Raw genomic sequence first — 72089 nt, forward strand, 5'->3', positions numbered from 1 at the left:
AGTGCACGGAAACGCCGTTTACCTTCCCGCCGGAGCGGTACCTATTGATCTTCTTGCACTTTGATGTGTTTTCGAACTGTTAGGTTGGCAGGAGCAGGGACCGAACAATGGGTGCTCACCCCATCACGGGGATTCGAACCGCCAACCTTCTGATCGGCAAGCCCTAGGCTCTGTAGTTTAACCCACAGCACCACCTACGTCCCTTACAACATTGTGTAGTCTTAAGCAAAATTCCCTAACCCATGGGAGTGGGAAACCTGTGTCCATCAAGATGTTACTGGACTACAGCTCCCATAATTCTCTGACCATTAGTCACAAAATGATGTCCGGGGCTGATGAGAGATGTACTCCAACATTTGGAGAGCCCCAGGTTTCTCACCCCACCCCATTCATAAACGAGAGCAGTTAAACTCACTAAACATCCATTGCATCTTGACTAATGCCATTTCAAAGATGTCTGACCTTAGAAAGGCTGCCCTGAATTTTGTGCCATTCAGAGGTAGCTGGCAAGTGTCCATCAAGTCAGAATAAACCAGAGGCAAGTCCAACAGAGCAGAGGAAATGCACCCGTGGCCCTCCGGATATCGCTGGACTACAAATTCCACCATTTCTGGCCATTGGCCAGGCAGGGGGCATAGCTTCCTCATCCTTGCAATAGCTCTTTCCAGGTAAAAAGGAAAGTGAGAGCAAAAAGGGAACTGATCAGTTCCTTGATCTCTAGACTGTTAGGTGGAATCATGCCTATATAATTACCTTTGTACATACATTTATGCCAGACCATAGGGCAGCATGCTGGGACTAAGCACAGGCAAGGGGCAGTGGTAGAGAGAGAGGCCTACATAGGGGTTAGCAAAATCAGTCCCTGCCAAGAGGATAGGTCTGGGTGCGGGTGTGCAAAAATCATCGCAGAAATCTGTCTCCAGTTATCTGCATAAAGGCCATGAGTTTAAACAAGAGCTGGCAGCTAAGCGGTAGGAGAAATGGCAAGGCAGTATGAAGACTACAGTGCTTGTTTGTGTGGCGATGCACCACTGTTGTCATGGTGGGATCATGAGCAAGAGAAAGGCTTGTGATTTTTTATCACCTTTCCTCCTTACCTCACCCTCGCTCCAGACACTTTGTGAGTACTTGAGTCAGGTAAAATGTAGTAATTTCTAATGTTGCTTTTGCAGTAAAGTGACTTTTTCAGGGTGTGTGTGTGTTAAAGCTCCTTGCCAAGGGTGTAAGAGATGCCTCTGCGTAGGGTACATGCTTGGAATGTTCCCTGGGTCTCCAGCTCTGTATTACGAAGTGATGCTGGAAACAGCTGTATGCTCACAACCAACATTTCACAGTGATTTAGCACCAGAGACCTCCCCCTTAGTTAACTTTCCAACTTGTTCTCTGCCCCCCCACCCACCCACTCTCCCTCCTGTTGGCTACACTCCTCATTTCTAATATCCTTTTGGCTGTGTCTTCCATCCCATCTCTTAAAGGAGCCTTACCCTCACACAGGGTTCAATTCCTGGCGTCTCTCCAGTTAAAATACTTAGTGATGCAAGAGACCTCTGCCTGAGATTCTGGAGGGCTGCAGCCAGCCTATGTAGACACTTTTGAGGCTTAAAGGGTGACTATAGTATAACCTGATGCAGTTAGCCACAGTTTCAGTGTCTGACATGGCACAGCCCAGGCAGAGGCAGAGCTAGCTGCTCTGGCGAGCGGTGAGCATCCCAGTGGGGCAGGGCTGTGATGTCACCCACCCTCACGGATGACCCGTGGGGTGGGGCGCACCCACCACACCCCCTTCCTCCGCCAGCGAGCCCAGGCACAGTTTTACCACCTTCATGAGAATTGGTCAGGTTAATTAGCTATCCAGATTCCCCCAAAATACAAATCAGTTCAGAAATTGACCACACGTGAGCTGGAACTGTTATTTTCTTTTATTTATTTATACCACTGACATTTCATGTATGCAGACTTACTTTCCCTTTTTTAAAAAAATCTTTCTGTATGAACATAAAATATTCCATCAGGTTGTACAGTGAATACTTGGCCTCACCCAATGCTTTAAATCTAACAAGGAAGGAGCAGGGGAGAGATGGAGGCTGCATTCACACAATAATTTGTTCCACTTTTCCTTACTGTTAATTTCTGCATTATATTTAAACCTTCACATAACATAAATGCTACTTCTGGAAATACAGCAGAATATTGTGCAACTTTCTGTGTTATTTGCAAACATGTTGTTTTCCTTGAAGCAAATTGCTAAACTTGAATATATCACTATATTTCTTTAGGCGGCTTTCTGCATCACGTGAAAGCCGAAATATAATGTGGAAATTAACAGCTGGGGAAATGGAATAAACTGCCATGTGAATGAAGCCGAAGAGAAGAGGAATCACCTTGATATAACCGTATAAAAAGAAAGGGAGGGGGAGGTTGTAATAGGAAAGAAAGTGCAAGAAGCAGTTTGCTAATTTAAGGTAAAGGCATTCCAGTAAAAAGTACTTTAAAGCAATACATTTCATACAAGTTTGTCCCTGTTGATCCCATCCTGTTTCAACCAATTCCTAGGCATCCCGTGCCCCTTTGGTCAGTCTTTCCACTTTGGTATATGAAGAAATGCGAATGTAAAGAAAGAATGACGTTTTCCAGGGAATGACAAGAATGGAAGTATTCACAGATAGTGAGCATAATTTGGATGCAACATTAGTCCTAACCCAAAGTTGACCCGTTGAAATTAATGGTCATGACTAACTTAGGTACATCTATTTTAATGGGTCAACTCTGAGTAGAAAGAATATTGCATACATCCCTTTGGCAAACTTGAACTGAAGCGGGGTTTAAAAACAAAACAGAAAACACACATTAAAATTCAGAAAGGACATGTGTCAACATTTTAATTCTGAAATCCAAGTTACAGTTTTGAGGGCCCCTCTTGGTGGATATTTGGGCACTGATACGTTTTAAATGGCAAACAACCATTTCAAGTACTTGAGTATTTTCTTTTGGGGGGGATGGAGCTGGATTTGAAAGACAGTACAATTTTACTTTGGCTCCAGTAGTGTACATTACTATGGCCTCACCAAGACCTGTTGAAATCCATTGACTATCAAGTGACTAAGAACTAAGTTACATAATCAGCAGTTCCATGTGAAGTATCTGTTGCTAGATGGCAACACTTCAGACTGTAGCTGTGAGATCAAGTGTTTGAATGTTCTTGGAAAGCTAGCATGTCAGGAAGAATGTTTGACCCTGGCTTTCTCCTTGCAATGCTAGCTTTCAATGTATAGCGGGAGTTATTTATTTATATGCAGGCACATTCAAACATCTGATCTCTGCTCAGGTGAGAATTCCTTTGCTGTTCTGTCCTTAGCACCAATCTGCACACACAGAAAAATGTAGCAAGTGTCAGGCTACATAAGTAAACATAACTTGCTGCATGCCAAAAAATTGCAAAAGTCTTAAATTAATGAATGAAGAGAGGAAGAAACAAAGACCTACTGTGCCCCGATTCTATATGCATCTACTTAAAAGGAAATTCCATGCATTTTATGGAACTTGCTTCTAAGTACATATGCTTAAACAGAATGATTTTATAATAATAATAAAAAAGTTCTGTCAAATAGTGGTACTTAGTGACTTGGTGCCAGTACCAGACTGGCCCATGAATTAGCATACAGATCTATCTCTAATTGCAGGTAAGACATAAGACTTTTACAAAACAAAAAACAAAAAAGTGTAGATTTTGCTGCAGTTGACATTATTAAGACGACACACTAATTAGCAACCCAGCCAATCAGATTTCACATTGCCAACTTTAACAATCTTTAGACTCTGGTCTTCCATTTTGAGATAATACCAGTCCTTGAAGAAATAGCTGTGACCTGTAAAGAAGAAGTAAGTGTTTTCAATTCATTGTCATGTAAAACAAACTTATGGGACTCACAAAAACCACAGCAAAGCATGGAAAAGGGTTCAACTCAATGATTCTGAAGTTGGCTGAAGGCTTTTGAACTTTGTTCGGTCTAGGACAACTATTATGACTAGTTAACCCCGGGGCTTTCAAGCTATGTGATATCCAGTTACACCAGTGGTTCCCAAAATGAGTGGTACTGTCCCCTGGGGAGCAGTGAGATTGCCTAGGAGACTGCTAAGAGGCAAGGGGGTGGCTGGGGTGGGGCAAGGGAGGTGTAAAGGACTATCAGACTTTGAAAAGCTGGTATCGCTGGATCACATTCATCTTTTTTGATGAATGAATTAATCTAAATAGCTTTAACTGGATTTTGAACAAACATGCAATTAATTGTTACTGTTTTGAAATTTATTGTGTTATTGTCTTTGTTAGTGGGCCATACAAACTGAATACAGTGGTACCTCGGGTTACATACGCTTCAGGTTACAGACTCCGCTAACCCAGAAATATTACCTCAGGTTAATAACTTTGCTTCAGGATGAGAACAGAAATCATGCAGAGGCGGCGCAGCAGCAGCAGGAGGCCCCCATTAGCTAAAGTGGTGCTTCAGGTTAAGAACAGTTTCAGGTTAAGAACAGACCTCCAGAACGAATTAAGTTCTTAACCCGAGGTACCACTGTAATGCCTTTTATAGGGTAGGGAGCACAGGATATGAGTTTACAGAACCAATGGGATGGTGGCCCAAAAATGTTTGGGAACCATTGAGTTACACCTTGTGGGGTTGGGAAACCCCCTCCCCCAAATATAATAATTAAGAAAAATCATTATTAAGCTGCTTCAGAAGTACAAACATAAGCCACATAAAATATGCTTTATGGGAACTGTGATTCTATGGGGATGCTGAGAATTTCTATTTGAGAATTTACTTGCAGCAAATATATATATATATATATATATATATGGTTTTAAGTTACCATTTTATTTTATTTTATTATTTTAAAGGAGAAAATTGATATAAATTGAACCAGAGTCTAATCTTTCTTCCCTCCCACCCCCATGAAAGGTCTTTAGTTATTCAGGAGATTCAGTTCAAGGGGAGTCTTGGTTGCCGGCACAGCAATGAATGCAGCAGTTCTTAACCACAATCTGTGCTGCATTAAAAGTGGTTTTGATTACTCTGCTGGAGATGAGTTATTTAGACAGCCCAGAAAAGTTCAGGAAAGGTCAGGCTTCCTAAATTTCCTTGCAGCAGTGGGACATTTTAATTGAAGAGAAAAGCTGTTCTGCGGCTGCAGGCGGCACGCCAAGCCATCAGCCGATTTGGTGACCACCTCCAAAGGGAATGTCTCTGAGGATTCATGCAGCAGACTGGAGCAATCGACCTCAGAAGCAACAACAGCAGTGGCAACAGCAACTGACACTAGGAACAAGATGGCAACTTACCACTTCCGCTCACGTCAAACACAGCATCTAGGTTGTCTGGAACACCATTCCAAGCATCTGCAATTAATTTAGGGAAGCCAGGGTCCATTTTCTTCTTTACTTCATTGTACCTGTGAAATATTAAATATTAGCAGAGTTTTGCGATAGTTATACCAAATACCTAATGGCACAAGCTGCTGTCTTCCACGAAGCCCATCTGTATCACCACTGCTCAGAAGAGACTATAATGGCCTAGATCAGGGGTAGCCCAATAGGTGCCTTCTAGAAGTTGTTGGATTAGAGTTCCCTTCATCCCTGGTTGCTGGTCAAGGCTGATGGGATCTGGAGTTCAACAACAGGTAGCACATACCACATCAGCTATCCCCCAGCTAGATGATGCAATGGTCTGTCCCACTAGCAGGCAGCTTCATATGAGCCTGTAGTAACACTGAAGAAAGCCTGGGAAAAGGTTTCTGCCTTTGAAAAAGCTTGAGGACTGCAACCTTAGGGGGCAGCCCATTAATTTTAATAGAATACATATTTGGGGTTGGTTGGGGAGAAGGAAATAAAAGTGTTTCATTTTCCTCCGTATGGTTTAGTTTATATTTATTTATCCTTTCTCTAAGCCACTGTCAACAGAGAGCTATGGATCAGCCTAAATCCCCATCTTGTTGTGTGTATCGCAGGAACTCAGTTTTGCTCTGTTGAGGCACAGATCCCCAACTTCTACATGGGATTCATTCAAAGCAACTGTATATCCCTAATCTAAACTGCTTTTGACTCTCCTGCAACTGAGATGCTCTGGTCTCCGTCAAAGCAAAAGCAAAATGCCTTGAAATCTGAATCTTAGCAGGGAATAAGTGCCCAGCATTGTAGTGTCCAGCCACTGGTTGCCTGCTGAAAAGGTATTACCTCCAAAATTTGTCCCCTGCAAAAATGTAGGTCTTCTTGTTTTTGCTCCAACTAAAAGCTGCATTAACACGTTGCACATCAGGAGGTAAACCCAGACTGGTGAGTCTCTTTGGATAACCTCTTTCCAAGTTGTAGCCTGAATAAACCCAGTATTCATTTCCTGTGAAAACAAAAGCATCAAGTTTAATAATGATCTCACTTACAAATGAGGTTAGCGGGAAGGGAAAAGGGTTACCTCGATCCGAGCTTCTCAAATTTCCTCACAGTTTAGCTAAAGAGGGAATGGGTAGAGAGGAGCCAAAAGTTCATTTCAGAACTTTTCCAGCTCAAAATCTAGGACTCGGGGGTGCTTCTGTTTTGTGAATGGGATACACAGTTGCATCCTGGTAAATTTAGGTTGTGCAACTGAAGTGGATTTGGTGCCTTGATGCAGCTAACCTGCTCCCAGAAAAGCTGAACTTTGTCCGGTAAGGAAAACAATGAGGGATATTCACTGGAAAGTATGGGGTAACAATTGCTTAACATAATGCCATATATTTGACCAAACTATCCCAAACTCTTTTCAGTTGGAATTTCACTTACACTACCCTTTTTGCTGGCTAATATCCATTGGGCTGCTAACTCACAGGACTGAGCTGAAAGGGGTTTGGAATAGATGTCTCTCTTTGCTCTGTCCTGTCTCTGCCATGCTGCTGCCACACCACTGGAATGGCACTTTAAAGGTAAAGGTACCCCTGCCCGTACAGGCCAGTCTTGACAGACTCTAGGGTTGTGCGCCCATCTCACTCAAGAGGCCGGGGGCCAGCGCTGTCCGAAGACACTTCCGGGTCACGTGGCCAGCGTGACATCGCTGCTCTGGAGAGCCAGAGCCGCACACGGAAACGCCGTTTACCTTCCCGCTAGTAAGCGGTCCCTATTTATCTACTTGCACTTTGACGTGCTTTCGAACTGCTAGGTTGGCAGGCGCTGGGACTGAGCAACGGGAGCGCACCCCGCCGCGGGGATTCGAACCGCCGACCTTTCGATCGGCAAGCCCTAGGCACTGAGGCTTTTACCCACAGCGCCACCCGCGTTGGGGGGATTTACACTGGTGTAAATTCCGCTGGCTGAAGTTGAGCCAGGTGAGGGATTTGCACCAGCATATCTGCAGCTCAGCTGGGGTAAGGGAATTACACCAGTTAAAGGCAGATTTGGGGCAGTGCTGCAGGTTCTGCCACACTAGGCACCAAGCCTAAGGGGTGCTGTGGGGCGTCACAACTATGATGTAGTGAATTGAGCAGAATGGAAGGCGAGAGGCATGGGGAGGGCACTGAATTCTGGCCTTGCACAGGGCGTTGCTAAAATCTGAAAGACCCAAGTCTGCCCCTGTGCCAGTATAGCTTTGGCTGAGCTGGGAAAGCTCAAGACTAGCCAAATCCAAACCCTCTCAGCCTGGTGGATCTTGAGTTTGAGTAGTGCTGTTAACGTAGTCCTCTCCTTAAGAGTGAGCCACATTGACTCTGACCTTTTGTCACCCTCCAGGAAGCGATGGAGAGGCTTTTTGTAATATATGTGGCGGTGACCTAGTGAGCAACAGGGAAAAAGCGTCTCTTTAGAAAAGTTGGAACTGAGCATGCTTGAGGCCTGCACTTTTAGGAGTGGTTCAGAGATGGATACCACACTGCAAATGGTATAAACAGAAACCAAGAACTCAAACCCATTATTGTTTCATCTTACTGGTATAACCTACATACTTTATAGCTTCCATGTGCACAAGCAACCAGAACGTTTATGCATGCATATTCTTTTTAAAGAAAAAGAAGTCATCTTATTAGTTTTAGGTTAGCCTGTACATTATTTTAAATTGGGCAATGGCCCACCACATGACTCTTACTCACTTGAGATTGGAACTGGGGGTGTTTTTGTTTGATAACATTTGGAACGCACAGATTTGCTTGCTGACCTCTTAGCAATTTGCCAGTTTGCATTGTTTTGGATTTTTCCATATAGTGAGCTAACTACGGTAAATTTCTTCAGCAAAGAGTATTTAAAACCCTACTTCACCCACGGTCCCACAGGGGGAGTGGGGATGTAATGCTTGGACACAGACAAATGAGGTGTTTTGGCTACATCCAGTTTATCATGGAATTCAAACTCAGCGGCCCTTCAGCCATGTGGAATTCATTATCAGACTTTCCCCTTCCCTTTAAAGAAATTGTTGAGCAGCATCTAGCCATAGGTTTTCCCTCCCTTTTTTCCCTTTAGCATGCCTGGAGATGTTTAGTCATGTTGCAATGGATAACAACACACTTTTCTTTTTTGCTGGCTCAGTTATTCAAAACATTGACAACAACCTCCCAGCTCCACTAGGTCAGCCAGCACAACTGCAGCAGATATCAACAGGCACACACATAAATGGTCAACAGAAAATGCAATCTCTCCCTCGCTTTCATTGCCCCATGAGACCACATTCACTCCATATATTTAAAAGCACTATAACACCACTTTAAACAGTCATAGCTTCCCCCAGAGAATCCTGGGAGCTGAGATTTCTTAATGGTGCTGAGCGTCTCCCAGAGCTACAGTTCCTGGTGGTTCACTTTAATCATTTCTTAAAATGTATGCGCTGTTTGATGTTTTTTAAAAAGGAAAACCTTCAAAGCGGTTTACACAAAGATAAAATAATAAAATCAAGAAAAAATTACAATACTTTGAAACAAACAAAACCGAAACCAAATGAAAAACAAAAACAGAACACAAAAGGTTTAATAGTCAGTTCCTCTTCACAGGGAGTGGCCTGTTGGTCTGTCCCAGAACTCTGGGGTCCTTTTCACATTATCCTAACAACAAGCTGGGAGTTGCTGCTGCAAAATATGAAAAGCCCAAGTCACGGGTCCAGCCCTACCATTAGGTAGAAGGAAGTTGCTGCCACAACCAGCAGATTTGTGAGTCACAAAAGGGCATGCAGTGCTTTTATATTTAATTTATTATCGCTGTATTTTTTACTTTCAGATAGAAGCACTTTGCTATAGAAGAAGAAGAAGAAGAAGAAGAAGAAGAAGAAGAAGAAGAAGAAGAGGAAGTAAACAACCAGCTGGCATAGCAAGGGGCAGAGGAAGTTCCAGCACAGGACTATAATGGGTTAAACGGTTAAAGCCCCCTTTCCCACCACCAGGATTCTGATCTGTTATTAATTTTTTTAAGATCTTTCATGCATTTCTTGATGGCATGAATTGTGTTTCATCATGACTTTCCCCCTCTAAGTCAGGGTTAGCCCTCCAGATGTTGCCTAACTACATCTCCCATCAGCCCCAACCTGCTTGGCCACTGGCCAGGGATGATGGGAGTTGTAGTCTAACAACAACTAGAGGGCCCCAAGCTAGCCATCCTGAGTTTATCATTTAAGAAGGTGGTCTATAGAATAAAAGGATACAGAATGCCATACTTCTGCAAACTGTGTTTACTGTACACCTTCCAGCCAAGCCTACCTGAAAAAAAGACTGATTTCTCTTCTTGAGGGGCCTCGTAGACAGCGTCAATTTTTTCTGGGAGCTCTGGCCAGAACGTAGCAATCAGCAAAGGACCACTTGGCCTGTTTCGTTGGTTTGCCGTCCTCCAGATGAATCTAGGCAGAAAAATCACAGTGAGTTTACAAAGGGCTGATTCATTGGCACATCTGTTTCTCATCACTGCTGGCAAAGGTGCTTGTGTGCATTTAAGTGCCTCTGTGTGTGTGTGTGCGTGTGTGTATACACACACACACACACACACACAATCCATCAGCAACACAAACATATAATGATTAGGATTTTTTAAAAAACAAAATTGCATCAAAGGTTGGTGAGCCTTCCTTTCTTTGGGAGGCATTTTTGTCCCATAGACACCTTAATGTGCCGCACACAGCCGTTGATGGTTTATAACAAGTTCTCTAGCACTTACATTAATTCTTACCGCAGAACAGAAAAAAAAGAATGTATTTGGTGCTTCAATTATCCCAGCAAATAAACCCATTTACAAGGCACTTAAACCCTTTCAACCATCCCCGTCGCTGCACATTGAACAGATGGATACGCATTTGGCAAATGCCAACATTTGTATTGGGTGCATTACTCTGGATGATTATGATTGTAGCAACCAAAAAGATCAAATCTAATGATCATCTATCAAACAGCTTGGCTGTAAATGAAGCCTGGAGCATTAAAACCGCTCATCAGAGGAATAAAGCGGGTAATTTAGGAGCTGTTTTATGTTTAAGGCAGTGCCTCCTTCCGATTTATGAGCATTAAAAAACTGCAGTTTGATTTCGGCAGCAGCAGTTGATTGTGTGTGTGGAAAGGGAGTGGAGAAGCACAAGATGTTAACAAAAGCACCATTGTGATTCTCTCTCTCTGCCCCCCCCCCAACTTTGCTTGATAAGCACTTCATTTTATTCAAAGGACACACACAGAAAATGGCCTTGTACCAGCTGGCCATTTTAGTAGGCAACAGGTTTGCTGAACCCTTCCCAAAAAGATGAGGCTGCAATTTGCTGAACGTCAAGAAAATTCCTTGCTTGTATTAGAACCTTGTCTACCAGCATTATCCAGCTTTGCATTTTGTGGAATGGAGGCTGGATTTCAGCAGGAGTGAAAAAGAACAGTCATGATTCGTAACTGGAACATGGACTTAGGTGGCCTTCCCAGCACAATTTATGCGCAAAATGTGGTCTTCTTTGCACAATTAATATTACAGCCACATGGGCAGAAGTAATCACACAGGACCTTTCCACGGTTTGTCACTGGGACAGAACGGAAGCTGTTGAACATCCTGTGCCAATAGACCCATCTAGACCATCCTGGTGTTCATGAGCATACCAAGATGCATGAGATACTATCATAGGTCTGTGGTCACGTGTCATCACTGGGGAAGCAAATGTTGGGTTGTACCCAGTGTTCTCCATTCACTACTGCATGGGCTTTTGTGCTAATGGATGGGTTAATTTTAATGTTCAACTGTAGATGAAACCAAGACAACAGCTGCACTGGCAGAAACTCATTGCACAAGAGATTGTGCCATCTGTTGTGCAACAAAGTTACCAGCAATCTGCTCATGCATTCTCTTGCACTGCAAGACATTTCACCAGTACAACAAGTATACCATGAAGTGAAATTAACCTTGAACTGCATTGAATACAGCTCTATAAGTTTTTCCATTGACAGAGCAGAAAAGTTACCTTAGATATTATTCCATCTAAGGTTCCACATTTTGTTCAAAGGGAGGGGGGAGGAGCTGACACCAGTGAGCTAATCTCACAAGCAACTAATTTACTGAATGCCTTGTATTAAGAGGAGATGGCAATTTGTTACCCTCAATATATTGCTGGACTCCAGCTCCAAACAACCCCTGTTAGCATGACCAATGGTCAGGGATGATGGGAGCTGCAGTTCATGAATTTCTGCTGGGCCACAGGATCCCAATCCCTGATCTCAGGTATGGAACCATTCTGTCTCTCTGAAGTGGAGGGAGGGATGAGACAGGATAACAGGGCCTTTCTTTTCCAAGCCAGAGTTAGCAAGTTAGAAAGGGCCATTTTAGTACTTCAGGAAAATCCAAGAGAATTCCAGCTGAAAAATTCAACAGGGGAGAGATTTCTGGGCATGCAGCCGGCACCAACAACTATTAAGTGGCTTGGATTTTGAAAGCTCCTTTTCCTGAGCATGCCTGGATGGGTTATTTGGTTTAAGTCAAAGCATCCAAGCCTCTCATGTTTCTGCACCGCACATAACTGGGTCAGCTTCCAAAACTGTTGGAACAAATCTGGTCATTTTAAAAATGTACACAGTTCTTGTATGTCTGGAACAATGCAATATCCACTGACATTTTCGTCCTTGCCAGTTTTGTAACATTGGAACTGGGGTTTTCCTTCTCTTGGCAGTACTGCTGACAATACTTTTAACATGTTTATTGCCATAGCAAAACAAGAGCTAGTCTAAGTAGAGAATTAAAGGGAGAGACAGGAAGTCCCAGATACGGCAAACATGCCAACTTCAGTTTATCTCCAAAAGTCCCTTCTTTCAAAGAATGTAGTTCATCAGATGCTGCTCCTTTTTTTTCATTTATTTATCTTTACCACTTGACTCAAGGCATCATCCGGACTGACCCCACAGAACCCAAAAACATGAATAACACTTGATCATAGGCCCTCGGCTTCTGCTTTCACTTCGGTACAAGATAACTTGAGTAAAACAGGCTATTTCCTCCCACCTACCGGTCTTTGAAGTAGAAGATTTCCCCTCTGAGTTGAGCAACAGCATCAAATACAATGTCTTGGTTGCATAGTTCAGGGGTGACTGGCCCAAGTGTTGGACTTGGGCCTGGACCAACATCAGTAGAGCCCCCTGCAAATAAAGGGAAGGTTGATAATGGAATGAGGTCTTAATGTGATTATTCCTTTTTTTAAAAAAGAGATGTCAACAAGAGGACAACAACAACACAATTTCATTTCCAGATTTATTTCTGGTGAAAGTAAAATGTAGTGCCTGAGGATCAGGGCAACAAATAGAGGTGGATGGAAAGGGGTGACCATTTGAAGCATGAGGCAAAGGACAAATGAGTACTCCCTTGCTCCATAGACAGAAGCTGACCAGACTGGCAGATGTGTCTTATGTTAGCATTGGAAATGGGGCAGCAGGATCCAGTGGTAAAAAGAAGGGCTGCAGCTTAGTGACAGAGCATCTTCTTTGCATTCAGAAAGCTCCAGGTTCAACTCCCAGCACCTCCAGGTAGGGCTTGGATTGTGCCCTGCCTGAAACCCTGGAGAGCTGCTACCACTCTGTATTAGATGGACCAAAGGTATGACTCGGTATAAGGCAACTTCTTATGTCCCTGGGTTCATATGTCCATTGCAACTGAGAGCCTATGGGCCCCAGGGCAGAATGAAAGGCACACAGATCTGTCCTCCAGCACCTTATCACTGCTTCTTGCCCCTCAGCATTCTCTGCCCAAGGAGTCTGCCTCACTCAGCCTAATGGTAGGGCCATCCCTGTGGCAAGGGATATTCAGTCTTATTTAAACACTATCTTTAGCAGCCTGGCTGGTAGAATACCTGAGATGTCTCAGGGGGTTTTGTATCAGCTAAGCTTCTTTGGACAGTATGTGTTCTGCTATAGGCCAAAATGTAGTACATGTGTTTTGGACAAGTGGAAATATTACCATAAAGTTCCTGGATTCCCGTGATGTCATCCTGGGAAAGCCGAAAGTTCTTGGTGTAGGTATAGATGGGGGCCATGAGTGCTCCAGGATCTTCAGAATGCTCTAGTCCCATGGCATGACCAAATTCATGAGCAGCAACCAGGAAAAGGCTGTAGCCTGAAAGAAAAACAAACCGGGTTTGAGACAGTTTGAACATAATGCTATCTATATATTTAATTACAGAGCCAATCTGACTATTCCTTAAAAGCTCTGCTATTGGGGGCTGGAAGAGATCCGGCTTCTGTGTACTGAAATCAGACATAGCCTAGCTGTGCTAGTAAAGCTTCTGAGGTGCTATGGAGTGTTTAAAAATATTCCAGGTGTTCAGCAGAGAAAGCCCGGGGACAGGTGACACTGCATTGTTGGCACAAAGGAAAAGAGGTGACATTGTGTTTACAGTATCATTCAACTGTTATAGCTTCTTTTCAGAAATCTTTGAATGAGTGTGGAAAGCAGAGTGGGATCTTGTGTTGTGCCCTGGCCTCTGACATACACAAAGAACTTAGATCTTAAATATCCGAAGGGCCCCCTCCTTCCCTACATACGCTTTTGGTAGTAGCCCCTAAGCTGTGGAATTCCCTCCCCATGGTTGTGCATCTGGCACCTTCATTGTGTAGTCTGTGTCAGATGTTGAATATAAATCTCTTTACCATGGCCTTTGACAAATGCATATTTTGGGACCCACCCTATTTTCTTGACTGAAATTGGTTTTAACATTGTATGTTGTAATTTTGCGAGGAATAATGAAGAAGAATGAGAACAGCAGCAGGAGCAGCAGCAACAACAAAAAACATGTATAGGTTCACTCCACATTATCAGAATTACTGAAAAAGCAGGGTTCAATTTAATATGGAAATAACCACATGTGACCACAGTTGTGCTTGTAAACTTTGTCCTGGCCTTCAGTTGAATGCTTCCTATGTTCCTGTCTTCAGAGGTCATCACTTAGGAAATTTCATGAGACAACTCTTCTTCCTGTGGTGAAGGTGACTCATTTGTTTTATGTTTTGCTGTTTTGCAATCTATTCTACATAATATTCTAGGTCGTATTTCTGAGAAGTGTCTAAGTAAGATGTTTTGATTCACCAAGGGCAAACACAACCACAATCTGGTTCAATCTGTTTTGCAAGCTTACCCCAAGGCCAACATGTTTAAAAGGAGGGAGGGTTGTGTGCTCAGCAAAATGGCTGCACCCAGCCGTAAAGCATGAGGGTATGTTGTATGTACAATAAAAGAGAAGAAAATGGTGCACAGTCACTTCCTGCACTGTTTTTGAAATAATTTCTATCTGCCGTTGTTGAGGTGCCACATTCAGAAGCTGCTCCAAGCAGCTATATTCTGTTAAAAGCAAGACTAAGGAGATGAAGGAATGCAGAACAACTCTCAGTATGCTTCATAAGTACGCCTCAATTTGCTTTTTTGCTCAGGTGACTGTTTTAAGATGCATTTTTTTTTTTTTAGGATTTCCCTGGAACCCCTGGAATCATCCTAACCAAATCCACACAGAGACATAGTGGAATGTCCACAAGCAGGGCTGGCTGAAGACATTTTGGCACCTGAGGTGAATCACAAAATGCCCCCCCCCCCTCTGAATCATGCCAGGCATGTGTAGAGCCCAGGAGACACCAGAGGGCAGCCCTGTTATTTCTTCCCTAGGGGTGGGAGGAGACCAGCATTTTTGTTTCTCATTTTGCAACTTTTAAGTTCAGTTCTCCATATTTCCACCTCAGTTTCCATCACCATTTTGTTCCAAATGTTTCTGAACACACCCATTTGTGTGCAATTTTGCCTAATATAGAATACATATGTTTACAAAGTAATTTCCCCTAATATATTTTTGTATGTTATTTTCACAAAGGTATGTATATGTATGCACACTTTACCCGCTGCATTGGCATTTTTGTATACATTACGTGATGGGAGAACCACAATGCAAAATTCAAAGAAGTGCAAATATTGAAGGATGACATTGATTCAATTTGTATATTGTTTGAGAAAGGGCAAGATATGTAGGTTCACCTTTAAATGCTGTGTCAAATTTATCCCTATCCATGCTGGAACTAGAGTGATTGTGCGTCCCCAATTCCTACTTTAGAGAACTGGAGCTAGTATGCATATATGACAGCCAGTGTGGTGTAGTGGTTAGGGAGTTAGACTAGAATCTGGAAGACCTGGGTTCAAATCCCCACTTGGTCATGAAGCTCTGTGGGTGATCTTGGGCCCGTCACAACTTCTCAGCTTAATCTACCTCACAGGGTTATTGTGGGGATAATATGAAGAGAGGGAGATCCATGTATGCCACTGGGAGCTCCTTGGAGAAAAGTGGGATGTAAATCAAATAATAAATAATAAATATGAGGAAAAGAGCTACCTTGATCTGGACAAAATCCCCACTTGCGGTCTTCATCATAGTTGCTAGTTGAGGAACACCACATCTTCCCATCCTGACGCCCAGAGCTGGTACAGGACTCGTACTTATTCCCAAGGAATATGAAAGGAAAAACACAGGGTGCTCCTTCAGAGTTTCCACCAACCGTTGACATTGCTGCAGAAAAGAAGCAGCAAAAATAAGAGCTGATTTCTCCCTTTCCCATTCACTCCCTTCATTATTTTCTGAATTCACTCTGCCATTCTGTCTGTGCTCCTGGAATTCTAGTTTGTTTCAGCTTTTGGTTCCTTCAGTTTACCCACATCTTATTTTTTGCAGTGTTACCCCTGCAGAACTCAGCAGGGAGCAAGATGACTCTGGTTCTGACCCGTCATTGGCTCCAGCGCCACATACTAGTGGTCCCTGGGCCTTCTACCCCACCAGTCCCAAAGAGCACCTGCCACCACTGTCATACATCATCATCTGGCATGAAAAGTAACACCTGCTTCTTTCCATCTTCCCATCCTTAGGAGATTAAGAAACCTGAAATGGTCCTCTCTCCAAAGAGAAGAGTAATGATTTAAGAAGCATTAACACACAGCCACCAATGTCATAGGGGAGAGGTTGCTTTCATTGACATAAATCTACCCATGCAATAGCAAAGCGACTCTACCTGTCTCTGGACAAAATCCAAATTTCTTATCTCGATCATAATCTTCAGTGGTCCCACACCATCTGTATCCATCTGTTCTTCCTTCCGTGGTACAGCTATCATAGGTGCTGCCTTGAAATTTGAAGGGGAACTTGCACGGCTGCCCATCACCATTTCCACCCATTGTGAATAGCACTGCAGAAGAAGGAGGAAGACATTTCAAACATTTGGAAGATATCATTTGCGCTTCAATCCACTGCACATGTGGCTACGCGGCCTTGCCCCGGGTGCTGACAACCCACGCTACGCCACTGCGTGGCCAGATGTATAGTGGTCTGGAATCAGTGATGAGGCAAAGAGCTATTACTACTTCTGCAGTAGGGTCCCCATCTCCTACAGCTGCCCAATCAGCATGAAAGGGGAGCTTTGCAGCCACTGAGAAGTATTCTCACTCTTTGTTCTGATTGGAGCCAATTAGAGTGAAAGGAGGTAAGTCATCGACTGAGGATTGGCTCCTGGGGTCACTCTGGAGAAGGCACATAAGAAGAACACCGCAGGGTTATTCTGTTTCACAAGGACAGTGCACAATTTCTGTTATATACCATGGAACTTCAAGGAAAACACAACTCAAGTCACCCCAAAAGATGATATTGGAGCACTCAAAAACAGTAGATCTAGCTGAAAGGCAACACATGGAGATCTGCATTGATTGTTGCAATGCACCCCTTACTGTTGTATAATTGTAAGGTTATTCTATCATCTTAGGAAGCTGTATAATCTAGCCTGCAACAATGATGAAGGGATCCTGCCCTTCTGGATTTGCCGCTATGTAACTTGATGCAAGCCCAATGGTAATGTACCTTGTGTGCAGAAAGTCCCAGGCTTAGTCTCTGGTATCTCCAGGTACTGCTGGCAAAGACTTTTGCCTGAAACCCTGAAAAGCTGCTACCATTGCACAGTTGACATTGACTGAGAGTGGTTGTCCACGATTAGACCTGCAACCTTCTAGGAGTGAGGAACTTGCAGCCCATGAATCATTCTTGGTCTGCCAGGAAGTCCAGTTAAACATTGTAGACCAGAGGATGCTAACCTTTTTAGTTCAATGTAGGCACATTTGGATTTTGGAGTGAATGCTGTGGGCAGCACGTCCTTTGATCATTTCTCTCCCTCAGATCAACTTCCTTCCAAGAGACAGAAAGAGAGAAAGTGTGTGTGCACGTGCGAGCACACACACACACAGATTCTCCCAAGAGATCTGGGCAAAAGTAAGATCCAAGGCTCTTCTGAGCTTTGAAATGCACACAGAACTGAAAGAGAAAGTGGGAAAGAGAGTCACTTTCTCAACTTTCTTTTTCAGCTCAATGACCAATGGGGCAGAGAGGGGAGAGTGAGCACCAAGGGAATACCTCAAATGCACCACAGGAGGGAATCCTCTGCTCACAAGTCGGCCACTTTTGGCCCCTGGGTCTGAGGCTCCTCACTTTTCCTGATCTAGGGCAAAGAAGTTCCAGGAGAAGAAATGTTATCCAAAGGCCTGTGTTTGAATTCCTTTTCTGCAAAGTATCTTTGCTGGAGCAAACAAAAAAAGATGAGTGAGCTAAGATGAGTCACTCGCTTTCCACTTAAGCTTCTTCCAGCTGTACGCCTCCACATTTTCAAATGCACATTTTATTAGCCATGTACAAGTTGCAAAAAAAACCAAACCCAAATCCATCACACACATATGGAAACTGAGTACAATGTTGCTTCATCCTGGAGTGACTGTAGGCTCCTGGCTGACACAGGAAGACACAGGGAAAAGTCAAACTGTCCTTTGTCTTTCTGCCATTTTCTTTAGCCTTCTTTGCTGTGTGAACAGCAGGGAAGTCTTTAGTGATATGACAACCATAAAGAAAGAAGTCACTCTGTCCCGATCAGGATGCAAGCTGGAACATGCTCAGTTGAAACATAAGGGCCATGTGGTTTTGTGTTTAAAAAGAGGTAGGAACCTCAGGCCTGAGAACCAGATGTGGCTCCACAGGGCTTTTTATCTAGTCCCTAGGCCTCTTCTGACCATGCCTCTCTTCCAAGACCACACACTCACCAACCCTGCTCTGCATCCTCCTCAGGTGCTTTTGCCTGCCTGAATGTGTACCTGTACTGTGATAATGCCACTGGTTTGCCTCCATGGAAGATGGAGGAAGGCTATCAAGATGAGCAGAAAGATTCAAGTGAGCAAGCTACTTCTTTGCTTCTGAAATTCTCTCCACCTCACCTCATCCACAAGGCTCCATTTGGAGGTGTCAGCCATTTTTCGGGTGGTGTGAGCTATCATTAAGAATCAAGCAGGAGTAATATAAAATGAAGAACATTATTTAAACAAGCTTGCACTCTTCTTCAAACTCTCTTTGTCCCTTCTGCAGTCTCTGTATTGTTTGTGCTGAGTCATTTCCTGGTAGATTGGTACAAGGCATGGTCCAACCTTCTGTGCTCCTCATGTACCACTAGGCTGCACCTTTTCTCACCAGTCTCCACTCCCAATTCTGCCAAGCATCACCTTTTAGCTCCAGTGATTTACTCTTAGTCAATTGTTGGCCGATGTGCTCTCGGAGTTTACCAGTTTTTGAGGCAACAGGTTATTGCTAATGCTAGTGGAATAATCCAGATGTTCGATTATTTCAGTCGTCGTACATAAAGTACTCACATTTTTAATCACTGGGCCTTTTCTTTGCAAATTGTTTGCCAATGGGGATTTCTTGGGTGTATTTCCTGACTCCTCCTCTTCTAAATATCTCATCTTTGTCCAATACTCCGGTGGTTCTATAGTTATCATTCTGTTGTGGCCATTGGATCTATTATCAATCTCTAGCTCCGGTTCTTTAATCTCTTTCAATGTCTGGCTCATAAGATCAAGCCTCTTGATAACTGTTTGTTGCTCTTCCTGAGGGAGATTCCTTTTTTTTTTTAAATATAATTTTTATTCAGTTTACAAGTAAGACAAATTAATACAATTCAAACAATTTATAAAACCATTCTCTCATTTTTTGACTTCCCTCAACTTGGCTGGTACTCCTTCCCTTCTCAATTTTCCACACATTTCTTAGTTCTTATCTACTTCTTAAATTAAATCTGCTTTCAATCCATAATTTTAACTTTCTTTTTTACAAAGCTTCGCTAAACGTTACAAGCGTTATTTGTTTTTCACCTAAATTATGCATATATTCTGAAAATTTTTCCCATTCTTCAATAAATTTCTGATCTTGTCGATTCCTAATTCTTCCTGTCATTCTATCCAGTTCTGCAAAGTCCATCATTTTCATTCTCCATTCTTCCAGTGTTGGTAGTTCTTCTTGTTTCCATTTCTGGGCTAACAATATTCTCGCTGCTGTTACTGCGTACAAAAATAATTTCCTATCTTTCTTGTTTATCTCATTTCTCACAATACCTAGCAGGAATGCTTCTGGCTTCTTAACAAATGTATATTTAAACATTTTCTTCAATTCATTATATATCATTTCCCAAAAATTTTTAATTTTCTTACATTCCCACCACATATGATAAAATGTACCTTCTTTATCTTTACATTTCCAACATTTGTTACATCCCTTGTACATCTTAGCTAATTTCACTGGTGTTAAGTACCACCGATACATCATTTTCATCACATTTTCTTTTATAGTTGTACAAGCAGTAAATCTTAATCCTTCTCTCCACAATTTCTCCCAATCCTCCATATATATGTTATATCCAAAGTCTTTCGCCCAGTCAATCATAACTGATTTTATCTCTTCATCTTTTGTGTGCCATTCTAACAATATGTTGTACATTTTAGCCAAAATTTTATAGTCACTGTTTATTATTTCTTTCTGGAATTTCGACTCTTTCTCCGCAAAACCATTTAACTTAAGCTCTTTTCTAAACATTTCATTAATTTGGTAATAGTGCAGCCAGTCATTCACATATCTTTTCACTTCTTCATATGGCTTCAACGTCCATTTACCGTCTATTTTCCTTATTAGTTCTCTGTATGTTACCCATTCCCCACTCATATTCGTCTTTTTCACACATAATACCTCCAATGGTGACAACCACCATGGTGTTTTTGTCTCCAACAGATTTTTATATCTTTCTGAGGGAGATTCCTAAAGGAGCTGAGAAAATCCTCTTCCAAAGGATTTACAGAGTGCTCAGATTCCTGAAGATGATTGTCTAGAGGAATCGGCTGTTCCTTTTGGCTCACCTGGTTATTTTGAAGTTGGGCATGATCCTGCGGATTCAACTCAGGCATGTCTGTTTCCTCCCCACCTGCCAAGTTTTTTTCTGATGTCATTACTTCCATTGGGGATCCAGACTTTGGTTTTGTGAGCCCCTCTGAAGCAGCAGTCCTCATCTTACATAAGGGTGCAACAATAGAATTGTGAAATACCCGGGTTGGAAAAACTCCTCTGCTTGACAATCTGAATTTCAGCTTGTGAACTAGTGAGGGCAGTCTAGTAGAGGAAAAAGTTAACATAATTTTTTGGCTTTGATTTGTGGTACTCAAGAGTTCAGTCCTAACGAGGTCGATCTCTGTAAGTCCAATGCCAAGTAAGTCTGATAAATGTCGTTTGGAACGCTGGGCACCTTTCCAGCTAGGAGTTTGATCTGGCCTTCCACAAATTGTCATGCAGATCTTTTTTGGTTGGAAGATTAAATAAGAAGAGTTTGTTTTAAGAGCCTCTGCACGTTCTATGTTGAGCTTAGGGGTCTGCTCTTGTTGTCGCCAATTTCCTTTGGTACTTTGGCGTTCTGTTGATGCCTGCTTGTTATTAACTGATAAACTGTGGACCTCTTTGGATAACTGGGTTATTTGAGAGGCAATACCTCTAATTTGCTGGAAGATATGCTCAACCGTTCTTGCAATTAGAGTTAATTGGGTGCTCTCCCTACTTGTTATTCCTTCCTCTCTGAGGAGCAGAGGATCAGCTTGCCCCATTGCTGGATCCAGTTCCACGTTCTCACCTTGAATACTCTCCCCACACTCACAATCATCTTCAAGAGGAGAAAACCGGTTTTTTGTTGGAACTGTAAAAGCAGATTTGTTAAAAAAGTCCTCTATTTTAGATTGTTTGGGAACCGGTGAGAGAGCTACATCCTCTGGGTCCCTGTGGCGTTTACTAGCAGGCATAGCGTCACCGTGGGGAGTAAACAAGGAGAGGTTTCCCCAACCAAAAAAGAGAGAAAAGAATAGAAAGTGCTCAGTTTGTTCAATTTAAGAGCTTCTCTGTGTGGAGACTGCCAGGAGTTTCAGGGACAAAGTATAGAAGGGAGTTGGCGGTTAATAGCTAGCAGCTGGCGGCCTGCCCAGGATGCTTCACAGAACTTGCCCAGGATGTTTCTCATAGCATAGACAAGAAGGTGCTGTTAGACTCTCAGTAAGTTAAAAAGTAGGGAAGTAAAAAAGGAAAAATTACTTCCCTGGGTGGCAGTCAATGCTAATTACAGTCCTGTTATCTGCTCCAAAGCCTGCTTGCTAAGCCGTCGCCATCTTGGACCCCTTTTAGCTCCACGGCTGCACCTCCCAAGTGTCAGGTTCGACATTTAAGGGATCTGACAATGCTGTTAGTGTATAAGAAATAGAAGGACATAATGCTGGAAGAGAACAGGGACATCATTTCCCACTACAGGACCAGCCAGAGAGATATTTTATTAGGAGGAGCAAACTGTGTTGGCAGAGAGAAAGTAGATACATATATATTTAGCATCTAACTTTCCTCCTTCCTAAAAATTGTCTCCATATTTGACATCCTGGCTTGAGAACAACAGACCGCACCAATTTTACAATCTGTGAACAAGTTTTTCCCCTTTAAGAATTCCTTCCAAATTTCAAAGAGAGAAATTGTCTGTAAATCTTGGCTTTCTATATCCACAGCTAGCAAGAGCAAGGAACCAAATAGAAGCTCAGCTTGCCAGATTCCACAGAACTTTCCCCTCAGTATTTGAATGTGCGGTTTCTCAAAGTATAGAGCGTCACTTTTTCTCTGCTTAAAAACTGGGCAGCTTGAAGAGCTTTGTAAGAACAAGAAAAGCCCCAAGATATTTGCTGAGCTTAAAAATCATTTTCTGCCTCTGAAAGCTTCAAGTCTTCCCGTACAACAAAATGTGGCAGAATGAAGATAACTGGGATCTAATGGTCTCATCTCACTTTTCCTATCTTTGGCAACATACAGTTTCATCTCTCTGAGAGACCGATAAGAGCTCTATAATTCTTGTCTTACAATATGGAAGTGGACACATGCAACTCATCAAAGCGCATCTCATATTTTTCTACTGTACTTACAATGAGTAAGGTCTATTTCCTGGTACCTGCCCAAGATAAAGCATTGCTCTTATTTTGCAGAGATTTTATCATTGTGATGTGCTAGTACCACCATTCTTCAGGTTCCAGACTCACTTCGCCTAGCAGAGAGTGGCAGAATGCATGCTTTGAATACAAGTGGTTCAAATTCCATCCATTCTAGTTTAAAAAAGAATTAAAGAGCAAGCCAAGAGTAATCTCTCTCTCCCTCTCCATAATACTAGAAACTCAGGTTATCCAGTGAAGTTCAATGGTGAGCGATTCAGACCAGACAAATTTTAGCATTGCACACAGTGCATACTTAAACAAGGGAATACACTGCCACAAGATGGCCACCAACTTGGAAGGCTTTAAAAAGAGAGTAGATAAATTCACAGGGGATAAAACTATCCAGGAGTACATAGCCATCATGGCTACTAGCAACACCACTGCCGAATGAGGTTTGCCTCAGAAAACCAGTTGTGGGGATTCACAAGTCCAAATTATATGTTGTTGGCATAATGCTCCAGTAACCCGGAAGTGGCCCATGAGGGTCGCTTAACCAGCCCATGCCCGCTCGGCGAGTCCTTGTGTGCTGTGTGGGGACTCTCTTCCGTGGCTCCGGAAATTGGTTCTGTGCATGCCCAGACACCGGAAATTGCATCTGCGCATGTCCGCAGCACCGGAAATCGCTTCTGTGCAGGCACGATTTTCAGCATCTGGGCATGTGCAGAAGCAATTTGCGGTGTAGTGCTGCGCTGGCCCGGCCCACGGAGGATCTCCACGGGAGTGATCCAGCCCATGCCCAGTAAGCCTTGCTGACCCATGAGAAAGAGCCTGTCTCTAATTTTTTGGCTTCTTGGAGTACACCAGGGGACACCTTATCACCTGTGGTGGGATCCCCTTGTGTGGCAAGCTTATGGGGAAACATAACCTTGGAAAAACAACACCAAACAAACAAAACAAGATTAAATACGTCATTTTTCTAGTTTTGCTAAATATCTGGGATGGAGTGGGCAAAAATCTTAAAAGCAAAAAGCTGATTGGTTTCATGTTGATAGTGGTAAGATTTCAGCCACATTTGTACCTTCTATTTAAAGCACTATACCACAAGTGCACCCCAAAACTATCATGTCCAGAGCAGCACTCTGATGTCTCCAAAGGGATTTTGCATGGAAGGGACCTGGCCAGCTTACACAATTGGAGGCACACTGCTACAACCATTGACCCCATATTTCCAATGAGAAACTAAAGACATCATACATGTCATCTGGGAAAGGCCACAATATGCTTCCAAATTAAAACAAAGCGCAGCTCTCTGCTTCTGTCAGTCAACTTACATTCATGGGGACAGAATCCGTATTTGCCATCCGCATCAAAGTTGTACGTTGTCGAACACCAAAGGAATCCATCACTCCGACCTGCGTCGGTGCAGCTGTTATATTCTTTGTCATTGAACAGGAATGGGAATTTGCAGAATTCCCCATCTGCATTGCCGTATTTCACTCTAACAACTTGAAAGGGAAAGAAGAGAGACTCTGTCAGGAGGGGTCAAAATATAAATGTTAGTTTCTCAGCAGAATTTCTAGAGTGGGGTGTCAAAGAACACTGTAGCTAAAAGCAGAACTTGCTTAGACATTGAACTACAGGAGAGTCATCTGGAAATACATTAAACAGTAGAAGTTGTTTAATGTAAGCTAATCTGTGAAGACCTTATGTGACCCACTAAAAAACAATATTTTATTGTTTATCTGATGCCTTCCTGACATTAGCTATTGCTCAGTGGCAGTGCTGGCTTCAGCCCTTCAAGACTGGCAGGGCAGAAAGCAAGGAGCCAACTAGGTGAGTTACTCCAGCCTTCAGATGCCTTGAAGTTGCCCATCAACATTTATTGCCTGGACAGCAAAGGGAGCTGGTGCTCACCATTCACCTGGTTCTAATCTTCCCCACCTTGGTGTGAGATGCATTTAAATTATAGAATTTTGCATAAGTTCCTAAATATTAGCATATGAAAATGTTGCTGGACTCCAACGCCTATCACCCTGAGCCAACATTGCCAATGGTCACCTGAAGGTAATTCTGAGGGATCAGCCCTAAATCTACACCAGCCTTCCCAAACCTGGTGTCCTCTGTATACTTCGGACTCCAATTCCCAACAGTCTCAGCTAGCATAGTCCGTGGTTAGGGATGGTGGGGGCTGGAGTCCAACAACATCTAGATAGTATTGGGTTGGGGAAAGCTGATCTACACTGTTTTGCTGTTCACTCCTTCTGGTAACAGTCGACATTCGGCATGTTTTGAATCAATCAGCAGCTGCCATACCTTGTCCTTCACCCAAAGTCCAAAGCTCATCATCGTCAAAATGGGAGTCCCCACCAACCCCGGGCCCAGGGGCAAAGGCGTGAGCCAGGAGACCATCCTTGCCATCAAAAGGATACCCATCACCATGCTCTGCAGAAGAAAGAAGAAATCAAGTGGCATTAAATACAGGAAAACAAGTATCTAAAATGGTTGAATAACCACGCCCTCTTTAAAATAGCTAGGTTGATTTTTCTACAATTTTTATGGGCTGATGAATCATTTAATGCTTCTCTTTCTGTTTTAGTTTGTGTGCGTTTGAGTTAAGGAATTATTTTTATTATATTTGATTTTTATTCTCTTGTGCTGATTTACATTTTATTGATGAAAAATCTTCTCTGAGATCTATTGGCAGTAGCGGGAAAACACACCTCTGAAATATATAAATAAACACTGCATTTTCCTTTTTTGCCTTTCTTGTTGTGGTCTCACCACTAACATAGGAAACTGACTTATACTAAGATGCCAGGAACTGAACCTGGGACCTTATGCATACAAAGCAGATGTTCTACCTTGGAGCTATTCAGGGTCTCTCTCTCTCTCTCTCTCTCTCTCTCTCTCTCTCTCTCTCTCTCCTTGGGTGTCTATGAATAAAGCTGTGTGTATTTTCTGCACCAAGTCATTTCAAGTCCCTCCTTCCTCCTCGGGTGAAGGCCGAGTTCTTGGCTTCTCCTGTTATTTCACCGAAAGCTTTTCTTGGAAACACAACCTCCTGGCAAGGGCATAACCCTGTTATTCATCAGTTTCTCACCAGCAGCCTGGCCAACGACACTGCCTGCGGTGACCACTTTTGCATCACTGAGGACTTTCTGGGTTTGATCCCTTGCCATTGGAAACAAATGTCAGATGCTCCCAGCCAAACCCTGAGTTCTCAGCTATGTGTACCTTAGGTTAGAGCAAGGCCAGCCGGAGGCACACTGGCAGAGCATAGCTGAGAAGTGAAACTCCTTCCTAGGGACAGAAGGGCAGAATCCCAGAAGAATGGAGCAGACTTAATAATATAGGAAGAGCCCTGCTGGTGCAGGCCATCTAGCCCAGCATCCTTTTCTCACCGTGGACAACCAGATCCCTTCCAAATCATCAATTCTATGATGCCATTGCAATGGACCAAACAAACAAAATGGGCCTGGTTGGGTTAATATGTCTGCATGTGCCCAAGTGCCCACATTCAGGTCAGCTGAAATAAAAGCCCCTCCAGATATCCCTTTTCATTGTTCCTTCATGAGGATTTGTGGTCAGGATGGCATCAGGGCAGCTTTAGGCAATCTCACTTTCAGTCCTGTTTGAGCATGCAAATGTTTCAAGGCAGAGATACTGCTTCATTTCCAATTGCTACATGTCCGGTTAGCTTCGTCATGAAATCCTGTAACTTTTTATACCCCAAATGTTCCAGGGTGGTGGTGGTGGTATTATCCCGTTTTTGTTGCACTATAGTCCTCCTCCAAATGGCAACAATGGATGGACACCAGAGAAGCAATCCAGAACAATGAATAGAGTGGAATGACGCCCAGTATAAATCCACCACTGATGCCTTATTATTGCATCAAAGACATGTTGCAGAAGACACCCACAAAAAATGCCCTACTTGTTTGGAGGGCCTCAAAGACAGGAGTGGCTGTCTCTTTCCCACCAACCATGATGGTGGTTTTGAACTGGTCATGGCCTCTAAACCTTCCCCCAATTGTTCTGATCAGCCCTCAGAGCCATCCCAAACCACCCTTGGCCCTACTCTTTTCTCCTTTCCCCTTGAGAGAATTCCTAGTTCTGCTACCTGATGTAAGGACAACTGAGATAATGACTGTACCAGGTGAATTTGAACAGTTCTGAAGCATATATATGCTATTGGACTGGTCCAGTCAAGTGTTCTGTGGGTGGGTGGTCTACATACCTAGATCTCCTGAATGTATTTCTGTTCATGCATTGGAAGAGAGCTGGTGGGAAAGGCTAAAGTACCAGGTAATAAATCCCCTGTGCAGACCAACATAGATACAGAAGGGAGAAGGCAGAAACAGACAGAGAACTGTATTGTCCCTCAGGTTTTCTTATCCTTAATGCTGTATGGAGATATTTACCCCATCGTCCAAAATTGATCATGATATCTGCTTCACCATCATGAATTCGGGAAAACTCCAGAGGTGTGACATCACTCCAGACTTTAAAGGCTCGGGCAAAAGCATCATCCACAGTCTCTGAGTCCAGATCTGGGGTGTAGCCTAAAATCCTTCACAATAAAAGTAGGGTGGGGTGGGGTGAGAAAACAGAGAAGGGTATGGATCAGTTGGAGAAAATCCCCCAAAGGGATAGCAGCCACACTAAGTCTCTTGCAGCAAAAGCAATACAAAGAGTCCTATAGCTAACTAATCAGTCTTTTAACATAAGACTTGTCATTTTGGGGGTGTATGTGTATGAAGGATTAATGTCTGTTCTAATCCCTTGTTGCACAGTGTTCTTGTAATGCTGCTGGTGGTGGTGATGGTGGTGGTTATGTTACTAGCGCTGTGAATCAGCTATAGCCAAATCCCAAAGCAAATTGGGCAGATTGGGGTTAACCTAGGATTTGGCCAGAACAGGTTGGGCCAGCTTGGGTCCACCTGGAAAGATCCAGGACTAGTTTATATGTGCAAATTAAGATAGCGGGTTACCTTGGATCTCACTGGCATGGCAATTTGCACCATGAGTAACAACCCCTTTAAACAATTTCTTTTAGAGTGTTTAAAGGAAAAGAAGCTCAGGGGATCTGGGGCTTAATAGGAAAGACCCAAAGCTTGGATCAATGTCCCTGGAATGCTCCTGAAAGAAAGCATAAAGCAACCTTTCAAACCAGGGATAGAGAACATCCATATGTTATTTGACTCCAACTCCCAGCAAGCCCAAATTCAGAGATGACAGGAGCTGTAGCCAAACAACATCTAGAGGACCACAGATGTTCCCCATCCTTGCTTTAAGCCAAAGTTCCTACGAAATGTACAGCCTGATCCTTTGGGGTTTTTTTTTAAGTGAGTTCCACAGTGTTCAATGGGGCTTATTCCCAAATAAGTGTGAACAGAATTGCAGCCCCCTCCCTCTCTCTCTCACACACACACAACCTTGCTTGTGTGCCATTATTAATTTCTGGCCAGCAACACTGTCTGTTCGAGGCACTGGAAAAAGATGTACACACTAAAAAGCTGAGCCACAGGACTTCAATAGATATGGAAATCATTAAAAGAGCCCTGCTGTACTTCCTCCGCCTAAGACTTATCCCTCCAGACTTTAATGGACGATGAAGTGCTTGTTAAACTATTTGCTGTCCAGATCACAGGGTAATTTTGGTTCGGCTTTCTTTCTGCAGGCATAACATGGACGTGGGGTTAATATCTCCAGCTCAAAATGCCAGATTAAAAAAAATTTGTTTTATTTTATTTTTTAAGAAGCAGAAGGAGAGAGCGGCAGACAAAGTGGAGCCTGTGGTGTTTTGTTCTGTGGAGTTGTATGGAACAGCAGCATTTGAAAGAAAAGGATAGCCATTATTCTCCCAGAAGAACTCTTGGTGTTCTGGAATAATGGCCAAAGATGCTCCCCCTCTTTTTAATGATGAATATTGAGGGTTCGGATTGCTCCAGCTGTGTAAAGAGTAGGACATCTCTTAATGTTGAGATTTCAATTCTGGGAAAGCTACATTGCACCCCAGGCTTGCTTTGTCCTGTACAATACTGGAGTCTCAGAGGTACCCCATTCATGCTTTGCTTTTCCTCCTATACATTTGAAGCAAAGGGAAGGAGATGTTTTGAAACTACTCTTACAAATCTACTTCCATTTTTTGATCTCTCTCTGTCTCTCATCATCATCAAAATTTGTATACTGCCCTTCATCTGAAGATCACAGGGCAGTTCACAACATAAAAATACAAAATGAGAACAGAAAATACATAATAAGAACAAGAACAAATCAATATAATACTATTACAAGCATACTGGCTGCTGGTTTGCTAACCAAGCTAGCTTTAAGACATTCATGTGGACTTGTAAGCTTAGGACCAGTGAATCTGATAGATAGATCTCCTTCTCCCCTCCAAAGTTACCTGGTAAGAAGGCCTTGCTAAACTGCTAGAAGTTATAAAAAGGCTTCCTTCTTGGGACAACCAAGGTATGCCTGTCTACTCAATGGGACTTGCTCCCAGATAAGCAAGGTTAAGATTGCACCCTAACATGGAATGTTTTGCCTGATAGTATGTATGCATACCTGTATGTGACGAGATTTTTCTCCCATTTTGGTTTTCTCGGGAAGAAATTATAATTGGCCACATCCGGATTGCCACAACGGGGTTTCTTCATTGTATCTATGGTGTTTTGGTCTAGTTCTCCAGTTTCAGGGAGCCCAAAGAATTTCTGCATTTTCTTCAAGGTATCTTTCAGCACCATGAGGTTGCAGTTGTCTTTCGGGCACCCATAATACTTGTTGAGGTATTGCTTCAACCAAAAAGAAAAGAAAACAGCACAATCAGTCACAACAGGCTTTTGATGAAGTTTGGAAACTTGTCTGATGACTCACCAGTGGTGAGAAGGAATTATTTCAAGGTGACCAGAGAGGGCACCTTTTGTAGATGGGAATTGTTAAGCTGTTAAGCGTGCACACGTGCGCGCGCGCACGCACACACAATGAAAATGTGTGAATAGGTGAGCTGGTAAATATTTCTAAAGCAACAATGGACATGTTTGCAAGGGTTTTGGACCCAATGGACTATACACTTTCAGTTGTACTTGTCACTCGCAAAGCATTTAAATGAATGTAACTAACATTCAAGGTCCAAGTACAGGTGATGGTAGGTGAAAAGTGTGGTGGGGAGGGGAGTAGTTAACAGGGCCTGGGAGTCTAAACAGGGCTGGGCCTAGTCTGCAATCCCATTAGCATGAGGGGGAAATAGGGGTCAGAATTATTGCTCATGCTTGGTGATGCTCATGCAGATTTCAAAAACTGACAGCAGAAATAGTACCTCGGGTTAAGAACTTTGCTTCAGGATCAGAACAGAAATTGCGTAGCAGTGGTGCAGCAGCAGCAGGAGGCCTCATTAGCTAACGTGGTGCTTCAGGTTAAGAACAGTTTCAGGTTAAGAACGGACCTCCAGAACGAATTAAGTTCTTAACCCGAGGTACCACTGTACAGAAGGTATCCCATACCTCTGGGCATTTTGTCTGCCCTTTTCTGCACCTTATTCGAGTCACTGATAATATCAGGGCAACAGTCTGCTAATCACAGTGTGGGTGGGATTAGAGTTGCCATGCCAATTCACATGGGGAAGGAGGGGGGAAGCTTGCCTGGCTGGATTCTTCTGTTTTTCAAACAGTTGCCAGAATAACAGTGTTACTCCCTGCCCACCTCCCAGTAATGTTTTTCTTGGCTTTATAACATAAGCCAGAAGCAATCGATGTGGTCCCCTCCAGATGCTCCCTTCCTTAAACAAATAGACAGCTACTTGCTATGGGATTCGCATTCCAGACTTGTCCAAAAAAAACCTCTGTTGTGTTGCACTACCAAAGCCACCTCCCAAACACTCAGCTCTGGTTTTGTGCTTTCCACCAGACGTCTCCACCTGGATGCCTTGCAAATTGCCTCACAAATGTTTTCAACTGCAACTCCCAGCAACTCCAGCCAACGTTGAGTTATGTAGGGTTCATCCAGATACACTTTGGTCATCACCATGATGATTGGTGCTTATGGGGTAATTATACATGGTCCTGCTCTCAATATCATTTGTGTCTGCAAAAGTTTTGGCATGGACATGCTGCTTCACTTATGATCACTGCATATCCTATATTATTATTATTAATAATAATAATTAAATTTGTATACCACCCTTTATCAGTGAATCTTAGGGGGATTCACAACATAAAAATACAAGAACCCCCCCCCAGAAGATATATAATACAAATAAGAACAAGTAGAAAACAAACCAATAAACCCCCTCTCTCCCTGACCCTATAACTTCCTACTGAAATCCTGTTACTAGGGTTGTTGTGGTTTCATCCCAATTTAGTTGCACTAGCATGCAAGTGTGTCCCGCCGGATGGCAACAATGGGGAAGAACTGCAGAACAACAAATAAAGCAAAATGATGTGTGTGGGCCACCTAGTATAAATCCCCCACTGATGCACTTTTATTGTGTCAATGACATATTGTAGAATACATCTGTGAAAAACAATCACCCCCAGTCTGGATGGGCCCATAGCTCAACACAACAGTACTTCCTTACCCAAAGAAAGCATTTCTTCACGCAGTGCATGATTAAACTATGGAACTCACTTTCACAGGAGACAGTGTTGGCTACCAACTCCAGGGCTCTCCTTAAGCTGTATCCTCTCCCAAAGCCAGTGGTAGCACCTCCCATTTCACATCCTGAGGAGAAATGGGAAGGTGCTGCCCTGTGCACACACTTCTCACCCCTGCTTGCCATCTCTGCCAAAGCCTCACTTACCAGGGTTGTGAGGTTGCAGGTTCCAGGAAGATCACAAGAGAGCCACACAAGATCTCCCAGAGGCTTCCACACAATTTTGTGGGGCCCTGGAAGTGGCAAGGGGTGGGTGCCTGCAGATTCTATGTCCTGGGGCGTCTTCCTCAAGGATGGGACAGCCATGCCCAAAGCCACACCCCTCAACAGCAGTGCTCTTTAGTCTCCTCCAGTGCTTTAGCCTGGCTTGAATTGCATGATCATGCCTGGATGGAGAGGTGATGTGGGTGGGTGTAGCAAACACTGACTTTTGCATGGCTAGAATGTACCTAGCTGTGTGAAGGTAAGAGTCACATTGATTGCACTACTCACTTTTGCCCCTGATCTTCCTTGACCCTGGCATGTGGCTCCTGGAAGGCCGCCCACAAGGGAATGTGGTAAGGCTGTGCACCAGATTTAGCCAATGCCTGAATCCCAAACCAACTCAAGCCAATTTGTGTGGTGATGGTGTCTGGGCTTGGGCTCAGGCAGCCCAAATCGACCCAGCATTTTGAGGAGTCTGAAGAAGAGCCAGGAAATCAGAGCCAAAGGATTCACAGAAACACACCAGGGTGAAGACAGCCTGTTGCTCGGACAGGGTCCCAGGCTGAACAGGAAGCCCTTATGCTGACCTTTCCTTAGCACAGCTCAGTTACCAGCCTGGCTGGGTGGGGCCAGTCTAGAACCTGAAAATATTTGACTCTTTAAAGTGGTAGGATAGTTATTTAAATGTATGGTACAGATGGGGCCCAATACCCATCAGCCTTAGCCAGCATGGTCAATAGTGAAAGATGAGGTGGGAGATCAGCAACATCTGGATGGTACCACATTGGCTATTCCTGCCCTAACTGCACAAACCTTTGCATGCTGTCTCAGGAGGAAGTCCCATTATGCTCAATGGGGCTTACACCCTTGTAAAGATGGGTTGATTGCATTTCTATTCCATCTTTTCTCCAAGGAGCTCCAGGTGTCATACATGGTTCTTTCTCCCAACAACAACCCTATGAGATAGGTTAGGCTGAGAGGCAGCAACTGCCCCAGTGAGCTTCATGATCAAGTGTGGATTTGAACCCTGGTTTCCCAGATCCTATTTCAACATTCTAACCACTGCACCACTCTGACTTGCAGCCTAAGATATATTTAGTACTAGTGTGTAAGCCCCACTGAGATCAATGGGATTCCTTCCATGTAAACATCCATAGGGTTACCCTGTTAGGCTGTGATACTATATCTACTTGTGAGTAAGCCCCATGGAGCACAATTCAGTTAAATGCATCAGATTGCAATGCACATGTTATGGTTCCCTTTTCCCTAAAATCTTCATTTCTGTAAGATCGCTTTTTATGACAGATCAAATAAACACAGACAAAATAAATCTGTAACTAACTATAATGTCTAAGAGCAGACATCCTCCCTAACTTTTTCAGTGCAGCTTCAGAACTGGTGGTAGAACATAGTTTGAGAATAGCTTCAAGGGGCAGTTACTGCTTCAAGCAGAACTTGGTCGAGACTAGTCATTATATCTGCTAAAAAACAAAGCCACCTGTGTACAGTAATTGTCTTTCAGGCTATACTTAAGCTATGCTTCATAAACATTTTTTTTTTTAAAAAACCCTCTGTTTACTTTCTATACAATTCCGCCACCCCCCTTCCCCTGTTAAATCTTCAGCAATTTGATGAACTTTGTTTGCAGAGGCAGAGGGCAGCCATTCAAAAATACAGACTTCTGGTCTGACTTTAAAAGTTTTATGACGGGAAACAGAGCTTGCTTCAACATTTTGAAAGCTGATAAATTTGCCAGCTCCTATTCCCCACCCAGGAACCTCAGAGATGGAAACCAGCAGCTATTGGGTTACAGAGAATCAGAGAATTAGCAAGACAGACACTGAAAAATATTATTCAAAGGGAAATAAGTGGGGGAGGGGGGACAAACAAACAAACACATACTTACCAACGCCAGTTCTTTGTCAGTTTTTGGAGAAATGTCCCCTGGAAACTTTATGATGGGTGATGGGATCAGTTCTCTGCCTGGTACGTCTTCTGAAAGCCTCAAAGTTGGTGGTGGTGGGGCTGAGGCTGGGAGAAAAATGGAGATGTGGATCAACAGGATTTTAAGCATGCAACCAGCAAAGCTGAAGGAGATGTGCATCTTCATTTTGCTTCGATTCGTATTATTTCCCTGAAGCCCTGTCTTCGTAAAGAGCTTGGCACTGTCAGTGTCTTGAGTTGCAAGGTCCCATCAGCTGCTTATCAACGCATCTTAACTTTCCTCAGGGCTCTCTCTGCTTTTGCTTGCTCCAGCAATTCCTTTGTATGTTTAAGAAATCCAGATGCGCAGTCTCCAAATCACCGCAAGAGGAAGTCTGAAAAACCAGTGGAAACATGAAGGGGGGGGGGAGAGAAGAGAAGGGGCAGTTCCAGATGTGTGTTTTGCTAAGATTTTAAGGTAGCAACAGACAGATCTCTCTTTGAACAGTGTAAAGAAAAAGAGACAAGAGTTGACGGACCAGTTTACTACATACTTGGGTAAAGTTTCAGCTGAGATGCATTGCTGAAGGAATCATATGCTTGTTTGGGAGATGAATACAGAGGGGGGCTTAAGCAGCATTTCTGAGACTGGATAACGAGACCGGCTGGGCTCAGCCACACTGGTAAAATGTCCCTTGAGTTGTGGCTTCCAATTGAAGGAGAGTCATTCCAAGGATATGGACGTTGCTCCCTTCCTTGAGTCGGAGCTGGACGAAGGATACCAACGATCCACAGGGAGTAGGATAAGTGTGTTCAGGATGTCCTTAAATTTCTGAATGCCTTAGAGCAGAACTTAAGACCAGGGAGGGGTGGCTTGCCATGATTGGGGTTCTGAAATTCACAGAGGTCAAGACTCTCAATGGCTGCTTGTCATGATGGCTGTATATTACTTCCAGTACTGGAGACAACATGTCTCTGAATGCCAGATGCAGGGGATCATAAGTGGAAGATGCTGTTGTGCCCATAGCCTCCTTTTGGGCTTCTCACAGGCATCTGGTAATCACTGGGAGAAGAGAATTCTGGACTAGATGGAATTATTATGTTCTTATGCTGGTCCTAGATGCTAAGTGCCAGTTAAAGGATCTTGTGCAGCAGCTGTCTGGCACTGATCTATCCCTAAGACCTGTAGATCTAGTGGCAGCTGGGTTAGATTGACCATTGGGTGACCAGGGATGCTATTCTCACAGGGCCAGCCAGATACCTATGGCCTAAAAACAGAACCTGAGCACCAGGGCCAGATTTAGATGAAGAGAGGCCTTAGGCTACTCCACTTGGGCCCCTCCCCTCCCCCTCACAACTAGAAGAAAATGGAAGAATGTTATAAACAAAATTGAGTGAAGCCAAGGATGATGATGGGGATTTAAAATTCTGTAATTCACAATTTCTCTTCTAAAGGACATTTTGTGGAATAAGCATTATTTCTTAGGAAAATGAACTTGTAGTGTTATTCTTAAAATGAGGCCTGGGCCTTAACCTCTGCATAAGTGGAGGGATGCTTTAACTGCCTCGGCCACAAACCTAGCTCTAAGTCATGCACTCACCCATATAGGGAATCACTCCCATTGTTGCCTTCGCCGCAGGCCTCTTATATATCTGCTGGGATTGACAAGGCATTTGACGCTCACCTGACCCTCACCTGAATCTCATAGCTCTCCTAACGAGTGCTTTGGTCTGCCCACCAGATACCAGGCACTCTACTATTCAAATTAGGCTCCAGTGTTTTTGTTACAATCTCCTTCTGAATTAAGTAATCAGTTTTAATCTAGAATTTAAATTCTCAAAACTTTATTATTTGTTAATTCAAGCAAGTAAACTACTGCTCTCACTTCATTACAAACAGTATTTCTACCTGCAACACACTTGAGGAAATTTGCTTCTCTTCCTTTCACTGATATTTTGTTGCCATTTGCAACTGCAGCTGCCTTTGATTAGTTATCATTTAACTCTTGGGGGAAATAATTAGCATCACACGTCATGCGCATGGAAGTTGCCGAACCAATTAACCAACTAGAATAACACCAGTTTTCCTATAACTTGATATTACTGGATAGTTTTGATTAACTGCAAAAGCATTGTTATAGCTTTCTCCATTATCTGCACAGCAGGGGGTGCTCAGTAAACAGTGCAAAGGCTGAGCTGAAGCGTTTCCTGTTGGTTACCTGCTTTCAGCAATAGGAGTCACTGTTTGGTAGTACCCGATTGGTTAGTTGTCGGATTCTAGAGCTCCCTATTGGTGGCTCTTAGGTAATTCCAAAAATACAGAGTCCGTTAATAAAACAGTGTTCATTCATAATGCAGTAACATAAATCTCCATTGCTACGTATTGGGTGTTTATTTCAGTGGTTGAATGTACAGGTTTATGGCCATGCTGTAGTGTAGTGCTTATGCGATGGTGAATAAAAGGTGGCTGGGTTCATCGTCCCGGGGTTTTTTTTGGGGGGGGAGAGGTGACTGAAATGATTTCCAATAAGTGCCCCCGCTTTATTTCCACAACAGGTCCTTGAGTCTGTACTCTGAACAGTGACACCAGGGACATAAAAGGTGCAGGGCTTGTCCAGTCTGATCAGGGCTGGCCTTAATGCAATTGGAGCAATTTGGCCAAATTAGGCCCCACGTGCCGCTCCTAAGGGGCCCCCCCGCACCAGAGCAATCTAGATGGATTTTATTTATATCTCTAAGATTTTGTAGACTTTGGCTGTGAACTGGGGCCCTACAAAACAACAACAAAAAAACACTAAAGTTGGGCCCCACTTCTTCCAATTGGGCCCCACTGTCTAGCCTAAATTGCCCTGCCCTTGCATGAAGTCTTGGGTTTGCAATTTTGGGAGAGAGGAGGTTGCCTGCTGGGAAGCGGGCAGGCTGGCAAAGCCCCCTAGATTTAGAGGCCCTAGGCTTCAGCCTACTTAGCCTAAATATAAATCCGGCACTGCTGAGCACTCTTGTGCTCTCCCCACTTGCAACTCCCAGCAATGAAACTCCAGATGTGGTCTTATTTGACTTTCCTGCTTCCACAGATTCATTTTGCAAAGGTGCATATGGATTATGGAAGTGGGGAGGGAATTTGATTCAGTTCACAATTAACGGAGGACCTACCTAATTCATCTGAATACTTGCCCAATAGCTGAAGGATTGTCTCACCCCAATACATCCTGTTTGTATATTTAAGCTGTTCTCATTTTTATCTGTAAGCTGCTTTGTGTCCCTGTCAGAGGAAAAGGTAGAGTATAAATAAATATATGATGATGCTCCATCACTGTGCTCTGCCGCTGAGGGCCCCTTGCATCTTATCAGGAGGTCTGTTCCACACAGTGTAGGAATTAGGGCTGTAGCACTGTGGCACCTTTGGAATGCCTTCTATTGAATATTAGACAGGCACTATCACTGTTGTCTGTTTAGTACCTTCTGAAGACAAGCCTTTTAAGTCAATATCTTTCCCAATTAAAAATTATTTTTAAAAAAATATGTTTTAATTATTTGTTGTTTGTTGCCTTGGGCTCCTTTGATAGGAAGAGTGGGTAACAACAACAGCAACAATTTGCAGCTACCAAATCAATATTAGAATGGAAAACACATCACTTCTCGGCCTTTTGGCTAAGATCAAATGTAGTATCTGTTCTTGTCAGTTTAATAGGATGGAAAAACACAAAATTCGTGCTTCTCTGAATTTTGCAACATAGTTTTCCAGCTGCCGCCCTCCCAAGAAAGTATATATTAGGGTGAAATGCATATGTTGATGAATACAACTTATTAAAATGTATTTTTTTTTAGGGGAAATTGTTTTGTTAAAAAAAAGCTATACGTAGGGAGAAATCCCCAATAAAATGCTGGTGAATTTTCATGAGGACTTAAAAAAATTGCAAATTGATATGGAAATATGGAGAACTGAAGACTGGTGGAAAAATGAAAAACTGAGGGAAGCCCCAATAGTCAGGTGAGCCCATCCCTGTCATGGATTGACCCATTTCCAAAGAGGTGCTCCATACAGGCAGATGCCATTCCCAGACTGAACGAATCCCCCTTGCAGGTCTGCCCATATTCGCAGGAGATGTGCCTCCTTTCCCAATCAGAAAGCCCAATGCCAAGGATGTCAGAATAATAGTTCTGCTTGGGTAGTTCTAGCTGCCATCTCCCCCACTGCATGTTGATAGACTGTGTGTTTTCCCCCACCCCACTTGTCATTATAATGTTAGCACAAAGACACCAAGGGGGCTGTAATTAATGGCTTTGAAGATCTGCTCTTTTATAATTCATGGCAGTGCTTTAATTAAAATCAAATGGATAGCAGTGGAAATGGCAAAGGATTTAAGAGTGTTCTGCCTTAGATGGGAAACCAATTCCCTCTGACCAGTGGTGTTACAGACAGCATGCAAATTACTCTTCATCAGAGCCAGTGGGGAGGAATGAATCTGCTTTTCATCTGGCAAACAGTTCCCCTATTGTCTTGGAGTCACAAGGTGCAAATATGACCAAAAGGACCTCTGTCATCTCCCGCTCTACCTTTATCTTTCAGGAGTCCTCCAGTAGTTGAAGAATCTAATTAGGAACACCAAGACCAATACATGGTCCATGTCTATTCGATACACTGGAATGGGCAATGTTGTTCTCTCACTACCAGCTCCCCATGGTTCACTCTGGGACCATCTGTTAAGATGGAGAGTAGAAACAGACCTAACTGATGTAACCAATTCTAAAGTATTGGCAAACTTACTTCATGTTTGATTGCATTAGTTGCCTTGTACATGCATAGAACATACCTGGGTGTGGGTGTATGTGGGGATGTTATAGGTATTTTTTGAAACTAAAGAATAAAATTAAGAAGTAAAATGAATTATTATTTTGCAACTGTTTTGCAGGGAAATGGGAGAATTGACATTCAGTGGTACCTAGGGTTAAGTACTTAATTCGTTCTGGAGGTCTGTTCTTAACCTGAAACTGTTCTTAACCTGAGGTACCACTTTAGCTAATGGGGCCTCCCGCTGCTGCCACGCCGCCACCGCACAATTTCTGTTCTCATCCTGAAGCAAAGTTCTTAATCCGAGGTGCTATTTCTGGGTTAGCGGAGTCTGTAAACTGAAGCATCTGTAACCTGAAGCGTCTGTAACCTGAGGTACCACTGTATCTATAATAAATCATTTCCTTGTTTTGGCTGTGGGGAGGGGGAGAATCTAGTCGAAGAGAAATTGGCACACAGTGGTTTAGCACTGGAATATTGAGAGTCAGTGGACATTCACACAATCATATATATTACTTATTAGTAATACATTTGGGTATATTCCTTATATACCCAATCAATCACTGCACTGTAATAAGATACTACCTTATCAGGATGCCCAATCAGTACAGTGGTACCTCAGGTTAAGAACTTAATTCGTTCTGGAGGTCTGTTATTAACCTGAAACTGTTCTTAACCTGAGGTACCACTTCAGCTAATGGGGCCTCCCGCTGTTGCCACGCCGCCACCACGCGATTTCTGTTCTCATCCTGAAGCAAAGTTCTTAACCCAAGGTACTATTTCTGGGTTAGCGGAGTCTGTAACCTGAAGCGTCTGTAACCTGAAACATCTGTAACCTGAGGTACCACTGTACGTTATATGAATCAGGCCTTTCGTGTGGTTGCACCTACCATTGTAATTCTCTCCTATTAAATATTAGAAGAACACCATTTCTATGGCCTTTTCAGTACAAAGAAATACTTTTCCTCTTTCAACACTTTAAAAAGAGATCTTAATCCCAGTCTACATCTGCACTGGAACTGTCTTTAACTGTACATATGGAACTGTCTTTAATTGCTCTCCTACGACACACCTCCTCCTCAGTCACACCCTTCCCCACCCCTGCTTTGCCCCATCTTTGTGTGTTTTTGCCTGGCTGGAGTTTGTCTTCTGTGTCTGCAACACAATAATAGTGACTGAGTGCTGAATATATTCTGCTTTACTTCGTTCTGCAATGCTTCTCCAGTTCTGCCACATTATTGCTGCCCCAGGAGCTAGAGCACAACAGAAGCAGAACGAAAGTGAACCAGAACATCTGTGGTCTCAGAAGTTACAGTATTTCAGAAGAAAGTTCTGGGACATGCACCGATTGGGAAGGATGGAGTGTGCCTGCTCTGAAACTATTGCAGATGCAAATAGTTTTGAAAGCGGGCTCACATAGGACTGCCCCAACAGCACTGTGAGCACAAATAATCATAAATGCTCAATAAGAAGGATGTCTGGAGTGGCCCTTCCTGTCTCTCTTTCCCCTGCCACCACTTTTCTTATTTTGCTTTTGCTAAACATTCAGCCCATGGAAGAGTTTTTGAGACCCCAGGATGGCTTGCTTGCTATTTTCTCGCATTTTAATTGGCCTTAATCACGGTATTACTCCAATGCAACTTTGGAGCATTTGATGAAAGGGACATTTCTGCTGTTTGGGGGCATCTGATGAAAGCTTTCAGTTGTGATGGTGCTGGAAGTATAAGTATTAAAAGAATTGCATGTCCTTGTCCCCGAAGCAATCAAAACAGCAAGGCTAATAGCTTGTGATGAAAAGACGCAGTGCTAAATGGAAAAGGAGAAATTGTCCCCAGCTGTGTATATAAAAGGCAGACGCAAAAGTGCTTATGAAATGAGCAGATGCTCCATAGCTTTGGGGTGAGTCACACTGGTCAGTGCCAAGAACAACACCAAAGGGTTTTTCCAGGAGTCCCCTGGCATAGCTAAGATATTAAGGTAAAATCATGAGATTCACCTCAGCCAGCTGCAAAGTTTTTTCTTTTTTCTTTTCCATTGAGGCTGGATTAAACTCCATGTTTATTTAACTGAATTAAACTGCATCCAGGTTAGATTGGGGAGCACAGAGTCCATCTCGCAGGGAGGCTGCATTTCCTAGAGGGCCTTACCAAAATGATCTGGCAGTTCAATTCTGTTTACTGATCTTCAAGATAAGGAAACAAATATAAAGAAAAAAGAAAACATATAACCAAACTTATCCCCCGCACCACTGGCGCATATCAAGCCTCATTTATTTGTAGTCTTAGGCAGCTGGTTAAGCACCTTTTCCAGCGGGCATTTGTAGGCGATGGAAGGGCATGGCAGAGGTGAGGTTGGCATGGTGCAAACAAATGGACAGATCCAATCCTACACTTCTGCCAATGTGTTTGCACCATGCTGACCTCACTGCCACTGGGCCTCTCCCTGTTTCATTCTGGTATGCTGCAGTGACTCAACCAGACAGAGCTTCTCTAAACTAAAAAGTCTCAAGGGCTGCAAATATTCTTCACAGAGGAGGAGAGTTAGGGCATCTGGTCCAATGTGAGTTGCAACAGCCCCCTTCTTTTGCTCCCTGACCACAACTGATGTACAAGTCACTGTTGTAGTGGGATGCCACCAAACAGAATTCCCTGACCACCCTGTGACAACAGCAATTAGTGCAGCCACAAAAGGAGAAAAGGAGCCACCAAAAAAGGACATAGATTTGCATAGCATTTGCATGCATGCACGAGAAACTGTTACTTGAACTTAAATAGACATGCTGTGCTGCTTGCCATAGTGGGGAGGACTGTGACCAGCATGAGCTGTGCACCTTCCCACACATTTCCTTCTGATGGTTAAAGGTAAAGGGACCCCTGACCATTAGGTCCAGTCATGGCCGACTCTGGGGTTGCGGTGCTCATCTCGCTTTATTGGCCGAGGGAGCCGGCGTACAGGTTCCGGGGCATGTGGCCAGCATGACTAAGCCGCTTCTGGCGAACCAGAGCAGCACACAGAAACACTGTTTACCTTCCCACCGGAGCGGTCCTTATTTATCTACTTGCACTTTAACGTGCTTTCAAACAGCTAGGTTGGCAGGAGCAGGGACCGAGCAACAGGAGCTCACCCCGTCACGGGGATTCGAACCGCCGACCTTCTGATCAGCAAGTCTTAGGCTCTGTGGTTTAACCCACAGTGCCACCCGCGTCCCTTTCTGATTGTTCCTTACTGTTAAACTGGATTTGGAACAGACAACCCTGCAATTCAAATGGGGGACTTCTTCAAACCCAGGAGATAGGAAATCCATGCCTTCTAAACTATTATAAAAAAGTAAGCAGATCTAGAGTGGAATCACATTTCCATTTTTAATTGAGAAAAGTGTGTCCTTCGGTGATCAGGTCTGAGAAACCTGCAACTCCCACCCTACCTATTGCAGATCCCATTGTACTTCTTGAACAGCTAGTGGAGCCTGGTTCTCTGACCTCAGTCCACCCTCAGTCAGCCCCCACCTGCCTGCCTGTCTTCTTACTTACAACCAGCCAATGGGGTGGTACTGCCTGTCAGGTTTCTCCTCCTTAGTCCCAGTGCTGTTCCTTAGAGAACTCAGCAGAGAGGAGGATGGGTGCAAAACCAGAATTAGTTGGCTCTCCCTGTCTCTGGTGCCACCTACTGTTGGGCTCCCTGCCTACCACCCTACCAGTTGCAACGGGCACCAGTCTGCAGTGCTCTGTGCTCCATACAGGTCCTTATTTTAATCCAATGTGTAATGGTGACATCTTAACTTTGGTGAGAGAATAACTTGCCCCCTCATCTTTTATGGAATGCATGGCCTTAGGTTTTAAATTTTTAATTCCAATACGTCTTATTAAACATGAAGAGACACAGAGAATCACAAGCAAAGCCATCATTATTATATGCATGGAAAGTTATCTTCTGTCTTCTTGCCCTCATCATTCATTAATGATGCACAGAGCTTTGTCGATTGTCGCTCTGATTCTTTTGACTTTGCTTTATTGCTTGATGAGTTATGACACTCAGAAGACTTGGATTGCAAGTGTTCCTCTGGCTCAGATATTATATACCAAGTGAGGTCAAACTTCAGGAGACCATCTTGGCTGTGATGCATGCCTGTGTCATAGCAGCAGTCAGCATCGAAGAAGATGTAGGGAGAGGACAAAGGGTGAACAAAGAGCTGTGAGTGGAGGGGGAGCCCTTTCCACATCCTTTGGACCTCTGGGAAATCTGCTAACCTGCTGTACCTGGAACTGGGTGTGGAAAGTGCAACTGAATAAGACAAAGTTGTGGGCAGCCTGAGGAAGTACCATACACCTTGGTCCTGCACATAAAGAGCCAGTCTAGAGTGAGAGACTAGAGTGATACCCATTATTTCCAGTAACTCTTTTCATTATGAGACTTTGTATGAGGTCTGATAGACCCTGAGTGAAAACTCGGAGGCTGAGAGGGTCTGTCAGAAAGAAAATGTGTGTGTGTGTGTCACATTTTAATATGTGACAGTGTATTTTTCTAATATTTTGTTTTAGTAGTCTGTTCTTGCTTCAGTGTTCTGTGCACAGCTTAGAGCTATTTTCAGCGGTACCTCAGGTTAAGTACTTAATTCGTTCCGGAGGTCCGTTCTTAACCTGAAACTGTTCTTAACCTGAAGCACCACTTTAGCTAATGGGGCCTCCCGCTGCCGCTGTGCCGCCGGAGCACGATTTCTGTTCTCATCCTGAAGCAAAGTTCTTAACCAGAGGTACTATTTCGCTCCATAAGATGCACCTGACCATAAGACGTAGCTAGTTTTTTCTGAACAAAACAGTGGATGTATGATTTTTGTGGTTCATGCTGTGGCCACAGACATGATATGTGATTTGACGGTGAGTTTGGGGTAGCCCAATGGAAAAATCCTGAGAATCCATGTGGATCTGTGCTTTGTAACCACGTTTTTGCACCATTGCGGCCCCACGAAACAATGGATGTGTGATTTGTTTGGTGCAGGCTGTAGCCATGGACATGCTATGTTTTCTCATGCGGAATTTGGAGTTACCCAGTGCTAAAATCCTGAGGATCCATGTGGATCCGTGCATTGTAACCACGCTTTTGCACCATTGCAGCCTCGTGAAACAGTGGATGCGTTGTTGTTTTTTGGTGAAGGCTGTAGCCATGGACATGCTTCGTGATCTGATGGTGAATTTGGGGTGTCCCAATGCAAAAATTCTGAGGATCCATGTGCTTTTACCTCCCCCCTCCCAGGCAGCCTCCTTTATCTCTAGAGTCCCTTATCTCCCTCCCGATCCCTTGCCAATCAGCTGCTCAGCGGCTTTGTTTCAACACCCCCTTCCCTCTTGCTTGCCTTAGTGTCTTTTCTTTAGCTGGAGCAGTTTTTTGTTCCTCCTTTTCTTCTAATTTCTCTCCTCATTGCTTTAATCTTCCTCTCTCCTCTCCTTGCAAGTTCGCTGTCTTTACAGGCAGCCTCCTTTATCGCTAGAGTCCCTTATCTCCCCTCCGGATCGCTTGCTGATCAGTTGCTAAGTGGCTTTGTTTCAATACCCCCTTCCCTCTTTCTAAAAAAATAAAAGCACGATCTGCTTTTTGCCCCAGGGCAATTTGGCTCCAGGGACCATGCATTCGCTCCATAAGATGCACAGACATTTCCTCTTACTTTTTAGGAGGAAAAAAGTGTGTCTTATGGAGCGAAAAATACGATGTGTGTGTGTGTGTGTGTGTGTGTGAGAGAGAGAGAGAGAGAGAGAGTGTGGCTTGCAGAGTCTCCTTTGCATTTTAACTCAGGGATGGAAAAATCTGTCAATTTTTTATTTCTCATTTCCCCCCTGTCCCAATTCTTCAGCTCCCCACATTTCTATATCCATTTGCAATCAAAAAGCAAAATCCAACAGAAAATTGGTTAGCATTTTAACGCTCATTGCACCCAATATACATACAGTGGTACCTCGGTTTAAGAACAGCCCTGTTTACGAACTATTCAGTTTACGAACGCCACAAAACTGGAAGTAGTGTCCTGGTTTGCAAACTTTACCTCACTCTAAAAATGTAATCTGAATGGTGGAAGGGCACCGGTGGTGGGAGGCCTCATTAGGGAAAGTGTGCCTCGGTTTAAGAACGGTTTCAGTTTAAGAACGGACTTCTGGAACAGATTAAGTTTGTAAACCGAGGTACAACTATATTTTGCATGCAATTTTGCCCATTGCAAGCAATTTCTCCTAAACTGATACATTTTTAAATGTTGCTTTCACCAAATTATGCATTTTTATATAGATCTCTCCTTAATGTATGTATTTTTGTGATGCATTTTTAGGGGTGCTGGGGTTGAAGAACTACATTGCAAAATGTCAATGTGAATTTGAGGAGTGTGAATTCTAAAGGATGTGCTTACATTCACATACTGCTTTGGGCAGTAGGAATCCAGTACATTCAAATTAAAAAGGGATCTGAACCAATTTCTTTCACATAGAATCAAAGAATAATAGAAGTGTAGAGTTGGAAGGAATTCCAGGTGTCATCTAGTCCAACCTCATGCAATGCAGGAATCGAAGCTGGAGTCCCTGGCAGATGACCATCCAGCTTTTGTTTAAAAACCTCCAGTGATGGAGAGACCATGGCCAAGGTAGTTAGTTCCAGGGTCAAACAACTCTTGCTGTTGTAAAGTTATTCCCAATGTTTAGTTGGAGGAAGCTGAATAATCCAGCCCAGCCCTGCCTGTTCTGATAGGCAGCAGCTCTCCAGGATCTTGGCCCCAAAGTCTTGCCAGCCACCCAAGATTTTATTGTTTCATTTCGTTTTGTTTTTCATTTGGAGAGGGCACAGACTGAACTTGCTGTTTTCTGGCATGCAAAACATGTGCTCTGCCGCTGAGCTACATTCTGTTCAGTGTCAGAATGTGCAGGGGTGGATGGACTGATAGTTTGATTCAAAACAACTCATTTCTTATCTCTCTGGTGGTCAGCCTTCTGGTCTGCCCGACTGCTGGCGGCAAGTTGGTCTTTGGCCTCATGTGCCCTGAACAGAGGACAGCTTATAGTTCTGTACAAAATGAGCAGCTTTCAGACATGGGTTTGAGTCAGCTTCCGGGAACGAGTAGCAGAGATGTAGCAAGGCATTTAGATGGGAAATCCAGATCTGCAGGGGAACTTTTTCCTAAGCTGAAAAGAGTAGCTCCACCCATCTCTGTATTCAATATAACATATAGATTAATATCAAACAACAGGCTCCCACACTCTGTACTTAAAAAACAACAACAAAGCAAAGCAAAGCAAAACAAAACATGGAAGACGTTATTGTTCTGACAAACTTTTCCAACTGGGTGGAAACTTGGGTTTTTTGTTTTGCTTTTAGGTCTCTGGCTTGGATGTTTATTTGTATTCATTTAAAATCCATCTTTAGCTGTTGTTGTTTTTAGTTTAGGATTGTAAATTGCCTTGAGAATGGTGATTCATACATTCAATAATAATAATAATAATAATAATAATAATAATAATAATAATGCCATTTATGAATTGCTTCCTATGAAGCATCACCTAGTAATGATAGATAAATATAGAGATGATAAATAGATAGATAGATAGATAGACACACACACATACATATCACATGTAAACCAAATTGCACATATAAAAGTAATTAAAACAAATAATATATAAAATCAATTTCAAATACAGTATGTATACTGACTGGGGTAATAATAATAATAATAATAGCTAATCCGTATGTAGCCAAGACAGAGCCATTAATGCAGAAGCTTGGGGAACAAAGTCTGGAGAACTTCAAAACTCCAAATTCTTTCGATATGTGTGTTTGTTGGGTGGGAACTGTTTAGGCTTCCTCAAACTCGGCCCTCCAGATGTTATTTCGCCTACAACTCCCATGATCCTTAGCTAGCAAGACCAGTGGGATGATGGGAATTGTAGTCCCAAAACATCTGTAGGGCCAAGTTTGAGGAAGCCTGATTTAGGGGAAGATATCCTACCCAGGTTCAATGAGAACTGAGCATGCTTAGCAATGGTAGATTGCTGGATGACTGTCAGGAAGAGGACTGGGAACTCAAGGAAAGGAGAAATGGAATGGAGTTTCCTGGAAAAGCACATGGCTGTCTGGAACTCTGAACAGGAGCACTCCACACTGCAACATTTTGTTGCAGGCTCTGCTTCTCTTTTATAATTTCCTGACAAATCCAGCATAGTATTGATATAACCATTCAGATGTTTCAAAAACACTGTGTGATACTTATCAATAATTTCCCCCATTCTACATTCACCTTTATATTCTCATTCATTAAATATATGCAGTGCTTTCCTGAGAGTAAATATAAGTAAAGATGAATGCAGAAGGCTAAAGGTAAAGCTAAAGGGACCCCTGACCATTAGGTCCAGTCATGGCCGACTCTGGGGTTGCGGCGCTCATCTCGCTTTATCGGCCGAGGGAGCCAGCATACAGCTCCCGGGTCATGTGGCCAGCAGGACTAAGCCGCTTCTGGCGAACCACAGCAGCGTACGGAAACGCTGTATACCTTCCCACCAGAGCGGTACTGTGATGGCCTCACTCGGATGCTGAACCTGGCATCAGACCAATACAGAAGGCTATTCCATAGAATCATAGAATTCTAGAGTTGAAAGGGACCCCAAGGGTCATCTAGTCCAATCCTCTGCAAGGCAGGAATCACAAAGAGTCTGTGACCGCCTGGGATTCGGACTCGGATGCTGAACCTGAGGGATCCCAGCCTGCACAGGATTCCCTGCCTCCAGAACCAGCTGATCTGGGGCTGGGGCATGAGCCTGAAGGGTCCTCACCTGTGCTGGATCCTCAGGTGCAGGCATCAGCCGAGTCTGCTCTGGCTCCTGAGGTGACGGAGGACCCATTGCCTGCAGGTGCTCCACTCTCAGTCCTGTCAGAGAAAGCTGAGGTTGCTTTTGGGTCCGGTAAGCCTCCAGCCTCTCCTGAGCTCCAGAGGCTCAGGGCAGAGAGGCGGGGGGAACTAAGTTCCCACAGGAGGAGTGCTCGCCTCCAGGCAAGGAGAGGCGAGTCACCAGAGGATCGGGGCCACCCTATGCCTCGGGGCAGATAAAAGTCGGCCAGCCCTAGTCCCAAGTTGCAGAAGCAACATTGTGGGTTGCTAGTTCCTGCCTGAACCCTGTCCTGCTTTCCTGCCTGAGCTCCTGTCTTGCCCCGGCTCCCTGCTTGAATGCCTGTTCCTGACTTCATCCGACTCCCTGCCCTGCATCCAGCTTCATCTACTAAGGACTGCCTCCATGTTGCACCTTTGTCCACAGACTGGACTTGGACCTCGCCTCTCGGGTAACCCATGGGACCAGCACAGGTACCTATTTATCTACTTGCACTTTGACGTGCTTTTGAACTGCTAGGTTGGCAGGAGCAGGGACTGAGCTAGACCCCTACCAAATGTTCCTCTCAGTCTTTTTTCCTTCTTGGCTTCTGTTTGGACACGGCTGCTTTTAATTAACATGTTTCTTAGGAAATATAAATCCTGCACCTCAGCAAAATTGACTTTTACAATGCAGCAGTCAAATCCCATTTAATCCTATGTCAGACATAGTTGTTCACTGAGTCAGCCATAAGATTGCATCACATCATTTCAACATTTGAAAAACCCAGTCACTGTGGTCTTTCTGATTTTATTTTTCAAATTTTACATTCAAGAAAGCCTGGCACATTCAGAGATATTAGTCTGAATATCAAGAATGGCTAAAGCTGCTGTGGTGTTAGAGAGCTGGACTAGGACCTGGAAGATCAGAGTTCACATCCCAGTTTAGCCATGAAGAACCAGAACACATCTCATCCTTTTTTAAAGCCATCCAAGTTGGTGGTCATTACTATATCACAAGGTGTAGAGATGGCCACCAAGTTTTTGTTGCTGTTGTTTAGTTGTTTAGTCATGTCCGACTCTTCGTGACCCCATGGACCAGAGCACGCCAGGCACTCCTGTCTTCCACTGCCTCCTGCAGTTTGGTCAAACTCATGCAGGTAGCTTCAAGAACACTATCCAACCATCTCATCCTCTGTCATCCCCTTCTCCTTGTGCCCTCAATCTTTCCCAACATCAGGGTCTTTTCCAGGGAGTCCTCTCTTCTCATGAGGTGGCCAAAGTATTGGAGCCTCAGCTTCACGATCTGTCCTTCCAGTGAGCACTCAGGGCTTTGGATAGGTTTGATCTTCTTGCAGTCCATGGGACTCTCAAGAGTCTCCTCCAACACCATAATTCAAAAGCATCAATTCTTTGGCGATCAGCCTTCTTTATGGTCTAGCTCTTACTTCCATACATCACTACTGGGAAAACCATAGCTTTAACTATACGGACTTTTGTTGGCAAGGTAATGTCTCTGCTTTTTAAGATGCTGTCTAGGTTTGTCAATGCTTTTCTTCCAAGAAGCAGGCGTCTTTTAATTTCATGACTGCTGTCACCATCTGCAGTGACAGTTAGAGGGCTTTAAAAAAAGATAAGATGAATTGGCTATCAACAGCTACTAGCCCGGAGGACTGTAAATTAATCTAACCCCAGTGTGAAAGGTAATGTGCCTCTGAATACCAACTATTGGAGGTCCTAAGCAGGAGAATGATGCTTGTTGGCTTCTCAGAGGTATCCAGTTGGCCACTGTGAGAAAAGAATGCTGGACCAATCATTTGATTTGATCCTGAAGGGCATTACTATTTCTATTACTATGAATGAAGAACAACAAATGATACAAGGGGAACACCAGAGCTCAGGAAGACTTTGTTGCTTAAGCAAGGCTTAGCTGGAACAGGGAGCCAACCAACTGTCCTTCCCAGGAGGATCCAATGACCAGGATGGATGGAGCCAGACCAAGCCCTGAGAGTACTTCACCGAGTAGTTTCTGCCTGCAGTTCAGTGGCTCACCACACAGGGAAGCTGTGCATAGATACCAGCAGCATCTGACATCGGGCTTTTGTTCTATCATCCCCAACACAATTTTGCACCTGGTTGTGTTTTATGGTCTTGGGGGTTGGGGCAATGGGGGAGGAGCCCCAGCATTTGAAATCTGCCCACACCTGACTACATCCTGTTCATAATACTTCTGCTGTGGAAAATTCCAAATTCAGAACGTGTCGGAAAGGAAAACAGTTTTGGCAGGTCTAGGGGGGGAGAAATATATCTGCCCTCTCTGGAGATGAAAGAAATCAAGGTCATCCAAATGCATTCATAGAACGTATTATAACAAAGAGGTGGATCAAAGCATGGCAGAACTTCATCTTCAAGACATTTGTAAAATTCAGTTTTAAAGCCATTCAGCTTACAGAATAAAAATTGATGAGTGCTCATATCAAGGGCAGTAATTTCTGAAACAAAATCATGAAAACTGAGTTTCCGTCACCTTTGATCAAACATTAACTACACACATTTTCCCATTTTTATTTTTTTTAATGAAGGGGAACTTTATAATCCATAAAATACTGTCTGGGGCTTCCGCAATCATGTGTTTTAAATCCCCAAGTACAATAAAAGGTCTCAAGATGACAAATCTGGTCATTCTACTCCTTTAAAAACCTCCATGTAAAATCTTCCAGCATCCTAATTTTACATGTATAGACCACAAGAATAAACAAAAAAAATCTGTATTCACTCAAGAAGGTGGTGGGAATTATGTTTGTTTTAAAACTCTATGGAAGTGTGGACTGGGATATCTTATACTTACCCAAATAGGAGGAAGCGTGTTTTGTTTCATTAAATAAAGTCCTTGTTGCTTTTAGATTAGTGGCAAGACCTATTTATATCAGGCAGGCACTTTCATTGTGTTCTTTTCAATGCCTGCAAAAATCCTTTCTTTGTTTTTGTTTCAGCAATCCTAAACCCAGACATGTAATTTTATTGTGCATAGTGGTTCTTTAACTCTGTCGACTTTTACCTATATTTTAAATAATATATTTTATTCTCTTCTTGTTTTTGGATCCTGTTGATTCTATCCAGATTTTCTTATGGACATTGTATATACTGTTCTATCTATTTATATTATTATTATTATTATTATTATTATTATTATTATTATTGGGGCTATAAGTTTTGTTCAGCAAAATAAAAATAAAATAGAGTTCCAAGTGTGTTCACATGAGGTGGCTTGCAGTAAGTGAAAAGTTCTTTTCTCAGACTTCCTGTGTCCTGTCACATTTTCCAACAGTTTCCTCTTTCTAGATCCCAGGGCACTCTGCTTAGTTCTGTTATGTAATGTATACCCTTCAATTGAGCTTTCACGATAAAGTTTTAGTCTGAAGCCCACTTCCTTGTGAGACTGAGGTCTAGTCTATGCAAACAGCAAACACCTCTCTATCTGGCCCAGACCATAATCCTCTTCCCAGGCCAGGCATCTTGCTTACCATATTCTGCACCCAGAGTATTTCTGTGTGGCTGGAATGTGTTCTTGTTTGTCTACATGGGAGATAAAAAGGTAAAGGGATCCCAGACCATTAGGTCCAGTCATGGCCGACTCTGGGGTTGTGATGCTCATCTCGCTTTATTGGCCGAGGGAGCCGGCGTACAGCTCTGGATCATGTGCGCAGCATGACTAAGCCGCATCTGGCGTACCAGAGCAGCGCACGGAAACGCCGTTTACCTTCCTGCTGGAGCGGTACCTATTTATCTACTTGCACTTTGACGTGCTTTTGAACTGCTAGGTTGGCAGGAGCAGGGACCGAGCAATGGGAGCTCACCCCGTCATGGGGATTCAAACCGCCAACCTTTTGATTGGCAAGTCCTAGGCTCTGTGGGTTTAACCCATAGCACCACCCGCGTCCCATACATGGGAGATAGATACTAGCTTACTACACCAATGCAAAATTTCCATTCATTGCTCCACTCATGTTTGCCTTTGGTCTTTCTGTCCCTAACCATGTGGCCCTTGGAAGGTTATCCAGAAGGTAATGTGGCTCTCAGGCTGAAAAAATGCTCCTTTTCCCTGGTTAAAGTGTTCTTGTCATATTTCAAATAGTCTAAAAAATGTATAATGGATTTAATATTATGGAGTAGCAAATCATATATTCTACATGTTGTCTCTGGTGTTAGTCAATACTCAAAGCAGACTCATTGAAATGAGCAGACATGACAAACTTAGGTGCATTAATTTCAGTCGGTCCCCCCACCCTATATTTTAAACATATTTTTTTACCCAGCCTGCCAGCTGAAAATCATGCGTCTGTTTTTAAAAGCTTTGGGTGCAAACTTGCCTTGGGTGTCCTTGGCAGAAGTTTAGCTCCCTGTCACAGGGTGCAGAGAGATGTTTAAAGCACTTGGAAGGAGAAAGTGACTACAAATTGATGGTTTGGTTCACACAAGGAGCCTGAGAACTCTTCACGGCTGCACACATGTAAGTATAGCACCCAGAGAGCCAAACAGGATTTCATATCCAAGAGCTGCCAGTTACAATGCTTTATGGTGTAAGCTGGAAACCAGAAGGCTGTTTCCTTGCAGTATATTGGAGGGCAGTTTCGTCAAGAGAAAAATGAGGTGGTGGCGGTCTCTCACCAAGTTGTCCATTTGGAGGGAGAGTCGAAGACAAGTCACCTGGCATTTGCGGTTACTCTCTGTTCCTGTTTGCACCATGGATTCAGCAAGGCTGGAGGAATAGGAATCAGCTCGTGTCCTATTCCAGAGTGAAAATGCCTCACTCCTTTGTGTCTAACAACTGAACAGCGGGCCATGGGCCAAGTAACTGAGGTGTTACAAAGTCTCTTGAATAATATGCGCAGAGATATTTATGTTAGCTTTAGCCGCCTTTTTTCTTTTTTGAAAGCCAAGCCAGTCTCTGGTGGTTGTTCAATGCACATTAATGTTATTTTAAAATACATATAAAACTCTCGCTGGTCCAAGGTTTTCATAAGGCTGCAGCACCACCCTCAGTGTACATATTATTCCTGGTGCGCTGCCAGCTGAGTGCTTCTTGCTGGAACATTGAAGCCCACAACACATTGGCTTGAGAAGCTGTGCAGCTCAATTTATGGCGCAAACGTTTGCAGTACTATAGCAACATAGGAAACAAGAGAGTTCTGGGTTGCATTAGCATGTGCTAATGAGCATGCTAAAATGACAAAGTGCTGCCTAGTAAAATCATAACAGCAGAGGAACAACAGCACAAGGATCAGGCCAAAGGTCCACCTAGACCAGCATTATATACTCGCAGGGGCCAGTCAGATGCCTGTGGGAAACCTGTCAGCAGGATCTGAGCAGAAACGTACTCTCTGCTCCTAAAATTTCCAGCAACTCATATTCAGAATGACTACTGCCTCTGGCAATGGGGGAAGAATGTAGAAATCTTGGTTAGTAGCCATTGATAGCCTTTTCCTCCATGAATCTGTTCAATTATTTTTTCAAGCTGTCCATATTGGTGGCCATCACTGCCTCCTGCAAGAGATGAGTTCCAAAACTATGCACTGTGTGAATAGGCATTTTATCTGTCTTCACCCTTCCAACATTCAGCTTCAATGGATGTTCCCAATGTATTGTGAAGGAGGGAGGGAGAAAAAAACAAACTTTTATCTACTTACTTGCTCCACACCTTGCACCTCTTACTCACCTCTTCCCAAACTAAAAAGCCACAAATGCTGCAACCTTTGCACTGAATACCTTCCAGTATTTCCATGAAGAATCACAATCCCCATTCCTTTCCTTTAATTTAGTAATATGAAGTGACAACTTAGTATGAAGTGCCCTCTGGTGGCAGCTTGGATTTCTCTTGTTGCATTGCATCATTGTCATCCTCATCATCTAATTCTGTTTAGACTAATGCAACCCAAAGATGACCCCCCACCATACACAAAAGGATCTATATGAGGCCCAGTACTATTTAACATTCATTATAAAAGGTGATGTATAAATGTTTCCGATATATACATAATCTGCAATTGTGGATCACACAGGTTCCTGTAGGGTGGGTCCACTTGGCTCTAATTAAGAGGCAGCAGACTTCTTTTCACCAGTTGCTTGAGGTGGCAAACAATGGCAAATACCTGAAGGAGCATCTCCACCCCCATCATCCAGCCTGGACACTGAGGTCCAGCACCGAGGGCCTTCTGGTGGTTCCGTCGCTGTGAGAAGTGAGGTTACAGGGAACCAGGCAGAGGGTCTTCTCGGTAGTGGCGCCCGCCCTGTGGAACGCCCTCCCAGCAGATGTCAAGGCAATAAACAACTATTTTACTTTTAAAAGACAACTGAAGGTTGCCCTGTTTAGGGAAGTTTTTAATGTCTGACGCTGTGTTGCTTTTAATATTCAGTTGGAAGCCGCCCAGAGAGAGGTGTTGACCTCAAGGACTGTCATAAAACATTGGGGTAGGATACTGTATTAGGTGGAGGTTTAGTCTGATCTAAAGGAGTTCTCCTCCTTTTTATCCTCTTTCATTTTCTAGTATTAAAAAGCAAAGCACATTGAGTACTTGCGTACATTTATGATGCAGTCTTGGCCCTAGTATATTCAATTCCCCTCAAGCAAAGGTTTAAGTTTATGTAACTCTGTTTTTGAAACTAGGCTATTACTCACAGATACTTGGTTGAATCTGTTGTTGTTGAAGAGCTTACATTTATTTATTTAAAATGTTATTTTTATTATTAAATATGTCCTTGTAAAAGTCCAAAAGGAAATTGCCAGTGTTACTTAATTCAATTGTACCAGGTTTTCGTCTTGAGCTGGTAAGCTAGGGATTTTTCAAAGGGGAAATGAGCAAAAGAGCACCTGCTGTTTCCATCAACACCACCTGCCAATGACATTTCTGTTGGTATCGCTCTTGGATTTGCAATAGGGAAAAAGATCTCAAGATTGTGTGGTCCACAAATGGGATACAGCATTGGGATGCCCTTCTCTACAGGAGTCCAGCTCACAAGAGCATGGGTAGGCAAACTAAGGCCCAGGGGCTAGATCTGGCCCAATCGCCTTCTAAATCCAGCCCACGGACGGTCTGGGAATCAGCATGTTTTTACATGAGTAGAATGTGTGCTTTTATTTAAAATGCATCTCTGGGTTATTTGTGGGGCATAGGAATTTGTTCTCCCCCCCTCCCCCCAAAAAATATAGTCCGGCCCCCCACAAGGTCTGAGGGACAGTGGACTGGCCCCCTGGTGAAAAAGTTTGCTGACCCATGGACAAGAGGATTGAACCTGGGAACTTACACATGCAAAGCAGTTGCCCTGCCACAGAGTCTTTATTTTAGACGCCTGCAAATGCAGCTGATAGATTAGTGAGTTAGATCACCTTTTATTTCATTGGATGATTGCCCTTATTCTCTCACGTGTCAATATACACTCAGCATAAACAGCTTTAGATGTTATGTGTTGCATATAATCATATCTCATGTGATTGGTTTGTTCATAATTTTTGGGGGAACCTTACAGTTTTCAGGAAAACGAATTAAAATTTTGAAAAGCAAAATAGATTGTTCTATTCACACACAATCTGTCTTTAAAAAGTTTGAAAGGCAGTCAAAGCAGGAAGTCGGGAGTGCATTCTTATGAAGAGAATGATTTCCTCATGCCATCTAGTGGACACAAAGAATGAAACAGCTGAACTAATGAACTATGGATTCGTTCACATTTAGGGCTTATCCGCACTTACCTTATGCCCTGCTTGTGGGTTTTTCTTTTTCTTTTTGCCCAGATATTCCCCCACAGAAACCTGCTCATTAAAGCTGAATCGGAGCAAACATCAGTTCAGATTTTCCTCAGATTAACGTTTGCTCCGATTGAGCTTTAAAGAGTGGGTTTTTGCCAGGAAAGCTCTAGTGCGAAAAAAATTAAAAGTACTTGAACAGAGAGCTTTAAATTGTGGACCATGCCTGGAAAGAGTATAGGAAAGGTGTTGATAAGCCCTTACTTTTGCTCCATGCTTTCAAGGGACAGGTCCAGATTTTCCAGGTCTGTTTCCAAACAGGTGTGTGTGTGTGTGTGTGTGTGTGTTTTGTCCTGGCGGCATTTCCCCAAGGAAACCCACATTTTACCGCCAAATTGGAGCAAACAGCAACCCAGTGGTAAAACCCGGGTTTTCCTGGGGAAAGCACCAGGAATAACAACAGCAACAGCTCAGACGAGGACCTGGAGAACCTGGAACTGTGCCTCAAAAGGTAAGTGTTAATGAGCGCTGGGTTTAATTTGATCGTTTCAGCCTTTAAAGAATCACATGAATGTATTCTAGGTGAGCGCTTGGAAATAGCACAGAACCCAAAATCAATGGGGGTTCAGAGAGCCAAGGAAAAGGTTGGGTAATGACCGCCTGAAGAGGTGGGATGAAGTGCAATCAATCGCCTTGCAAACTTCTTATCGGACGCCTTAGGGCAAATCTTTATTTTTTAAAAAACCCTATACTGCCCCCAAGCCCTGATATATGCCCTACACACTTCCATAGCCAAAAAAACCCCTGTTGTGCCATTTCCCCTTCCTTACAGTTGGCATTACCCTGCAGATACTCTACCACTGAGCAAAGGCCTCTTCTGTGCATGGAATGAGGAGGCACCATTTTTGGCTGGTCTCATGCCCAGTTTGGAGAATGGGATGAATAACCCATCCAGACATGCCAGTTTGATTATATGATGAATACTGTTTTGGTCGACACCATTTTTTTCAGAAAAGTTTAGGTTCCTCTTCCATTTTTAAAATACTTTACTAGCTGCTTTGGATCTCCACTAATGCTTTGTTTGGCCCCTGCTGTTAGCTTTCCTGGATAATGATTTTGCAGAAGCTTCTCTTTCCTGGCTCTGGCAGACCCAAACAATGCCCAGAGTTGCCTGGTAGAGTTCTGGCTAGGAAGGTTTCGTTAGTACCACTTGGAATGGCCCAGAGCCTCAGGTCATGCCTCTGTCTATGTACACGGATGGCAAGAAGCCCATCAGACAAGCATGTCACTGGATTAGCTCTCGCTTGGAGGAATTGTGCTGACAATGGGAAAACTGGATCGGTGTCCCCTCTGGAAGCTGGTGCTTTGGCTGGTGTCCTCCTTGATACTACAAGATGTTCAATGCTCTGGCATGAAAACAACTGAGGCAGGAGGCAGGAGCCACTGATGGAGCTCAAGCACCAGATGTTTGAAAGGGATAAGGGGCGGATAAGGGGTGGATAAAGAACTCTATGGAAAAGGCCCAGAAGACCTCAGCCAGATGGGAACGGGAGGCCTTTGTAGGCCTGTTCTTAAATGTTGGCCTAACCAGGCGTAATGCTTACTATGGCTGATGTTTGGGGTGCTCACTGCATCTTCAAGAGGGCATCACATACTTGGTAGAAATACTGACAAAATCCATTTCTGCCAGATTTTAAGCCAGACTCTGAGGTTCTGTTGTACCAGATAGATTCACTGAAACAGAATTCCAAATGACAGAAACAGTTTGTGTTCTGGAGATATATTTCTTGGATTTTGCAAGCTGCAGGGTGATGGGAATGTGGGGGTGGGGAGCACATTGAACCCATACCAGCTTTATAAACTGGCCTATGGCGCATCTTCCCATAACCAACGAGAAATATCCCATTTTGTCCACAGCTGGCTGGCTTGTATGGCTGGATATGCATGATTGTGATCATTCATTCCAGTCCACTCTGTGGCTAATGGTTAGAGCAAACTTTTTCAATCTTGATGCTTAAGCCACCAAGAGCTTGTTCCAAGTTCTGGTTCTGCAGCCCTTATCTTAATTCCTTTATCACTGTGGTGATCTTTAGCCACTGCCATTGTGCAGATTACAGCTCAGCCCTCAAATTTCTCTCCATTTATGTGTTTGTATGCATTTTGCTTTGATATCCTGCCTGTGATAATGAAGAACAGGGCACACTGATGGCACACTACTTAACAGCAGTGCTTTGACGAGAAGCCCAGCTTTTAATAAAACCGCACACACATGGTAAATAAAACCATTCATATTTTGTCAGCTCTTTTGCAAAGTAAGCGTGTGAATGTCATATTTCAGATTAAAGGTATTTCTGGGGTTGTTGCTTTTCCAGGAAAGACCATAATAAGGTGGACATGTGGCTATTTCAGAAATTGTACCCATTTGGTAAAGAGCTTAGAGGAAAACAGTGTCAAATCCCATACTGAACCCAGCTGTGAGCTCTTACTTTTTTTAAAAAAAAAAATATTTTTTTATTTTTATGTCAGGCTTACTTCCTGCAGATATACATCAAATTAAATTCTGTACTAAGCTCACAATGGTGGTCCCCCACCCCCTTCAAGCAGAAAGGCAATGCTCACCTGAATGAAATATCTCTCCTTAATGGCTTTCAAGAGCAAAGTCACATTTTGCAGTTTCAAAAGTGGAGGGAAACGGGAGGCAGTGACAGTGGGTATTCTAGGAAGGACAGAAAGAAATGTTTGCTATGGATCTGAATCACTTTCAATTCAGAAAAAAAAAATGCATTGGAGTAACAAAAGAGCCCCTAACCAGTTTACCAGATCATCTTATTCCACATATGCTAACTTAGCTGCTCTCAGTCTGCAGAACTGACACTGTTACAAGCATCATGTAATATTCATTCTGCATTTGCAAGAAATTGATTTTTTGGTGTAGCAGCATCCGCACTTTGGAACTCCCTGCTTATTGACATCAGGCAGGCACATTCACTGTACTCTTTTAGGTATCTGCTAAGACACTTTTGTTTAGGCAAGCCTACAAAGACACGTAGCTGTGGTCTAAACCACCGAGCCTAGGGCTTGCTGATCAGAAGGTCGGCAGTTCGAATCCCCGCTACGGGGTGAGCTCCTGTTGCTCGGTCCCAGCTCCCACCAACCTAGCAGATCGAAAGCACATCAAAGTGCAAGTAGATAAATAGGTACCACTCCGGCGGAAAGGTAAACGGCATTTCTGTGCGCTGCTCTGGTTTTGCCAGAAGTGGCTTAGTCATGCTGGCCACATGACCTGGAAAAACTGTCTGCGGACAAACGTCGGCTCTCTCGGCCAGCAAAGTGAGATCAGTGGCGCAACCCCAGAGTCGTTCGTGACTGGACTTAACAGTCAGGGGTCCTTTACCTTTTTTTTTACAAGGACATGTAGAATGTTGACATGTCTTTTAATCTGATTCTTAGCTTATCATTTGATTAATACTTTTTTCAGGGTAGGGTTTCAAACTGTTGTCTTTTACTGTTTTTATTTATACTTTTATTGGGTATTTTTGCTTCAAGGTTTGGTCTTTTTACAAATTAAATACATAAAATTTATGAATGAAATAAACGTGACATATTAGTGGAGGAGGCTTGTTATGGTGCTGATGTGGCTATACCGCATCCCTGGCCCCAACCTGCATGACCCATGGTTGACGATTATGAGAGTTGCACCATATTGACTATCCCTGGTCTGCTGGGATGCTTCCTGCAGGATACTTGATGGTAAATGACCCAGCAGGAGCAAAGGAAATGGCAGCTAGAGCAGGCTCTGAGCTGTTATTTGTGCCTATATTTACATACTATCTTATTTATACAATACATGCAGAATATATACCTTTTTAATGGATGTGATATGTTCTATGGGCAAAAGGGAGATTGTTTTCCACTGATGATTTCCATAATGGTCCCCCCCCCCCCCATTTTAAAAAGTAAGGATGGGCAAACTGTGAAACCAGATTTACAATTTTGGGCCACACTCTCCTTTATGATACTCTATACAAAGCAACCTCTATTGAAACCAGTCCAAAGCCTTGACTCATCTTGGAAATGTGTGAAAGAAATATCTTTGCCAACACTCCCTGGGAGACACAGTCTAGCAATGACTTAATCCTCTCTAATCCTCAGTTGCAAAATTACACAGATAGTGTAAACTTTGAGGAAAGGCTGTATTTCTTTTTTAAAATAAGAGATAGAGATAGAGAGAGTGTGGGGGACACTGCAAAGTGCACATTTCTGGCCATGTTTTAAAGGGGTTACTATTTTGCTTGCCATTTTTTGCTACCTCACATGTGGTGTGGTTCAGGGGACATATAAAACTATGCCAAAACAGTCCACAGGCTCTGTTTTCTCTTATTAAATTTGGGTGGAGGGGGATGAAAGGGAAAGATAATGCATTTACATGCTGGCCAGCATAGAGTAAGATTGATTTCAGTCAATGGAGAGTTTCTGAGCTGGATGGAGAGAGAACTGGAAGAGCAGCATGGGGAGACAAAAACAGCATTCAACAAAGATGGCAGGTAGTGAATATAGAATCTGAGAATTGTCGAGTTGGACTGCACCCCAACATCCTGCAATGCAGGAGCAAAAGGTAAGAATGTGTGTTGCATCAATGGACCACTTCACAATATCTGGTCAGTCACCAACTGAAGGGCTGAGAGAGAGAAAAGAGAAAAAAGGAAGTAAGGAAGCAAGGAAGGAGGAAGGGAGACAGAGGAACAACTGAAGGGCTGAGGAAACTTTTCTCAGCTCAAAGACCTCATTCACTCATGAGCAATCTTCTGGGGACCACATGCCAATGGGAGACGTGGGTAGGGCAACTGATGTACTCAGTACCTTTCTTTCAGCTGTGGAAAGTTAGAGTCCTTCATCCCATCAAACAGGAGGCATTACATCAGTTCAAGAACACAATCCAGTCAAATAAAAGTAACTGAGGAAGGCTCCAAAAAAGGCCAGGGAGGGGTGTGTGGCTTGTGGAGAGTCTCAGGGACCAGATAAAAGGGGCCTAGTCAGTCACCTGGCCCTGGGGATAAAGAGAGACCTGGTGGGCTGCGTATGGCCTCCAGGCCTGAGACTCCCCACGCTTCCTATAGGAAGCTATTCTGAGTCAGGTTGTTGCTAGGATTTGTCCTGCTTCTTGCCAGGCAAGAGAGAAGAAGTTGTGCAGCCACAGCTTATGCATGGAAGCACAAATCCTTTCCCGGATTTGGAGAGCCCTTTGGCATCTTTCACTGTTCATATTTCACATTCCAGTAAGAAAATGAAAGAGAGATTTGTCCTGCAGCTCTAAAATGGGGTCAGGTTTTTGCAGGCATCTGCTTGGAGATGTTGCCCACCATCGTTGCTGTTCCTGCCTGCAAGAACTCCTGTCGCAACAGCTGCCGGTGATGTTCAAAGCCCTGGCACACAGTTACGTTTGCAGTCTTGCTGCTTTTGTGATTCCGACTCCATTGTCAGTAATAATAAGGCCTGCAAAAGGGCTGCTGGAGGCAATCCAGGCACTTATTTGGTCTTTAGGCTTTGATGGTCCACTGGCAGCTGGGTGATCTTTTGTCGAATTCCAAAATGCAAAAGCAGAGCTTGTTCCTACGAATCGGATGAGACGACTCTGCCAGATGCTTGACAGAACAGCAGCCACTGAGCCATGACACATCCACATAAATGGAGAGCTTCCCCCCAGCCTGTCCCAATATTATATTGACACAGGCAGTTGGTCCCCGGGCAATTTAATTAAGTTGGGATTCATCCAGGTTATATAAACGTGACATTGTAGGAATCCTTTGGAGAATAGTGTGTGCGTGTGTGTGTTTCCACAAAGCCCAAAGGAGTCAGAACACACCACCCATAGATTAACTAGTTTGGAAAACTAGACCCATGATATCCCATTCTAATGGCCTTTGGTGGGCTAAGCTCTCAGGAAAACGAATGCTCTTCTGAATACCATGCCAGCCCCTTGGAAAGGCAAGTGGCTGGCTGGTTTCCTTTAACTGTGTCTACTACATTTCTCCCAATGTTTTGTGCTGACTCTTCACTGAATGGTTCAACGTGGAAGGCTATTCTTTCCAGAGTCAATGACCTTTTTTTGGCTGAATCACTAGAGATGTGCTCTACATTGCACCCAACTACATTATCCTCCAAGTTGACCTATTGAACTAATGAAACCAAGCGAGTCGTGTCCATCACCTTCCATGGGTCTGCTTTTGAGTTGGACTAGCATTGGATACAACCCTGAGTCTTTATAATGTGCTCCTTTAGAGATGCATAAGCTGGACAAATATTAGAGAGCCACAGCAGCAAGCGCACAGGCAGCACCCATTTTGCAGCAGCATCAGGTCACCCTCTGCCAATAGCTACTTAGCTGTAGCAGCACCAATGCTAGTACTAGTTCAAGATTGATGGCTGTTTTCTTTTGCTGGGAATTTGCCTGCTCCTAGCAGATGTCACCATTGAGAACCTACGGAGATTAAGGTGAGGTGAATCAAAGGAGTTAGAAAGCAGCAAGGGAAAATAAATGAACAAATGCAGGATTGATGAAACTCTCTTCACCATCTTTCCTTCTTAAAAAGCAAGGTGTCCACTTCCAAGGTTTCACTAACAAACATCTCCTGGCAGTCAGCAGTTTTTCAGGCCAGCTGTGGGGGGTGGGACTGCACTCTGAGCACTCTATGGCTGTGTGTGGGTTTTGGAGCCTAGTCTTCATGCAAATGTGTTCCCGATGCAATAGAATGTGCCCAGTATATTAGTCAGTTGATATACAAATGTAAGGCTGTAATTACAGCTACAGAACACTGATCATCAGGGAGCAGAGATTGGACGGGAAAGGCTTCCTTGCCATTTGCCCAGTTGATTTGGAAAGGAAAGATATCAAGGAGATTGCTGCCAATATTTTGATCCTTTGGTCTCTCTACCCCCTAACCCCCCCCCCAATAGTTCTATGTGAGTTGCACTGGTCCTTGCCAGCCATCTTTGATCTGGCATCCGCCATTTGTCAGCACTCCAGTGCTTTGTTGCAAATTGGATGTGGGTCATCTTTGCCTTGGCTTTTTACAGCATTCACACTCTTTCCTGGTGGAGAGATATGCCGGCTTCCTTTTGGTTCCTCGTGCCAAACCTGAGTTGATTTGTAGACCTTGAGGCCCCATGTTTCAATAATATATTGCAAACTGCATCATTGGGGCCCATTTCCAGGTTTGTCTTTTAAAAAATAAATAAATAAAACACACAAAAAGTAAGCATATTATTCAACTACGTTTTATTCAGAATAGACCCATTGAAATTAACCAAACTTAGGGCTCATTCAGACTTCTGCTTGTGCCGTGCCTAAAAAGCAAGGGTCTGAGTGGCCTCCTCCTTGTTCTGTTCCTTTACAAGGGAAAATAATAGATAGACCAGAATGAATAGTAATCCCGGGGAAACCCAAATTGCTGTTTACTCCAACTGAGCACTAAAGAACAGTTTTCCTCGGAGGAAAGCAGTGAGACAAGAGGAAGTGTGGACAAGCTCTTAGTCGCAGTCATTAATTTCAATGCGTCTACTCAGAGTAAAACTTAGTTGAATGTCACTCATGTATGCCAGGATACCAAAGGACTGTCCCATAATATCTCTGCCTGATCACTGAGATCTTTGAGGGAGTCACTATTCATGGTCCCCCATGGCTCAGATATCTACATCACATTTGGGATGGGCAATTGTGGGCAATTGAAAGCCTTTTGAGATTTCAAGATTCCCACATTGCAGGGGGTTGGACTAGACAACCCTTTGGGTCCTTTCCAACTCTATGATTCTATGATCCAATGAAGCCAACTGTTGGAAGATTCAGGACATTCAACCGGAGGCAGCAAGTCAGGAATCCTGGGCATCATAGTCCAAAACATGTAGAGAGCACCTGGTTAGAGAGAACAGGGCCAGATCCTTCTGAAGAGCAGCCTTGGTCCTGATTTCAATTTTATTGATTCACTCCATTTTTCAGTCACCCAGTAAGAATAGTTTTCTGGGCTGCCTGCAAAATGAAACTTTTAGCTGGAATCACTCAAAACAATTCTTATGTTCTTAAGGACATGCCAGTTTACAGTGCATTACTGTAATCCTGCATTTAGGTTACAAAGAGTAGAAATGCCTGCTTAGCTTGTCAAACCTTTTTTTAAAACATGTTTGAGGAGTGGAGGTGAGCTTTAGATTTCTTGATCACCTTTTGGCTGAATGAGGCATGTGTTTAGAAGACAAAGGAAACTTGGAGCCAAAAAAAAGGAGAGAATGTTTCTGCAAGATCAGATTTTCTTTGCTACAGTAGCTCCGGTTATAATCTCCTTGGAAGACAAATCATATTTTCCGTTGCACAAGAAGAGTATATTATTATTATTTTCATATTTGTCTAATTTTTCTTGTCTGACCATCTGCACGGTTATGCCTTAGCAAGATTAATCTTGTGATATTCAAAATCCAGACGGGATGTTTTCAGTTGAAACACATATAAATAACTTGAACTTGTATCAAGCTATAATCCGGAGCATTGGTGCCCATTAGAGCTGTTTAGCCGAATCCCTTCTCTGTTTATGAGAGATGTGTTTTATAACATTCAGGGCTCGCAGAGATGTAAGAGGAGGCAAGCAAACAAAATTGGACATTGAGCAAAGGGCACTCCTTCTGCTGTGGACTGTTGTAGAGTCTAACCTTCCCCCTCCCACCCCACCTCCCCAGATCAGAATCCTAGATCATTTAAGAATTGGTGCCTATCCAAAATGCATCTGTTGACCCAGATTCAGCCCTCCGGTAACAAGGATGAAGTGATTATTTTTCCAAGAACCCAATAGATTTTATCCACATTAGCATGTGTGCCAATAAATGCTTGCCATACGCCTTGGAAGGCATCGCAGATCATGAGCAATGAGTTCTGTGCAATACTTTTGCCCCCTTCTCTTTTGCAAACCTGTCACCTGCTTGTGTTTTCTTTTGTTAAGGTCTCCCTGCAGTTACTAATGCTGAGCCTAACTGCTGCTTTGCCACCTTATTATTACACTCCCCGATGCTAGCACTATTTATTTCATTTCCCAATCACTTCCCATGAAACACATCTGAGTGATGAGTAAGAACATTAAAAATTAATAAAAATGTTAAGAACACACACACACACACAGAGAGAGAGAGAGAGAGAGAGAGAGAGAAAGAGTGTGTTTTTCATCTGGGGGGGGGGGATGCCCTTAAACCCTTAAACATTTTGTGAATCTTTGTACTTTTGTCCATTTACTGTATTTCTTTTTCCAGATTTGAACTATAAAATGGTGATTTGCTAGAGTCAAAATGAGAGAAAATGGAAATACCCCTAAACGTTTTTTAAAAAAGAAAAAAGTCCAGGCTTGCTGGACATGGAAGGTCTTCAGGAGTCACTGGAAGAATAACTGAGATTGTGCTTGTCTCATGTGGAATGGGGGGGGGGGGTTCAAAGAGTAGGTGCTGCCACACCAAAGACCTGGTTCCTACATTGGGTAGGACTCAAACCAATGGAACAAGAAAGGAGATTCCAACTAAATGTTACAAATAGCTTTCTGATGGCTAAGAGCTGTTAGACAGTGGAATACACTCCCTTAGAAGGTGTGAACCCTACTTTGTTGGGGGGTTTTAAACAGAGGTTGGATGACCACCTGTCACCTGTGATTGCAGGGGGTTGGACTAGAAGACCCTTGATACCCCTTCCAATTGTACAATTCTATGATTCTGGAGGTCTTATGGCTCAGATCAAAGTGAAGGAGGACCACTTATGCAGAATGGAGTTATTGGTTGGGTGTATCGTTGGAGCGATGTTTTAGGTATCTGGGCACAGCTACATAGGGCTTTTACACACAGTAGCAGCACCTTGAACTTAGCCCAATGGCTAATAATGGTATCATTGAGGAGGCAAATGTGCGGGCAATGCTTCCTCAACAGTCAGCATGGCATGACAGCACAATAACTCTAGTGGGGCAAGTAGGGTGAACATGAGATCTCTGCTTTTCATCCCAGCAAGATAGATTTTCCTTTCTTTGTTTGGTGGCTCCAGTGCAATTCTAAATGACACTTGTGGACATGCAGGAGGGAGAGCATGTATGTGTCTCCATCTAGAAATTTGCCTTTATGTTCTGTGTACAAAGAATGGGCTGTTGCGACATCTTAAACTTGTTCCCTCCTGGAGATACATTTCTAGTCCCTGTAGAAGGAGTAAGCCTGGTATAATGAGAATACCAGATGTTTGCATTTCAGACAGATTTTGCACAATCATGGCTTCCAAGCTGCCAGCAAGGTCTGGGCTCCTGTGGTGGGTTATTTCCGTACTCTGAGCAAAACAAATAGCTGTGGAATTGGGAGAGCTTGTCGCATTCTCTGTCCATTCATTACCTCTATACACTTCTGTGGGACAGAAGCAACAACAATGTGAAGGAGGAGGGCATGCTCCATGTCCTTGCCAGTAAAATCATCCCTGGAAATTGAAGGTCAGGTTACGGGCCAGGGATAGTTCGAAACAGAGCTACCTTTTCTCCTACTCACCTCCAATAAGAACTCTGCAGGGAGGGGAAATTAGCATTTGCCTGAACAGTCTTCTCATAGATCTTGTTGGTCATGGTGCTCCTTCCTTGGCTGCATCAGGATTTTGGGGTGGTGGTAGTTAAAGCCTCCACACTCCAGAAATTCTGATATACAAAGCATCACTGCGCTCATGCTTCTGGTAAATCAAGACTTTAACCTTCTCACAAACATGGAAGCATCATATTGGCTGTGTTGAGAGCTCTGTGGGGAGATTAAAGTGTATGTGTGTGAAAGAGAGGGGGGGTGGATAAGTAGTGTGTGTGTGTGTGTGTGTGTGTGTGTGGAAGTGCATACCCGTCGACTGCCACAGAAAAACTGGGACATCCAGCACAGGGCCATTTTAGGTGTCTTTCTCTCGTGCAATTTTGGGCTGAGATCTCACCCCAGAAAAAGTGTTTTTTCTGCGCCCGCAATCTCGTGTGGGTCACGTGACCTGTGCAGGAATTCTGACCCAGGAGATGGCATCCCAGATTTGGGCTACATTGTGTTGGAAGGGGGGGGGTGTGTGAGAGAGAGAGAGAGAGAGAATGAGAAGGCGAGAGGGCAAAAAGAGGAAATATTTGTATGTGTGAGGGGGGTAAAGGTGTGTGTGAAAAAAGAGTGGGGAGGCTGCATGCCTCTCTGTGTAAGAAAGAGATGGATGAAGATTTGTAACTGGTTTTTAATACAGTGGTACCTCGGGTTACATATGCTTCAGGTTACAGACTCCGCTAACCCAGAAATAGTACCTCGGGTTAAGAACTTTGCTTCAGGATGAGAACAGAAATCATGCTCTGATGGTGTGGCAGCAGCAGGAAGCCCCATTAGCTAAAGTGGTGCTTCAGGTTAAGAACAGTTTCAGGTTAAGTACAGACCTCCAGAACGAATTAAATACTTAACCCGAGGTACCACTGTATTATATTTTTTGCATTGCGGTGACCCGCCCTGTGAAGGGCAGGTAATAAATCAAATCAATGTATTGTGTGGGAGCTTTTTTCAGTAATACATGCATTTTTAGGCACCAAAAATGCATGTTACATATGCATTTTAATACGCATTTTGGGGGTCGGAGAACTTCATTGCAAAATTCGGAGAAACATATATTTCAAAGGATAGCTGCATAGGCCCATCATGCAATTTCTCTCCAATCCCTAAAGGTGTCCATCATATGCAAACCTTTTACATAGCCCTCCATCCCTGCTGGAACCTCTCACGCCCACCAGCACATGTGCTTTGGCGTCAGTCTTCTGCAAACGGAAATTGCACGCCTGACATGTTAATCATTGGCAGCATCCAGTGAAGTGGCTCTTCTCCAGGAGATTGGAATTGGGGAAGGTTCGTATGTGCCTTGTTTGCAATTGGACAAACACATTGCAAAAAGGGGAGGGAAGAAAAAATATTGGCCGGCTTCTCTTAATAGTTTGCTTAAATTCATTTGGTATGCATTATCTCACTCATCTCAACATGTTCCTCCTTGTTAAAAGTGGTCGGCAAATTTCCTACTAATATATCCCCCCACAACCTCCCTTTTCTCCCTCAGGCAGTGTCGTTATGGTCTGGAATCTTTATTGTTGTTAAAGAAGAAAGGTTTACAATATTGTAAACCTTTCTTCTTTAACAAACAAAACCCAAATAACATAATGACATTGCCTAAGGGAGTGTGTGCACAGTCAGAATTAAGAGCAGACGTTTCCAAATTTAGGCCACATTCACACTGTACATTTATAGCACCAGGATACCACTTTAAACAGCAAGGACTTTACCCCAAAGAATTCTGGGAACTGTAGTTTGTTAAGGGCACAGAGAGTTGTGAGAAGACCTGTTCCCATCACAGGACTACAACTCCCAGACTCTGTGAAAGAGGCACTGATTGTTGAACCACTCTGGGAACTGAAGCTCTGGGAGGAGGATAGGAGTCTTAAAGCACCTCTCAGCACTCTTAACAAACTACATCTCCCAGAATTCTTTGGGGGAAGCCATGACTATTTAAAGTGAGATGATAGTGACTTAATGTAGGGTGTGAATGTACCTTTAGTGCTATTTGCAGCTGAGGCGCGCACACACACACATTTTGCAGGATTCTGTGGAGGAAGCCATGACTGTTTAAAGCTTTAAATGCATAGTGCGGATGGAGCCTCAGTCTCTGCCTCAAACTGGAGTCACAGCTTGGAAGTAGTTTTATAGTTTTCCTGGCATATGCTATACTGGATACATTTTCAGAAGTTTGCATTTCCCAGTGTGCCCAAGAGTGTTACTGCAGCATGTTTTGACTACATACGAAACTGAATGGTGAAAAGGGGCTCATGAATTCTAGCTGCTGTTCTGAACCCAGAGAGGTCAGCATGGGGGACACGAGAAAGGACTGTATGTTCCTTTCATCCAGTCTCAAGATTGTCGACAAGTAGTTTCAAATCCCCTCAACCGAGATCGGGCAAAGATTGTGTAATCTCTCCAGCACGCAGATGCTGAACAAAGGAATATTATTATAACATCCTTAATCTAGCCCGCAGTTCCCCCCACCCCTCTTCTTTCCTTTCCTTCCTGATGTGATCCAATTCCTTTTCCCTTGGGAATCAAACATCTGAAATGGAATTTGAGGAGAGAGGTGGTACTTCTGCTCTCTAAGAAGCTCTTTCCCTGCAAAGAGATTATTTGCATGAACAGGGAAATCAACAGCTATTTATAAGATGCCTTCCTGACGATATGGCTGAGACATTAAATAGAATATTTCTGATCACGGCACCTGGGGGCGGATAATTATCAGGCATTTATTCTGTGCTGACCACAGAGGGAATTAAATGAAGATCAGTTTGTTCATAATCCCATTGATGGCTGTATTTTCCCAAAAGGTTTGCTGCTTTGCTTTATTTTATTTTATTTTATTATTTATTTTATTTTATTTTATTTCAAAGCATCTGGTTATATTTATTGGTACAAATAACAGCAGGTGCCAGTGGCAGTTTATTCTATTTCACCAACGTTTCCACAACTGTTATTTTTTATATTGTATTTGAGCTTTCCCAAGACATAAAAGCCAGTTCCAGAAAGTTAATGGAATATGCAGCCCCCCTAACCCGGGAAATTGTGGGAGTAAAGTGACAAAATTTGGGGCAGTATACTGGCATACAGTTCTTTCCTGCTCTTTTCATGGGGCCATCATGGGGGAACATAAGCACACACTTGTGAGAAGGGGGTGGGGAACGGTGATGTTGTCCAAAGACCTTGGTTGCTGTGTCACACCACACCCACTGCTGTGAATTAAACTGAACATGTCGTGCCAGTGTATCAGTCGCCATTTCATAAAACAACAGATACTGCAGTATGAAAGGAACATTAGAAAAGAGAACACAAGTGCTATTATCATAATCAAGAAAACGAACACAATTCCCCATGTCTGAATGCACCATAAGTCTCATATGTCCTGTTGTATATTATTGTTTCATAAGATCCACCCCCCAAAAAATAATCCCACTTCGTCCCAAAGGCTCATGGGAAGTCACAGTAATTTCCAACCCGTCTTAATCCAGCCTTTGAATACCCAGTGTTCTCCAGATGGTATGGACCACCAGAAGGAGCTGTGGAAGCATCGGGGACGCTCCCCCTGCCTAATTTGAAGTTCATTCAGGCTGGTTTCAAAGCAGAGGTGGGGGTTGTCTTTCCCAGGCGTACCTTGAGTTGAAACTAGGACCCATGGAAAGCAGAAGCTGAACTATTGAGTTATGGTCCTTCTAACCTCAGCAATTCCTGAAACACTAGGAAGGTTTGACTGACTTCATTTCTGAATTGCTTCCTACGAAACAACCCGAAGCAAATTTGCAATACCCTAAAAGAACTGGATATATAAAAACAGTTGAAAACAATTGCATTTCTAAGAACCATTTCAAATCCGATGCATATTCATTTAGAAGACTTGTTGAAACAAAAAGATCTCCAACAAAAGCCAATAAAACGACAGAGGCAGCACCTGTCTTGATACGTAACAGGAGGGTAGGTGCCATTTCACTTATGGCCTTATTCTGCCTCTTAAGCAGACGGGATCTTCTGGTGCTATGGCGTCTATAAGATGCCCTCTCCCATAGACTGCAGTGATCAGTTGGATATATAAAGGACAAGACAAACTTTTAGGCACCTTGATTTCAAGCTTCATACACCAGCACTAACACCTTGAACTTAGCCCAGCGGCAATGACAATGCATGAGAAAGAATCTTTTATATATGCACACACAAAGGAAACAGTTATTATTTTTTACTAAAGTTACAAAATTTCACCCTTACACAGTCAAGAATATGACTTGGCTTGACCATACTGTCTTCTGCTTGGAGGAGGATTCTTTCTTTCCTTTATTAATATAAAACCACAATGTCATTATGTCAACCATGCATCCCCTGTGTAATTACCCCATTTTAAAGATAAATCCATTGTCTGGGGAGGCATCCATCACACCTGTCACCTTTAGCACAGAAGGTGAGACACTAAATGGACACCTTTTACTAATATTAATTTCTATATAGTCATCAGTTGTGAATAGACTATCCATTGTTCTCTTTGACAGAGACAGGCCAATGACGAAGATTAAATTATCCATCTTCGCAGAAGCAGAAAGATTGCTTTGAAAGTGGTTTTCAGGATTTTGCTTTTAGGGTATATTCAGACTAAATCAGTACATTTGGCTCATCCTTTAAATTGTGCCAAAATCTGGCCAATTGTAGTTAAGACAGATAGAGGGACAAAATGCATACCCTTAGAGGCGAAGATGCAAAGTTACCTAAAGGAAGAAGAAATGAGAGCAAAGATCACGTCCTGTCCATGAAGCAAATACCTGGATATCTCTTGTTCTTTTAAAAAGAGAGCTTGCAGCAGGATGTAGAGTGGAAACTAAAAGGAGGGTGATCCTTTGTAGTACAAGCCCATACCAGGAGAATGAAAGGCTGTTTGTTCCTCCATAGTGAACACAAACATTCAGAACAGCATTCAGAACTAGGGGTGCTTATAGATAGCAGTTTATCCCCTCTTTCTTTCTTTTCCTCCTGTTTCCTCCCCAGAACCTTCAGATGACATAACATCCAGTATTCTTACAGCAATTTATTCCATTTCCCTTGCATTTCCCTAACTGTTAATTTCCGTATTATATTTGACCTTTAACATGATGTAAAAGCCGCTTTTGGACAACCAATGGAATATAACACATATTTAGTGTTCATTTCCATACTATTTGATTCAGGGGGGAAAACATGATTGCAGCCCCCCACCACCCAGACACTGCAAAATGACAACATTTGAGATGGTATTATTATTATTATTTATTCAACTTATACACCCCCCCCCCATACCCAGAGATCTCAGGGCGGCTCACAACAACATCACAACATATAAAATCAAACCAAAAGCAGTAACCCAATAACCCCTGCTCCCCAAAAGGCACATTCTAAAAGGGTGTTGGACATCAATAAGATCAACCAAAGGCCTGGTTATAAAGGAACATTTTTGTCTGGCACCTAAAGGTGTATAATGAAGGGCCAGGTGAACTTCCCTCGGGAGAGCATTCCATGGATGGGGAGCCACTGCAGAGAAGGCCTGTTCTCGCATTGCCACCCTCCGGACCCCTCAAGGAGGAGGCACACGAAGGAGGGCCTCAAAAGATGATCTCAGGGACCAGGTAGGTTCATATGGGAAGAGGCAGCTGCAAGATACACTTATTTCCTCCTTTTTCTCTCATGGGAATCATGAAGGAACAGAAGCATTCATGTGTGGGAAGGGTAGGAGGCTAGCAGCATCGTTCAATGATGGACATTGTTGTGCCACACTCCCCCCCCCCCACAGGTGTATGAATGAAATTTAGTGAGTTGGGCCAGTGTACTTGGTCAAAAAGCCATAATTCCAGGTACTGCAGTGGAAAAGGAATATTAGGAAATGAGACAGAAGCAATAGCATTATAATAAGAAAAACTAACACAATGTTATTCAAGTCTGAATGCACCCCTACAGTCGTCTGTCAGATACCCATGGGAAGTCCAAAAACAGCCCAACAGCACTCTCTGTGAAAAATAGACATCATGGCTTGTAGCTACTGATGAATCATCATCTATGAATCTGCCCAGTCCTCTTTTAAGGCATCCTAGTTTGTGACATCTTGGACCTTCTCAGTAGTGGCATCCTAGTTACGAAATGACCTCCCAGGCAAGAGTGACCTGCCTAAGACCTTCCTTGTGGTATTTCCAGTGTAAGGTCTTCCCCTCTGCCCACCCTTTTACTTCCAGCTTTATTGTGAGACTTTGCATCCATTGAATTTTAGATGGGTTATAGCTTTCCCTCTATTTAGTGATGGCATCTATTGCTCTATGCTGCTTCACACAATGCTTCTGAAATTTGTACCCTGGAATTCATATATTCATTTTTATTTTTCTGTGATTTTTGGTGAGTTTCAATGCTTTCACTACCCCTCCAAGAAACACTTGTTACTGGGTGGCATGTAAACACTGTTAGTAAGTGCAATGTGTAGTTCTGCCTTGCATTTCTGGTCAGACCCATTCCAAGTTTTCTTTTTTAAAATCCCAGTTTCTTTGATTTGTAGATCCATAATGCAAACCTGTTCTGGAGCCAAAGGGGCTTGTGAGAGTGCTTAAA

At 43.4% G+C, this 72089-nt stretch overlaps 1 protein-coding gene across 1 annotated transcript; it reads right to left on the reverse strand.

Moving 5' to 3' along the window:
• Positions 1-1901: 1901 nt before the first annotated feature.
• Positions 1902-33932, reverse strand: MMP2 (matrix metallopeptidase 2). The gene is made up of 13 exons (XM_083451879.1): positions 33526-33932; positions 29333-29559; positions 27184-27332; positions 25076-25204; positions 24094-24267; positions 16480-16653; positions 15810-15983; positions 13400-13555; positions 12456-12585; positions 9697-9833; positions 6230-6389; positions 5339-5448; positions 1902-3866 (listed from the first exon to the last, which is right to left on the reverse strand). The coding sequence occupies exons 1-13, from the start codon at positions 33727-33729 to the stop codon at positions 3763-3765; spliced, it is 2028 nt and encodes a 675-aa protein (XP_083308005.1). The 5' UTR covers positions 33730-33932; the 3' UTR covers positions 1902-3762.
• Between the last annotated feature and the right edge of the window lie 38157 nt (positions 33933-72089).

This window comes from Podarcis tiliguerta (genome assembly GCF_965153285.1).
Source record: "Podarcis tiliguerta genome assembly, chromosome: 8".
NCBI lineage: Eukaryota > Metazoa > Chordata > Lepidosauria > Squamata > Lacertidae > Podarcis > Podarcis tiliguerta.

Excerpts from the sequence above, each read along its gene's own strand:
- MMP2 (XM_083451879.1), bottom strand. The coding sequence starts at position 33,729 with ATGAAGATGCACATCTCCTTCAGCTTTGCTGGTTGCATGCTTAAAATC. Across the intron at positions 5,449-6,229 it reads GCAGGGGACAAATTTTGGAG|GTACAATGAAGTAAAGAAGA; the intron begins GTAATACCTTTT and ends AATATTTCACAG. Across the intron at positions 3,867-5,338 it reads GTTTGACGTGAGCGGAAGTG|GTCACAGCTATTTCTTCAAG; the intron begins GTAAGTTGCCAT and ends TCTTCTTTACAG.